The 72,089-nt window shown below is 38.3% G+C and overlaps 3 protein-coding genes across 12 annotated transcripts in view; 1 reads left to right on the forward strand and 2 right to left on the reverse strand.

Moving 5' to 3' along the window:
* SNRNP48 (small nuclear ribonucleoprotein U11/U12 subunit 48) overlaps window positions 1-3,816 on the forward strand; it is a 7,670-nt gene extending 3,854 nt beyond the window's left edge. The window contains exons 5-9 of one of the 2 annotated variants that reach the window (XM_031589216.2): window positions 599-787; window positions 1,696-1,817; window positions 2,102-2,217; window positions 2,473-2,637; window positions 3,065-3,816. In XM_031589216.2, coding sequence (XP_031445076.2) covers window positions 599-787; window positions 1,696-1,817; window positions 2,102-2,217; window positions 2,473-2,637; window positions 3,065-3,104 — 632 coding nt within the window. In that variant the 3' untranslated portion in view covers window positions 3,105-3,816. The remainder of the gene's footprint in view (window positions 1-598; window positions 788-1,695; window positions 1,818-2,101; window positions 2,218-2,472; window positions 2,638-3,064) is intronic. The other variant, XM_031589217.2, reaches the window with a different exon arrangement.
* Window positions 3,817-5,118: 1,302 nt separating this feature from the next.
* Window positions 5,119-13,301, reverse strand: ROPN1L (rhophilin associated tail protein 1 like). 6 transcript variants are annotated; one of them, XM_031589215.2, is made up of 7 exons: window positions 13,150-13,301; window positions 12,328-12,483; window positions 10,061-10,218; window positions 9,237-9,360; window positions 8,909-9,070; window positions 6,906-7,081; window positions 5,119-5,246 (listed from the first exon to the last, which is right to left on the reverse strand). In XM_031589215.2, the coding sequence occupies exons 3-7, from the start codon at window positions 10,189-10,191 to the stop codon at window positions 5,183-5,185; spliced, it is 657 nt and encodes a 218-aa protein (XP_031445075.1). In that variant the 5' UTR covers window positions 10,192-10,218; window positions 12,328-12,483; window positions 13,150-13,301; the 3' UTR covers window positions 5,119-5,182. The 6 variants fall into 6 exon arrangements, with proteins under 6 accessions (XP_031445075.1, XP_089993233.1, XP_031445071.1 ...); XM_090137107.1 differs by lacking the exon at window positions 13,150-13,301 and having other exon boundaries at window positions 12,328-12,574; XM_031589211.2 differs by lacking the exons at window positions 12,328-12,483; window positions 13,150-13,301 and adding an exon at window positions 10,806-10,961.
* Window positions 13,302-13,402: 101 nt separating this feature from the next.
* On the reverse strand, window positions 13,403-56,824 carry MARCHF6 (membrane associated ring-CH-type finger 6). Of its 4 annotated transcripts, none has more exons than XM_031589210.2 (26): window positions 56,705-56,824; window positions 53,028-53,124; window positions 51,941-52,014; window positions 44,838-44,981; window positions 41,583-41,655; window positions 40,244-40,412; window positions 38,759-38,951; window positions 38,397-38,458; window positions 36,008-36,040; window positions 34,835-34,886; window positions 33,011-33,069; window positions 32,307-32,387; window positions 31,110-31,178; window positions 30,922-30,996; window positions 30,175-30,309; window positions 29,070-29,189; window positions 28,645-28,745; window positions 27,828-27,965; window positions 26,305-26,506; window positions 25,033-25,102; window positions 23,688-23,869; window positions 22,509-22,643; window positions 20,225-20,314; window positions 18,826-18,958; window positions 18,022-18,157; window positions 13,403-15,911 (listed from the first exon to the last, which is right to left on the reverse strand). In XM_031589210.2, exons 1-26 carry the CDS (start codon window positions 56,721-56,723, stop codon window positions 15,821-15,823), a joined length of 2,733 nt encoding a protein of 910 aa, XP_031445070.1. In that variant the 5' UTR covers window positions 56,724-56,824; the 3' UTR covers window positions 13,403-15,820. The 4 variants fall into 4 exon arrangements, with proteins under 4 accessions (XP_031445070.1, XP_031445069.1, XP_031445068.2 ...); XM_031589209.2 differs by having other exon boundaries at window positions 53,028-53,127; window positions 56,705-56,810; XM_031589208.2 differs by lacking the exon at window positions 56,705-56,824 and adding an exon at window positions 56,240-56,469.
* Between the last annotated feature and the right edge of the window lie 15,265 nt (window positions 56,825-72,089).

Genomic DNA, 72,089 nt, shown 5'->3' on the forward strand with positions numbered 1-72,089 from the left:
TCTTAGCATGTCAGGTGCATTTTGCCCTGAAACAAGTGATAATTCACTAAGTTGATGCAATTATAGCCACGTAGAAAAAAATCAGTTAAGCCTATAAGAGGTGTATCACATAGATATGTCAGTGAGCCACCAGATGCCAGTGTTTACCATCCAGTTTTCACTGCAATTTTGCATTTCTATGAAGATAACATTAAAACCGTATGGAGTAGTTTTTATTATGGTGCCTTGGCCCCTTCTAAGATGTGCTAACTTGAAATTACTTGTTTAAGTCTTTGGCAGTAGAGACAGAGGGGAAAAAATGTAGCTACAGCTTGTATAATAGGGCTGAAAGGCTGGTCTTGATCATAAGCTGTGAGATCATTGTAAAATCACAAGCATGTAACTATTAGGGCATGTTTCTGCATTTCTGTGACCCTGTAGGAATAATATATTCTAAAAATAAAATTCTTGTATTATCCTTTCAACTTAAGGACTTAACTCCCTACATATGTAAGAGAAGGGTGAACGCATCACAGGTGTTTACTGCATTGCTGAGCTTTTTAGTGTTTTCCTGTGTAATTATGCCATTTTACTAATAACAGTGCTGTTCAAATTCCAGGATCTTATTCATCACTGCCTGTAGAAGTTCCTCAAAATCACAAACGTTTCATCTGTGACCTGACTCAAGCTGACCGTCTTGCTCTTTATGACTATGTTGTTGAGGAAACAAAGAAACAGAGATCTAGGTCACAGATCACAGAAAATGACAGTGACCTCTTTGTAGACTTAGCAGCCAAGATTACTCAAGGTTTGAAAAATAATTTACTGTTGAGTTTATTGCTCAGAGCTTTAACTTTGCATCAGTAGATGAGTTTTTGGTGAAAGCCAGCCTGAACTGTTGTTTGTTATTGTTTTTTATTGTGGGAAAACATTGCAGTTTTTTAGAATTGTATGACATTCTGGCACCAGGAAACAGCAGAGTGGTATTCTTTGTGCTGACAGTTCTGAGAAAGCCATGGTGCTCTTTTGTTGGCATAGGTATTATGTTTATCTTAATGGATGGATCTGCTGTCATTTGCAACTGACTTCAGGTTACTTAATGCTGACAAGTTGCTGCAAAGTCTGGAACAGCATATACTACAAGAAATGATGTGATTGAAGATCATTTAAAATTAAAAGCCTGGGGAGAGGTTGGTGGTTGCTGGGTTGAAATCTTGAGCAATATAGGAATGGATACAAGAGACAAAGCCTTCTATTGCTATTGAGACATGCCGGTGTCTCCAAGCAAAACTTCACTTTGTTATTCTATGCACCCTGTGTGTAGGAGAGATGGTGTTTGTCATCTACATGGGTACATATTCCTCAGAACTAGGCTGTCTCAACTCCTTTGTCTTACACTTATAGTGGCTTTGAAGATGCAGCCTGTGTTTTGAAGAGGTCTGACCAAACTGCAAGCCTGTACATTGATTTGGACTACTGTTGGGAGATTAAGATCACATAATAATGTTTGAATGTTGTCTTTATAGTCTTGTATAGACAGCAAGGAGGCTGGAGAGGAAGCTTGTGTTAAATTCATAATAGCTATTCAACACTGGAGAACCTTGAGGAACAATACAATGTATTTTTTTTTTTTTCAGACACTTCAGTAATAAAGCAGCAGACTTATATACCTGCAGGTGCTAATACCCATTTGTTTTACTTCGAATTCTTTGTTAGATGACAGTCAGAAGGGTCCAAAGTCCCATCTTGAAATTCTGGCTGAAATGCGAGACTACAAAAGGCGACGGCAGTCCTACAGGGCTAAGAACGTTCATATAACAAAGAAGTCTTACACTGAGGTAAGCAGCTCAAGAGAAAGCTGCGAGTTTATTGTATGCTTAGTTCATATCAGCATAAACAATGGGGTATACCTGAGACAAGGAAAAATCTCTTCTGTTTATTGTGCCCTTCCTGGTAAGAGTTGCAGACTTGCTAATAAGAGAATTTCTTTGGTTGAGTTTGCTGCAGGAAATTACAAGTAACAGTAGTATTTCTGGCAGTAGTGAATTTTTCATGTGAAAATGGCAGCAAGATACACTGCTTTGTTGTTTTTTGTTTTTTAACATCGTTCTTTACTCTTGAGGTGATTCGGGATGTGATTGGTGTACATATGGAGGAACTCAGCAACCACTGGCAGGAAGAGAATAGGTTGGATAATGCAGAGATGTGTGAAGGGGGAAAGTCAAAATCTTCAGGAAGGTACATCACAGTTGACATTTAAACATTCATGAGGGATTCGCTATTTCTGTGTGGACATCAGCAGCCTGAGGGCCTGTGAAATTTTTGTTGTTGTTGTTTGGTCTTCTTTTTTAAGAGGAAGTGGCTTAATAGGATGTCGTCTTTCTTACACTGTTAGTAGGTCATTTTGTTACAGAACTGATACTGAAAAACTAGTGACTGTGAAACTGTGCTTAATGAACAAAATCAGTAACGTTTTTATTTTTTGTTCTCCAGAAAGGAAGACAGGCGGTCAGCTTCGGTGGACTCAAGGCAGTCTGGAGGAAGCTCAAAGGACACTGAACGCACCAGACATAGGCGAGAGGGCAGCAGGAGTCCAAGTAAAAGAAAAAGGAGTCGTGACAGAGGGAAGGACAGAGATTCTCGGAGGAAAAGAGAAAGGTGAGATGAAATAGCATCAGCTGCATCCTTGCTTCTGAATCAGGCCAGTTTCAGAAGAACTTATTACAGGGAATAGAAGTCTCATCTAAAATCTAGGATAATCTCACGTGCAGTACAACAGGTCAGTGCCTAAACAAAAGTTGCTGTGCTCTAGAGTTCAGAACTTTCCACAGCTGAAAGGTCAATGCTTCCAACAATGTTACAGGATTAATACAACACTGTCTGAGGCTGCTATCTTGACATATCCCATGGGGATAGTTTGCGCTGGGCTGTAATCAGTTGCATTGTTTATTTCACCAATATGAGACGTACTTTCTTTCCTTAGTAAAGGATATGATTACATTTAATGAGAGCTTTCTTTTTTCAGGTACTTTTATTCCTTCAGATTACATTAACAACATACATGGTGTTTGCTTTCTTGTTTCAGGGAAGAAGACAAGTATCACAGCCATAAAAGAAGAAAGTAGAAACAAGAACATAATGAGTTTCTGTTCAAAGAATTACTTGCACAGGATGTATTGTTACTGCTGTTACGCCAGAAACTGTAATGCTGTGAACATAATGCTGGTGTTGCCTCACAGCTGTGTTCAGAGAGAAAATCAGATAATGTTCAGGGGATGGCAGGATGGAAGCAGTATACGTCATAAAATGTACAAATGTATAAGACTAATGTATCTATTAATAAATTATAGTGATTTCTTAGCCCTTTGAGTTTAATTTAACAAAGGCTAATGGAATCTGAGAGAGGCTGTGCTAATTTACTGTCCCAGCCCACAGATAGTATCTGAAGGTGAATGTGGTTAAGCCCTGGAGCAGCAGGATCAATTACAAATGGAAAGGGATGAAGGGAGCTCCGGTAGCTCCCCTTCTCTCTACCACCTGACACTGTCACCTCTGAGAACAGCGTTCCAAAAAGACAGCACTTACTGTCACATTATGGCATGCATGGAAGATGACAGGGCAGATTTCAGAGTTCTCCAGAAGGCTGCTACCTTCATCTGCAGCTTTCAGTAAATGAAAAAGTGGTAAAAGGATGGTAACAGGCATGTTGCTGTTCCCAAGCTTGTGCTCAAGGAAATTTAGGATCAATGTCAAGCTGGCGACAGTGGTGACAGGCATCTCTAAGACCTCTACTAAGGTAGAGATGTCCCTCCTAGCTCCCCCCTACTTTCTATAATTTTATTGACCGGCATTTTCAAACATGAGGTTGATAGATCTTGGTATTTATGCAAAGAAACTAGTAAGTTTCCATCCTGTATACTAACATGAAAGTATTAATGACAAAAGTTATAAAAACATTAAGACTTCAACCATCCAGGTACAGCTTAAGTGGAATTCTCCTTTATACCCTTAACTGCTGTGGTATTATACCAATTTCTAGTTTTGTTAATTTCTTACACAATCTACTACAGTCAGCTTGTTCCTTCTATGAAAAAAGCCAACAGCAACATCTTACAGATTAACTTTTTTTTTCTACCCTTCCTTATTTTCAATCAAGTTGCTAGCAGAGGACACCCCTTAGCACTGGCATTTTGGCCTCCTCAATGGCTGTGTGGGGTGATATCCTCTGCACAGTGCCTGTGGGCTGCAGGCAGGAAGGAGACTGATCTTTATTAATTAAAAGTCCATCTAGAAATGAGAAAAATATTTAAATTCTGAAGACAGTTGGAGGAAAAAAAGGCTCCAGGGAGACCTCATTGTGGCCTTCCAGTACTTGAAGAGAACGTATAAATATGAGGAGGAATGGCTGTTTACAAGAGTGGATAGTGATAGGACAAGGGGAAATGGTTTTAAACTGAAACAAGGGAGGTTTAGGTTAGATATTAGGAGGAAGTTTTTCACACAGAGGGTGGTGACACACTAGAACAGGTTGCCCAAGGACGTTGTGAATGCCCCATCCCTGGATGCATTCAAGGCCAGGCTGGATGTGGCTCTGGGCAGCCTGGTCTGCTGGTTGGTGACCCTGCACATAGCAGGGGGGTTGAAACTAGATGATCTTTGAGGTCTATTTCAACCCAGGCCATTCTATGATGATGAGTCCAAATTAGAGATTAAACTAGATGGAACTACTGTCATTAGTCTAGTTGATATTTTTTTCACCATCTTGGCTACAGGGTTCTTCATGGTCTTTGAGAAGTGCTTGGTGAAACCATGTTTGCTGGAGTTTGTTTATGCAGACAGGGTAGTCAAAAGACAAGCTATGCTTTTGTGAGAGTTAAAAACAGATAAGAAGAAAATCATTACTTAAGAAATGGACCGGTCTTCTCAAAATTTAATTTTCTATTCATAAAGTCTAGGTAGAAAGATTCATGAAATACATTTGATTCATTATAAACAAATTAGTGAAAGTACCACTCCCAACCCATGAGCATCACTGTTTCAGAGGTGAAAAAACAATATGACAACATGTTCAATTCACTCCGATAAAAGACAATTCTGAATTCAGAATGAAATAAAGAAAAAGGAGTGCTGGAGAAGAGGTTCTTTGTGTATTGTATTTACTTCATTTTTTCCACCCTCATCTGGTGCTGAAGAGCCAACTTGATCAAAACTCTGTTGAGGGCTGGCTCTGAAAATTTCTGAGCAGTACCATGCCACTTTGCTGGTCACTGGAAAGGAATAGGAACCAAATGTCTTAGAACACTTCAAGGTGATGAACTGTAGTATGTGAGGCATGATATAGTTGAGGGTTACATTAACTGGGAGTGCTATTGTTAAAAATAGTTCTAATTAGAAATCATTCTGGTAATTAATGACAAAGAAAATTAAGTTCATTTCTATGCTTGTGCATTTTTGGATTCCCATGTGCATGGAATTGGTTGCAACCTAAAATAGAAGAACCAACAGATGATGGGAAGAGTCAGTATGTGAATCTAAGCATGCCAAGTTTGCAGTGCTCAGAGACGAGGCTGTTACAGATCTTTTAAAAACTGGTAAAAACGGAGTGCATTTCCTGTGACCTGGCTGACTATGGGCAAAACAAGTAGGAATTTATTACTGACAGGTGGATAGAAGCCTGCTGTTTCCATATATCCCTAATGCCAATTCCAGCTAGTTCTAGAAGGGATAGATGTAGTGTATTGATACATCCTTGCCTCCATTTTTTTTTTTTCCAAAGTTAGAGGTGTCACACTGAGTTTTGTGGCACATGCTTCATAGAACCAGTGTATGTGTATTAGAGATGGTCACCATTAAGGTGACTTTTATTGTCTGTCCCACTGATCACAGCTGTTCCATTGAGCTCTGTATTCTCTAGCAATAAAACTTTTGATACCATGCCAATAAGGTGCTGCAAATAATTACCTTGTCATGATATGAGAGATGAATCATTCAAAGAGTTTCAACATTTGTTAACAGATTGCACTTAATTATTAAGGCAAGAGTGAGAACTGGTTTGCCCACTTATTAGAAAGTAAGCCAAAACTTACTTAACAGCACATAAAAGTTTTTGAGCAAAGCTGTCACTGATGGGATAGTCAAACTGTGATTTTTTTGCTTAGCCTTCAATCTATACATCTCCTGCTGTGATGAACTGCATCAGTTTGTGGCTTATTGACAAAATTAAAGCTAAGCTCAGAGGAAGTAAAAAGAGGAACATAATAGACTAGAAAGATACCAGTCTTCCTATCCTTGCTGAGTTGCTGGAAGGTGATATGAAAACCAAAACAGGATGAATTCAGGTGGGAGTATGAGTAGTCTTTGTCTCTTATATCCACTGGAGGCAACCAACACCAAGACCATTCCAAGAATGGCAGTTTACTATATCTCATACGACAGAAACTGGAGAGCTGAACTATTTAAGAACAAGCTATATATTCCCCCACATAATTTCCAGGGAGAGGTAATCTGGGGAGAAACACAATAGAAAGTTCACAGACTTCAAGTGGGAACTCCCAATTTCTCTCTGATTTATGATCCCTGTCACAAGAGCAGCCCATAAGATGCTGATAGTTCCACTACCAGTAGTGCATAGATGATACAAAGCTGTATATAATTGCTTCCTAAGGGGAAAACTACATCACCAGATAGTGACTAAAACATTTCAAAGATGACTAAATAACAGTTTATCATTTCACAGTTCAAAGCCCCAAGGTTTACCCCTGCAAATAGGTAATAACTATGTACGCTTTTGATATAACCTGAGTCAACCTTTACTCCTATCATGGATACGCCTCAAGTGAAGACAGATGACTCATCTAAAATTAGAGGTCTGTGGAGATCCCAGAGGTGATGTATAACTTAAAATTGATGCCTGAACTTCTACTTACGCGTCTTCTTTAATCTTTTGGAGGAAAGCTTTGATTTTCTCATCTGGTATGTCTCCATCGATACTTGCCAAATAGCAGTAAAGGAATGAAAACGTTTCATAGGGAATACGAGCTGCTCCACCTTCTGGGTCCTGTGTTAAAATTTCACAGGCGTGTTTCATTGAACTCAGCAAGGACTGGAAGGGATTCAAGGAAGGAATGAGAATGGTATCAGAGCCATGAACATCTTTTGTATATCATGACAAAACACAACAATTAACATTACATTTTAGAAATTATAATATTTACTATTTTCCCTCTTTGTATGCAAGTTCCATTTTAATAGTTAGTGGAAAAAAACAAAAGGAATCCAAAAAGTGTCCAAGTTCTCTGTTGAACAAAAACATACCTTTAAGTGTTAGCTCAAAGCATGCTTTGAAAAAATCTTTCATTCCAAGTAATGCCTATAATCCAGTGCCCTATCCATCCCAGGCTATTCAGGGGTATATGTGGAAAAATAAGGCATGGAATTTGAATGAATCAAAGGCTGGTTGGATGCTATTAAAAAAATACCTCCCCCTTCCCTCCCCCCCCCCCAAAAAAAAGAAAACAAACAAAAAAAACACACAAAGAAAAAGGCTTTTCTTAACCCAAGTCATATTTTTGTCAGAATTTCTTCAAAATGTTTCTTTACTTCTTCATCAACATGCAAGCAAGGACTTTGCAAATATATATGCCAGGTAAGTCTTGTTTTTATAATCCATAATGGCTGAGATAGTAGCAGCTTCAGTAAAACCCTTCCCGAAAATGTCACTTAATTTGGCTCCTCCTATAGGAGGCCTCTCTGGGAACAGTGGCAGCTGCTCACACAATAAAAATCTCTGCACAGCCTTCTAGTCTCAGCATTTTGTTACCACTACACTGCCATACCCACTTGCAGCCACTCCAACCTACTCATTCTCCCATACAATGCAGTAAATTTATTCCAATTGGATTTCTCGCCTTTCAAAGACAGTTTAACAGCCCAGTTGTGTGATCATTTCTTAACAGGTGAGACTGTAAATACACATCGGTTTTACAGAAAGATACTTCAAATGAATGGTGTTCTGAAACGTCCACATTATCCTAGCTTAGGGCTCTACCTGTCTAGCTTTGTATCTCAGCTGCAACCCTACTTCACTTGGAATGTAAACTAAAACTGGAGGAAAAGAAATCACAAAATCCAGTTCTGGAGGGGGTCTGGAATAAAAAAATATCAGTTCAAGTGGACGAGTACAACTGCATGGCCAGACTGGGTCAACATTCACTGCTTTTCAGTAACACAACAATATTGAGCATTTATTTTCTTCTTAGTACCCCTTCCGCCCTTCTGCAGTCTTTAATTTTATACTTCACAAGAACATCAGCTTAGTGTAAGCATTTTATAATAATTCATTTACAATGCTCTGCTGAGATTTCATTACTGACATTAGAAGAATTAAATGTAGATTTAGTAACATTAACTGCTTCTGTGAAAATGTAATTGGCTACACAATTAGAAACTGATGTTTTAATTTCTCCCTCTAGCTCTTCTCTTTAGTCTTTTACATTGATGTCGTAAGCATTGCTCCTCTATTGCCCCACCTCTCTTGGGCTGAGTTGCCAGCGGACAAGCTTACTGTCCTACTGCCACATCCCAGTAATCTGAGGGTATTACCTGCCCTTTCTGCTTAAGCTGTCCTCCCAGAATGACCTGTAAGCCATTTTGACAGGCATTGTTTGTAGACGCTCACAAAGTGACAGGGAAGTGCCTTGACACCATCTAACTCAACTCAAAGGCAATTTGCATTAATTATTCTACAGTCTACCTCATACATTACCATTAGTGGCCAGCCATGAAGGTTCCTGCTTTAAATGTTAGGCTGGAGGAGGCTCTGCGCACCTGATCTAGCCGTAGGTGCCCCTGTTCATTGCAGGGAGTTGGAGTAAATGAACTTCAAAGGTTCCTTCTAACTCAAAACAGTTCTATGATTCTGTGAACATACCTGACCAAGCACACTGCACCCAAGTGCCAGAATCTTCATCCACTCCACCTCTTCATCAAAGATGTCCAACTGCAGGATAGCTTCCAGCTGCTCCTCTGGCAAGCACAAGTCTTTCCATTTTTCCTTCAGTTCTGCAACACTTATAGTGCCTTTAGCAGAAAGCTGTAAACAAAATTATAGTACCACAATAAGAACACTGAAAAAGAATGGAACTAAGAACAAAGATACTTCCCAAAATATACAAAATTTTTGACAATCATCTACTGATTATCTGCCATATTTTTTGTCTAAGACAAACACATTAGCATTGTGCATTTGCTAAATGTACCTGTTTGTGCAAGACTTTAAGGAGTCCTGGGGTCAAACCAGCATCCAATTTCTGTTCTGCTGAAGGTGTTTCAATCCTCTCCTTCACTGGAAGGGGCTCACCTTTTGACAGCGCTGTAAAGTACCTAAGTGAATGGGAACAGCAAGACACTCCAGTACCTAGGATGATTAAAAACTACACGGAAATAAGTAGTCTTACACTTACAGCTTCCTAAATCAATCTCCATGCTCCCGTAGATGCAGAAGCATTCAGCAAGCACTCCACATGCAGGATTGCTTCTCTCCTCTTGCCCAATCCCACCTTTCTTTTCAGTGAAAGACAGTTTCTAGATTTTACATACTCCTATTTATAATACTCTCATAATTTATAAGTAGTTTAACTTATTTTGCACACAATATACTCAGCCCTTCCTGGCAAAGGCAGAAAGAAATTTATTAACATCAAGAGTGTGCTTGCACAACAAAAGCATGGTCTTTTCCCATTAGGTTGGTGAGTAGCTTACCAATTTATTAGCTGATTTATTTAGCATTCCTCCTACATGCTACCTGCAAAACACAACTGGCTATACTGCAATGCTCATATAACCATTTGTGCCAATTCTACCCACACCAAAATAAAATTCAAGGATGGAGTAGAAAGATAATTAGATACAAATCCTTTAAGTTATAATAAGGTTAAATCAAGTTCTACACTACTTTTGAAAGGCCAACAGATTGTATTACAGACTGAAGAATGCAATGCTCCTCTGTACAATCAACAAAAGCATCAGGTCTTTGTGGTTCCATGCTGACAGTGCTATATGGTTATGAGGATGCCATACTTACGCAGCTGACCATTGCAAAACATCACGAGGCTGAGTTCTAATAGCAGCTTTGGTGAACTGTTTCATAATGTCTGGTAGCTCGGGGGGGATTTTGATCTGCTGAGCACAAAACAGGGTGTCTGGAAGAGGCATGGTCTTTTCAAGTTTGGTTACCTGGACCTGAAGGAAGTAACAATAAAACAGATGTAGAATGACAAGAACTGCCTGCATACATAAGGAGAACAGTGTTTATACCCAAACTGCCTCCTTTCTAATTGGGTTAGCAGAGAACTCACGCAGCTCAGAAGGGAAAGCAGACAAGCACTGGGCAGTCTCTAAAACCTTAATCTTGATACCAAGCAAAAGCCTGGAGATGGAGTCCAACCACAGCTCTAAGTCTTGATTTTCCTCCTCAAAACTATTGCTATAATTTTGTAGAACAAGCAGTACGGAACCATTTGAGTTGGAAGGAACTCGGGAAAGGAAACTCTAGCCCAACTCCCCGCAACAAAGAGGACACCCACAGCTGGATCAGGTGCTCAGAGCCCCGTCCAGCCAGAACTAACATCAAAGCAACACCAGAAAAGAGGACATTGCAATCACATGCATCACTCTTTGCTCACGCGGCTCTACGTTTCGGTTCGTCTTATCCGCAGCATAACCTGTGTACTTTGAGGAGCTCCCCAACACCGGATCCCGCTGCTTGTGACACCCACACGTCGCCTCGCCGCCCCCGGCTCGAAGAGGCCCGCTCAACCCCGCCTCACCTCCGCCCGCGCAGCCGCTGCCCCGGCAACGAGCGCGCTGTGCCGGCCGAGAGCGGGCCGGCGGTTTGCGGTCCGTGTCGCTGAGCCGCGGGGGCAGCGCCCGTGTTGAAGCCGTTTAGCCTCGCCGAGCGAGGCAGCTGCCTGCCACGGCTGAGCGACATAGGAGCGCGCAGGCCTGAGCCCGCGGGGTGCCCCGTGGCTAAGAACAGAATGAAATGGCGGCCTCTGGGGAAAACAAACAAAACAAATCACCGAGTCCTTTTGTAAAAAGAGTTTGGTTTCTTTTCCTTTCCCTCCTTTCCCTTCCCCCCAGCCCAAGTAATTACACAAAAGTGTTAGCCTAGAATTCACCATAGTTCAGGGATATGTAAAAGTGATTCATAGAATGGCCTAGGTTGAAATAGACCTCAAAGATCATCTAGTTTCAAACCCCTGCTATGTGCAGGGTCCCAGCCTGGCCTTGAGTGCCTCCAGGGATGGGGCATCCATAATCTGCTTGGGCAACCTGTTCCTGTGTGTCGTCACCCTCTGTGTGGAAAACCTCCTCCTAATATCTAACCTAAACCTCTCTGTCTCAGTTTAAAACCATTTCCCCTTGTCCTATCACTATCCACCTTGTAAACAGCCATTCCCCCTCCTGTTTATATGCTCCCTTCAAGTACTGGAAGGTCGCAATGAGGTCTCCTCAGAATGAAGAGTAGAATCACTTCTGAAAGACTGAAATGAGCAGAGACAGGTCAGTAACAGTTCAGCTCCAAGGGCTGGTGCAGAGCCCGCAGAGCTGGCAGCAAGCAGGCAGGGTGCTGTGAGGGAGGGTAGGTGAACTCAGGATTACATGGGTTACTAATGAGCTTTTGATGAGGAAAGGGGCATGCAGTATTTTTAAACTCGGCACCTTCATATCTGAACTGGGCTGCTTAACACGTCATATTAATGCAGATATTTGCTATTGAGGTTCCCATAAAAGTTCTATTGAATATAAAGAAATACTGAGTTTCGTAGCATTGTATTTTTGTAATGAATGAGTTGTTTCCTCCTGGTAACATCATCTTCAAGGATGGAACCAATCCTAGAAAGCCAGGTGAAGTGACATAAATGACCTCAGGAAAGTTAATTCCCTCCAACTTCAGTTACATTTCATTTCAGGAAGGAAATAATAGCCCATGCCTGTTTGACACTGGCCACCAGTCAGTAAGCACCAACAGCAAAGCAGCAGTAAGGCACCAAAACTGGCGTGTATAGTTGTGCAATCATCATGTCACTGCTCCACCCCTCTCAGAGTTATTTTGGAGTAATATTTGACCTTTGGAAATACCTTCTAAATGTATTCATTATTAAGTAACTTTGATTTCAGCATCACATTTCTCAATTTATGGTGACTTCTGAACAAAGAAATTAAAAAAATAAACATAGCTTGTCACTGGAATAATCCTAGACAATAACATTTTCGTAACTCTGTTGTTCTTCTGTTCATTAACCCAATTACCAACTGAGGTATCAGAGGAAAAGAGCTCTAACTTACCTTAGCACATTGTAAATGTCATCTCCTTATCTGTTTTTGAAGACAGCTTCTGTTCTTTATTTAAACTTCATTATAAAAATTCAGTTCCCTTTTCACGTCTTTATTATTTCATCATTTCTGCTGGGAACCCCAGCCATTGCTCAGACCATGCAGCACCTATACACAAGGCAAACCTAACAAGAACACTGGCCTGGTCATGAGAAACTTACAGTCAAGGTACAATCAAATGGACAAATAATGAAGTAGAAGAAAACAAAGCCATGTTGATCAGCCTGCTAGGCAGCAAGATCAACAAACCACTGCCATCTGTGCTTTGTAGGAAAGGGCTTTTTACAGAATTCTCTGAAGAATAACAGGACTACTATGAACACTTTTACGAGGCCTTTTGCTCAAGCATAGGGAAGGGAGAGCAAGGGAAGAATGCACCCTACTGAAAAATGATGCAAAGTTCTGCAATCGGTGCTGGAGCCTGTGTCCTACTGAGAAAGCAGCTGACAAAATAGTTACAGGCTCCAGAGGGCCCTCAGAACGTAAACAACTTAAGCTTTACCCAGTGGAGAAGGGGTAGTCAGAAAAGATGCAAAGTTTTAACTATTTTTAATCAATATAAAAATATTCTGTGTAAAAACAGTCAAAGCCATGCTGCAGTTAAGTATGCAAAAGATAGCTACAAAGCCATCTGACAGCTCGTGGATAAAGGCCTGTAGAACTAAAACCAGTATACACTCAACACCACAGAGCCAGTGCAGTTAAGCTGGCAGACAACTCCCATCCCTCCCCCTTCTAGACTTAAGATCAACAGAGATTGTGATGAAGTCATACACAGCTTCTCCCACTTGAAAAGTAACGCAAAACCACTGCACACTGTATTATTAGTCTAGCACAGATGGAAGTCACTGGAACACAGCTTGTCATGTGTCCTAGCAACAGTCAGCTCACCGACGAGCTCACTCTCAAGTTTCTACTGCAGGAAAGTACACACAGCACAGCAAGGCAAACTATAAAAATTTTAAACAATAATTAAAAGAAATCATTTAATTCTTTTTTTTTTTATATATATATATATATACAACCTTCTTTCCTAGAACATGCTTAAAATAAAGAGACAGAGATGAGATATTTTGGACTCTTACAATACAGTTTCAGAAACTTCACCCCATCTGTGATCTGTAAAGTAGGGCAAAAGCAAGCTCCAGTTTCATTTGAAACCTGTTCTCATTAACAAAGAGCAAATACAGATAATGTAAGCTACATTAAAATAGCTACAGTTCACATTACATGACTGAATCAACTTTTTTTGGTTAACATCTTGACTTACAAAATTAACACTAATAAGAAACAGCACAATGGCTTTTTCTTAATAAATTTTAATGTTAAGACCAGTTTTGATAAAAACACAAAAGTTACACAAACTGCACTACTGCAAATTCTGCATGACACACAGCAGTGCTGCCAATATTTGAGATTTTGGGAACTCTTTACAAAAGATTTGTTAAGGTCAAAATTTTGCCAAAATAAGAATGTAAGTTACCAGTGAATTCAATCTTGTGAAAAAAATACTTGTCCCATAAGGTGCACCACTGTAAATATTCAAATGCAACATTTATGCACATCAAAAATATTTGGGGTGAATACTTAATTTAGCCTTTAGTCAGCAAGAATGAATTAGAAACATCCTGGCTATTTCTCCATAACTTCATTTAACTAGAAAAATCCTAATTAATCACTCAAAAAGCTAATATTTATGGTTCAAAACTATCAGGAAAACAGTAACTTTGCAAAGTAGTAGTTTCTGACCTCCTGATAGTGAGGTTCCATGCATACTGATGCATCTGGTTTGTGCTCAAAACATGAGAGTCCAGACACCAAGATATGCACTACCACCATCACAGTCTGGACCAAAGTAGCTCAAAACACATAGATCAGAGATGCAACATCATAAAAGGAGATGACATGCTCTAAAAACCTGCCAAATGCTCAAGTCTTAGTTAGATACATATATGGGTAAGTGCAGAATACTGAAGGACAAAGTACTAAGCCCCAAAGTTAATTGTTTCATCAGTTTTCTGATTACTGCAGTGGATACTTGTATTCTCTCATCTAATTTAGAAAAAGCACTGCAGTTTTAGCACTGATTTGATGGTGCTTAAAGCTTTGTGATACTATGCATTTTCTTTAAAAGAAAGCATTTTAACAAAATGCTGCAAAAGAACTCTATTTCCATATGGAAACAACACAAACTTGATTTAGTGGCTCTTGCTTGACTGTCCTTGCAAAGAAACTTTTTCTTGCCTGTTTAATAGCAGATATAATAGCATATATTTCCCTTCTCCACAGGCAATTTATGGTATGTAATGAATGTCTTCGTCAGGACTACTCACATGAAAAATTCACACTGACCAATTCTGAAAGAACAGACTTTTTTTTTTTTTTTAAATGTAACTGTATAAATAAAATTCATACAGAGATTTGTAACTTAGGTAACTCACAGGAAAGAAAAAAAAACGATTTCAAGCTCTTTAATTAAGGACCAGATCAGAATGTTGCTTACACTATGCTCTTTGTTTCTGTGCAAACACATTAAGAAGGTTCAAGCCTTCACTTGGGGTCTTGAAAAATACTTCTGTTGATTAAGTGGTAAACCTATTTATTTTTCTTGGTACCTTTAAATGCATCACCTAGAATCACCTACCTTTAGTGAATTTTTACTTACTGCTTCAGTACTGGAAATCCTGATTCCCAAAGCCCCAGAAATCCCCAAAGCAAACAGAAAAATCCAGCTGAGCCTCAACAAGTACATCTGAATTCTCAGAAAATGACATATTTTCTTGATTTAACAGTAACTGTACAATATTACAAACTCAGACACATGAAAAAACAATCAGGCAATAGAAAAAATGTACAACAGCTTTGGTGTTATACAAAATAATAAAAAAAGACTTGACAGCAAGATACACAGTTCATTATGTTTTCACCACAGCCACTTCACTTCTGACTGTAAGACAGTTGTTTACTTCTCATATTCTCTGTGTGGCCCTTCCACTCTGAAAAATCATACTATATTACTACAACAAGAACTGTTATGAACACCGTAAAGTAACTCCAGATTTTATAAAAACATCTTGCCTCTTTGCACTATTGCTTTGTGGCACATTGTTTGTCAACAGAACAACAGTCCAAAATAAAGTGACAACTAGATTTAATAAATTAATATACTTTTTCTTTTTTAAAAGATGTACTATGCACATTCTTTTTTAATCCAAGGTTTTAGGGTGTCAGGATACTTCTATTTACACATATACAGACCTCAGACAGTATTGATAACACCAGAAAACGCAGATAAGGGACAGTGCCTTAACTGCAATCTGGATGCTACAAGCAGAAGCCAAAACACTGCTGAGAGTATTATTGAGATATCCAAAAACTGAAGAAAAGTCTATGAACAAGGAACATGTAAAGGCAAAGGGAAGGTCAAGATGCTTAACATGACCATTTATTCTTGTGAAGACTGAGGTGGAGTTGTTGATGTGCCTTGTTTGCCAGATTTTCGTTCATAATTCACAAGTCGTTGCCCAACAAGGTACCTGGAATTATAACAAAAACAGTGAGAAAAAAACCTCAAGTCACTACTGTTTTGAATCATAAAATCCATTCTATCTTCTCTGTTGCAGAGTTAGCTTTCTTATTTCAATAAAAGTTATTCTACACATGATCCTCCCCATCCCGAGTCTTCAACACACTCCATATTTATCTTTTTTTCCTCAACTTCCAGGTATTCCATGATGGAATATAGGTATTATGGGTTTTACATTTACAGACTTAACCTTGCAGTCATAAATTCAGACATAAATAGCCTGAATCAAGATACAAAATACAAAGAGTATGTTTTCATTATTTATATACCCATCTCCATCATGGAGTGATATTTCTGTGAACATTTTTGCAGTGCTTCCCCGAATCAACAAAATATCCGCAACAGCAACAACAAATTTCTGATACAAAACCAAATTAGAGCGCTAATGAGTTTGTAAGTTTAGTAAAGAATCTGCCTCAATGCAAAACATGCATCAAGAGTACTGACAGGCTCAGTTCATATATCGAAAGTAAAGCAATCCTGCTAATAAAAGAAGATACTGTAAAGGAAGAGCTTTTACAATAGCTCAACCTTTCTTAAAGGCTGAGAAAATAGCCTGTTACATCACGTCAGGCCTAAGGGCTGTATGATTCCTTTTTTTAAATAGTCTCCACATCTTACCAACCCATCAGCTTAGTATTTTTTTTCATACGTTTCACATAATTGCTTACCTCCTCTATATCATTGCTTCACACACCTATTTATGCCATCTAAGTTCTTTTCCATGCTTCCTATTTGTCTGCTGGTTCTATGTGTAAACTCATATGAATTCTTCACCTGAAACTTCCTATTTCTTTTCAAACTTTTTTTTGTCACTGCTCCTTTTCTCACTTTACCATAACCAAACAACTGACATGTTTTGTGTCAGTTTCTGATATTTCAGAATATCACAAAACTTGCATATAATTTTGAAATGTGTTACATGAAACAAATATATTTCTAAACTGTAATTCTCTACTGGTTAGCGTAGTTACAATACTTCAATAAGTAAATATTGAACTAATTTACATTTAAAGATATTTTCATAACTTTGCATGCTGCAAGAAAGCAATATACAGTATTAATACAAATTGAATTCTGCTTAAAATATATTTATCTCAGAATGTGTATAAAAATGTATACAAGCTGTATTTACCACAGTAGGGCAAATACTGTAGAACAAGTTATAAAAGCAGGTGGGCAACAAAAAATTTTAGAAGAAGTACTAAAATATAAAAGGGAACTGCTCATGGTTCATGTTTGTTACAACTCTAAATATTTCAATATTTCATTAATTTTACATTTACACCACAAATTTTTGATGTATCAGTGCATTCCTAACATTTAAACTTCAAATAAGCTCATTTTGTAAACAAGGGAAAGACAACCTATTCTATGCTATCTCAGCACATTATCATAAAACTAATTTATTCATCTTCTATACAAAAGAAAAAGTAAGAAGGCTATTTGCTGGGGCTCACAACTAGCTTTTCCAAATAACCTCCACAGCACCAGAACTGCACAGAGCACTACTTAGGAAGGGATATAGAATACTTTTTAAAAGAAGGTCCTATGTATATTCTGTAAGTTTGATGGGGCAAATTAGCCATTCAACTGAACTTTAACAGGTTAATTTAATTAAGAAGTACAAAGAGTCAGAACAGTTATACAGAAAAGGTTGCAGAAATGCTTTTATAAGCAACAGATGGATAGAATTTTTTATTTCCAAATATGTAGTAAGTTGTTACATTCATCTGTTTTTCAAGACTACAGAGGGGGAACAAACAAGCAACCAGCATTATTTGTGGTTACAAAAAAGTTCAAGTTAGAAACAGAGGAACGTCTTCTGTTCCTGTGCTTGTCTATCTGAACCACAGGTAAGACATTTGTCAAGAACAGTTTAAGCCTGCCTCAGAGGGTTCATTTGTCTAAAAAGCTCCCTAAAATCCATTTTAGCCCATTTTAGTCTCTACAGCATCTGAATTCAATCTGAGGTTATAGTCATTACTTATCATTATTTAAAGTGGAAAAATTCAAAAATGAAACAAAGAACCATCACCAAAAACATACTATACACTCACTTGTCATTCTTAATATGTTCATAAAGGCGCTTGAACTGGCGGACTTGGAAGGAGAGGATTCCCATCAAAACCACCACCATGAGCAGGAAAGGATAAATCCGACGCTGAACTAGGTTTTGCATTTCAGCAGTAACTCCTACAAAACAAGATACAACCCTCATATGATCTAACATTGCTGAAGGTAACACATGCAAATCTGCTTCTGTTTGTGCTTTTGCTTTTTGTTATACTGTAACTTAGTAGGATGATAGTGAAATAACATCCTATTATCTCAAGATATCCAACACCACAGCTGTCTGTCCTGATGCTTTCCATTAAATACAGTGAATAAGAGTTTATCAACTCTACTTGCTTATTGACTTGTGTAACTTGCATCAGCAAAAAGTGAGTTGAAAATCTCACTGACAAGACTGTAGAGGTGTCCTCAGCTCAACTTTGTTCAACTTCTTGAACAAAGTATAAAATTAAAAGCTGACTGTCCAAAGAAAATAATTAAACATCACTGCCTCAAACTAGCTAGCTACATATATTTCTGTCACTAGAAATTACTTAATCCCACACTTCTGATGTATTTTGCACCTTAGTTTATCAGAAAGCCAGTCAGAATAACATACTGCACAAAAAAAAAAACCCAAAACCTCAAACTCCAGACTTCATTGACAGAACAATACTTAAGCATTTATATTTGCTGGCAGAAGTGGTTATATAAAAAATAACTGAGAGCTTCATGTTTTATTTCCACAGATAAGTTCACCTTGCTCTAAAGCATCAGATGACAGACAGGTATTCTGATTGTATACATACCTAGCAAAGGTACAACACCAGAAGCTATGATGTATGGTACACACAGGGAAAGCAACAGAACAGAGATCACTGGTGCTGCCAGTTTACAGATTATGAAGTGTAAATCAATGTTACGAATCCCATTTGCATATACCTAAGAGGAACAAGTTAGAAGTAGAACAGGTCAATCAAAAGAGCAATACTTTTGTGCTTACAGTAGTAATTATAAGGTTTCACAAAACTCTCCTTATGAGAGGCAAATGGTGTCCCCAACTTGAAGAAATCGTGATGGTCATGATTATAAAAGGAAAGACTCTCTGCTAATCTGCCCCATAAGGACTCCAGGAAATCATTTCAATACTTCCCTGGAGAACAACTTCAATCAGCTAGTACACATAGCTATATAAGAGCCTCTGTCCCACAGCCTGGATGCACTCATTTCTAAGGATGTTTCAGAAGTGCATGTATATAAAGCAGGCCCAGAAAGAGCATTTGGAATGGAAGCAGCTATGTCATGCAGTGAGTTACTCAAAGAACTAAGACTACATTTCTCCTGGCCGACACCTATGACAATCAGTAAAGTTTAAGAAGGGGGAAAACATGCTAGATCTAACAAACCTTTTGTGTTGAGGTCAAGACACACACCAATAGCCATTATTACACTCAGTGCAAGGCAGAAAAGTTACTTTCCAACAAAAGAAAGAGATACATTGTTGATATGACAAGTATAGAACTATAGAACTTAAATGTTATAGTCAAGGAAAAATTACTTGTGCAAAAAAACGCACTCAGAACAGCTCACTCAGACTTAGTAATTGAAGGGGAAAGGAAACATTCTTTGATATATCTGTTCATGTATGCATGAGGGAATCTCAACAGCTCTTATAAAGGGGGGTGGAAAAGACCTCAAGAGATTGAGTTCAACCTCCCTGCTAAGGTAGGTACCCTACAACAGGTTGCACAGGTAGCTGTCCAGATGAATCTTGAGTATCTCCATAGGAGATTCCACAACCTTACTGGGCAACCTGTTCCAGTGCTCCTTCACTCTTACCATAAAGAAGTTCTTCTGCATATTTTCTGTTCTTGAGTGGTGGGACACTGCATATGTCCACTATATGTATACACATGAATTCATCTGAAGAAAGAATGATGTTTTTTGCTCTAACACACACTTCAGAAAATTTGTGCATACCCATGAGCAGCGTTTTCTTGATTTCAGATTTCTGAGGTTTATTTTTCTTTTATTGCTAAGTGTATCTCAATGGTTAGGCCACACAGTTTAAAGAGATTCTACAAGACTACTTCAGTTTTATTCAATTACTGAAATTACTAGAACAGTAACTCAATCTTCTGACTGTTTCCACAAAACATTCATCAACATGTACTCTACAGATCATTCACACAGACAGTTTTCTCTCACCTGTTCAATGACTGTTTTCAGCCACCACTGAGGACCCATCAGAGTTATGGCAGCAATTATTTTGGCATGCAGAACTCCAAGAGCCCAGTCCTAATTTTGTAAAAGCATACAGTTAGCATTAACAACTTTTTTAATAGCTTCTGTCTGAAAGATTTTAGAATAAGTTGTTATTACTTAGAAATGAAGATAAAACCAAGACATAACCAAACTTTTTTATTTACAAGGGAAGCTGTTTAAAAGAGTTGGCTTCTTCTGCAAATGCCTAAGAGACAGAATACTCTCACACTTAAATGACATCTATAAAATACTAAACTCCCTGCATCTGAGAAAATCAGCTACTACTATTTCTAAGCCAAAGGAAACTACAAAATAGAAACATTACATTTAGAGCAACAGACTATTGCTGTTCTAGTATATTCTAGCACTGAAAACACTGTTTGTAATATTGCATTACCTTTTCCCAAAAATAAGGTGTTTTAATTTCTTTAAAAATGAAAATGAATTACACAAAGTTGCTCACACAAGTCAGAAAAAAGTTGTTTTTCATCTCTTAAATTGTAATTTTTCAGAACACTAGAGCTGATGTGAGAACACAATAGAATGCAATGCCTTTCTCAAGAAAACACCATAGAATTCAGTGGAATGTTTATACCTTATCATATGGTGCAATCATTATAGCACGGAATTTTAAGACACGACATAGCTACCAGCTTCTGGTGCAAAGTATATCCTTTCTGTATACCGGTGGAGGCCAGTAACAAGTGGTGTCCCCCAGGGGTCTGTCTTGGGACCGGTCCTCTTTAACATCTTTATCAATGACAGAATTGAGTGCACCCTCAGCAAGTTTGCTGATGACATCAAGCTGAGTGGTGCGGTTGACACGGTTGAAGGAAGGGGTGCCATTCAGAGGGACCTCGAGAGGCTAGAAAGGTGGGCCCGGGTGAACCTGATGAGGTTCAACACGGCAAAATGCAGAGTTTTGCACTCGGGCCGGAGGAATCCCAGGCATCCCTACAGACTGGAAAGAGCGGTCCTTGAGAGCAGCCCTGTGGAGAAGGACCTGGGGGTCTTGATAGATGAAAAACTTAATATGAGCCAGCAGTGTGTCCTTGCGGCTCGGAAGGCAAATGGTATCCTGGCCTCCATCAAGAGAGGGGTGGCCAGCAGGGACAGGGAGGTGATTGTTCCCCTCTACTCTGCTCTTGTGAGGCCCCATCTGGAGTACTGCGTCCAAGTCTGGAGACCCCAGTACAAAAAAGACAGGGAACTGTTGGAGAGGGTCCAGAGGAGGGCCACCAAGATGATCAGGGGACTGAGCACCTCCCCTATGAGGACAGGCTGAAGGAGCTGGGCTTGTTCAGCCTGGAGAAAAGAAGGCTGCGGGGTGACCTCATTGCAGCCTTTCAGTACCTAAAGGGAGCCTACAAACAGGAGGGGAATCAACTCTTTGAAAGGGTTGATAACTGCAGGACAAGGGGAAATGGTTTTAAGTTGAGGGAGGGAAGATTTAGGTTGGACATCAGGGGGAAATTCTTTACAGAGAGAGTGGTGAGGTACTGGAACAGGTTGCCCAGAAAGGTTGTGGATGCCCCATCCCTAGAGGTGTTCAAGGCCAGATTAGATGGGGCCCTGGGTAGCCTGGTCTAGCATTAGGTGGAAGATTGGTGGCCCTGCATGTGGCAGGGGGGTTGGAGATTCATGATCCTTGAGGTCCCTTCGAACCCTGGCCATTCTGAGATTCTGTGATTATACATACTTGTAAAAGGTTACTGGATAAAAATATTGTATAGAAAATCTAGTATTATGAAAAAAGCCAGTGTTCAAGTTGCTTTGAAGCACCTTCTGTGTTTGCTCAAGCATACAGTCTTTGTTTAAGTCAATTAATCCCCCTTTGTGAAAAATGGAAATTATTTCCAATCTCCATAGCTCCTTGTTAATTTAAAACTAAGTCTCAAATCTCCCTAGTCTGTTCTTTTGAGAAAGCTCCGACAAATGAAAATAGCATCTTTCAGTATATTTAACCCAAACTTTTAAAAGACATGCATGGATTTAGAAATTTGTAGAATCAATAGCACAAATTATTTCCAAAAAGGTATGTGAAATATGCATCTACCATTTCAGTGATATAGTTTACATAAAATAACAGCTCTACAGTATACTTGTATAAAATAAAACACAAACAATAAACTCAGGTAAACCCTTAATACAGGAACTCAAATAACCCTTAATCCTAAGTGAAGAAATGGATCAATGGATCAGTAGGAGAAGAATGGGAACAACTGACCTGCCAAGGACAGAACAGAGGTGTTTGATCCAAAGGGACTCTTAAAGGTGCAACAATGACCAGCTCAAACAGAAGACCAAGCAAAAGTGGAACCACACCAGCTAGCAGTATTGCCACTATCAATGTCTTCATTATCTTAAAAATAAAAACAAACATCCAATTCATATGATTGTTAGGAAACTTTTTTTTTCTGAAACTTCAAAATGTAACTTAAACTACACAGAGCTGGAGAAGAAACCCATATATTTCTAATGCACATACATTACATATACACCCATAAAAATCATTACAACCACATCAACAGTTTTGTAATACGAATTTTTACGATCAAGTCCTATTCCACAGGCTGTCCAGAAAAAGCCATGACTGCACTTACTGGCATCCATATAATTTTTAACCATAAACTCACATTTTGCTCTTATCAATAGGGAACACTATCCTATGGCATTTTATTACATGTATTTTCTAACATGGGGATGCAGATGAAGCAAATGGGTGCCACTGAATTCCTCCATGTGGAAAAATGGCACCCACTGACATTCACTGACACTTGGTGAACGTGAATGAAAACCAAACAGTGGATGTGAGCACAGTGAGGTGGTGGGTGGTGCACTTCAGCACTGGCAACAGCAGGTTTCCTCCAACGGTGCAGATATGTATGGGTGTGGCATGCAGGCTTATGGCTAGCAAAAACGCATGCTAAAGGTGGTGACTGCTGAAAAATAATGTTTTGTAGCTGAGAATTCGCTCTATCAAACAGTGTTCTTGTGCTCTTTGCATCTACTGTAGTTTCCATGGAAATACACAGGAGGCATTACTTTCAGAGTGACCAATGTATACCTGAGGACACATGGCATATGGGGTAATACAGTGCAACATCTATGTTTTTCTTTGTTACTGTGAAGTGAATATGTACACATGTTTACATGTACATGTGTCTCCCTTTATAACATATATATGCAAACTCGTCTCCACTGTTTAACATTGTGCTAAACTGTTTTCCAAAATTAGAGTTAGCCTATGCAATAGGATTGTAAACTCCACACGTTTCTTAAGTCTGAAAAAGGAAAATGCTGTACAAGTTACAGTGCAAAACTGGCAAGTAAAAAAAAATGAAAAAACAAGTTTTGCCTGCTAACTTTTCTTGATACTTCAGTAAAAATATTTCTTAAGACTCACCATGAGAGACCATTCTTTGACCTTCTGAAAAATCACTCTACGACCCTGTGGCATCCAGGCTACCAGCACAGTCACTGCTCGGATAGTTAGCCAACAGACATAAAGACCACAAGCAGCTGTATACAGTTCATGAATTTTGGCAGTCCCCGTCCAAAATGACATTAGCCATCGGCCAGCAAACACTGAAAACACAAACACTTTTAAATAGAGTAATATTTTTTGACACAGTAAGGAAAAATGCTAACAAAAAAAAAAAAAATACTTTCCTTCATTGTTAGTTATCAGTGCTACAAAGTATCAAACAGCATTTTGGTACTATGCCCACAAGGCACAAATGTGCAAGCCCTACATAAATAGCAGGGTAGATGATGTCAAATATGTAAGTTTTTTCTCTAAAACTTAATTGTACCAACAATGTAATCTGAGCTACTGCATAACAAAACACTGCATGCAGCACTGTTAAATCCTAAATAGCAATCTTTAGAACTTCAAAGGAATAATGTATTCGTGCATAAGCTTGAACTAAAATCTTATGAGTGATGTATGGGTTTCACTGTCAAGCTCTTCAATCAAAATACTAAGACTCATTCATTACATTTCATTCTCTAAATAGAGTTTCAATTCATTAGTATTACAGTGGAATTATTTTACATAATACTATTCAAACCACTTCAAAACTTAGAACTCATACCTTGATAATACTGACATTAGGATCACTAATAAAAGTAGGTAAAAATGACACAGTACTATGGCAGCCAGATTCTGAAATTCAAACAAGTTTACATGTACCAATTTGTTCTACATTCTTTAGAACAAGTATGAAAAGCTTTCATTTGGTTAAAAGAATTTATTCATACACATTTGAAGGTGGGATGTACATCAGTTTCAAGTATCCTAGTGACCTGATATGATGAATATTTAAATAAGGAAGACAGCATAAGAAGTTCTGATAACAGCCCGTATATATTTTCCTCCCCTAAAAGGCAAAGCAAATGTAAGAGTATCAATTCTTGATACTCTTGAGTATCTTGAGTTCTTCTCTCAATTCTGCTACAGAGTGTCTCAAAACATAAATAATCCCCATACAACTAAACAAAGGAAACACTGATCACTTCTCAACTGAGCTTTTGTTTAGATACTATTACTTCAATCATACAAATTTTAGGCTATTATAATTTTATAATGTACCTTTCAAAATGAGACATGATTTCTCCATCATGTCTCCAAACACGTCCAACATCACATGTTTTCTTCTTTTAACTTTAAGCTGTGATTTGAAAACATCTGCCATTATTGAGCATTATTCTCTGGGTTTCTAGTTACAGCTTTACAAGAATACACTTACCTGGTAAGGTAAGGCAGATAAGACTGGCGATCAATAATGTTATGCACATGAAAACAATCAAAAGAAATATCTGAAAGAGGAAAGAGAAATTGTTTATAAGAGTTACTTAATAAAAGCCAACAAGCATATAAAGAGATGCCTCATTCTAGAAAGGCAGCTAAGCCAAAACTCTTCTGCTGTCTGCTGCTCAAGTATCAACTCATGTTTCAGGGGTAAGAGGCCCCCCCCACCATACATGTAGCACATGTACAGTATTGTGTATTTCTTTTAAGAGCTTTTGTCAGTTGTCACAACTGTATAAAGTTAAGATTTGAATCCAGCAAAACCAAAGTTCTTTGTTATGTGACATTAAAAAAAAAAACACTTTTTTTGCACTGACTAGCACAATGACTTTCAAATAACCTTGAAAGGTTTCCAGCTCTTTGTGTCGGATAAGCAAGATAGTGACTTTATATTATGTGAAAAAACTTGGTAACAAGTTCTTATAGGTGCCCTCAGATTTATGTTACCAGCAGATAACATCATATTTGGTAGCTCTCTGATCACGTTTACAGCTATTAAGCATCACATGGTATGAAATTCTGCTTCCCTATTCATCAAGATTACACAAGGAACAAGCTTACTGTGGGAAAACTAACACCTTATCACAACAGACAGATTAAGTTAAATTTGTAACACATTTTTCTTGATGAGACTTGTAGACAGCGAAGATCAGTCTCATCTGTAGGTTGTGATCTTCAACACTGCCTAAAGGAAGGGAAGCCTTGTGATTCTGTAGCCTGTGTGAAGGGGGATGATTTAACAATACTCAAAGCGCATGCCAACAGACAGCCACATAGCCTTCTGCACACAGAACATCTTTTAGGGCTAAGGATTCCAAATAACACAAAGAAGAAAACCAAGGTAGTTGACAACTGGACTGCAGCTGTCAGTCAGAAAAACTGCTCTGTTTGAGGAACATACAGCGTGACTTGCCTGGGATCAATGCAATCTAAACAGTAACTACAGGAATGCTGGGGAGAAATTAAATCTATGTAGGAATAAATAACACACAAAGAAGCTGACAAAAATAAATGATTAAACATAATGTGTGAAAATAAAATGAGACTTTACTTTTTAAAATATATAAACGATACAGAATACAAAACATGACTCACCATTTCACTTCCCATAATGTGTGGGCATAATCTCGCAGAACAAAACACATGCTCCCTTCACTGTTATTTTTAAAATGCCTTTCCCTTTTCTCTTTATACATTAGATATACCTTACCCTGAGTGGGAATTTTAAAGGCCTCCGATAAGGCTGGAAACCCACAGGTCCTCCTTGTTGAAGTATGGCTTGATGGGCTGCATGAAGACCTTCTCCCACAACTGGAATGGCATTGTTATTGCGAGCATGATGATTGTTAGGCTGCTGGTTTGCATTGTTTTCATTCTCTTCCTGGTCACCAAGTAGGTAAGAATGGAGGTCTCTGTAACAGTCAAATTTTCATTTTTGTTCTGTTTGATATGAATGAGATTCTAAGTTGTTCAAAGACTGTTTCACAACTTCCTAAGAACATCAATCCCCAAATCACTCAGCCTATTTGAGAAGCATTCCTTTCATATTCCTTGTATACTTTAATATCAAATAAATCTTGAACATTAATTGTCAGATAGTCTAAAGCCAGATGAAGCGTTTTCACAGTACTGCTTGCTAGTTTAAGAAAAGCTGAGGAAAATATTTTAATCTTTGCTCACCTAAAACCGCTACAGAAATATTCTACAGTTGTTCTTAGCAACTGCAACAATGGAAAGAGCAAAGCAATTTCTGTCATCATCTGAACTTCCTCCACCATGTTTAAATGCTATCAAAACATGGACAAATTAATTCCAAAATAACTCTTGAAAATGCAAACTGAGAATGAGGTGGTAAGGTCCTCATGAGAAGTTGAAAATGTATTTCAGATTGCAATGAAAGAAAAGGACTCTCATTCACAGCATCTCAGACAAAGCTTAGCCAGTAATAACTCTAAATCCTAATAACACTCGATTTATATGATCCAAGATGAGCATGACATAGTGGAATAATGCCGATTTACTCTGAAGATAAATTAAGAAATTAACAGAAACAAAACCAACCTTATTTTATTTCCTGATGAATGAGGCAAGCAGCATATGAACTCAAAAATCATTTCAAATGTATGAACTCTGCCTGGCCATCAAAATTAAATAACTCTGCTTTTGTGATCATTTACTTTAGGTTACCAAGATGCAGTTTAAAGTATATTTTGTGACTTATCACCCATCTCTAAAATCTATAATTTTTAATAAAAATTATTAAAACCCCAAAATATAATTTTTAATAAAGGATATCAGCAACTTCAGATTGATATTCTAAATCATCTTCTCTTTACTTCAACTCATCCCTCATAGTATAAAAAAGAAGTGCATTGTGCACATGGATTGCATGAGTGACAAATATGCTCTACTGACACATCTCATTTTTTCACTTAACAGAAAGTTTACAAAAGTCTGATTAAACAAGTTGTTAAAGTTTTACTAAGCAAACTCTGTAATAGCATATGAAAGGCAGTACTTGTCAAAGACTAGTATAATTTCATAGAAAGAGGTACACCCATAGAAAATCACTACAGTAGTTTCTTCAAAAATAATTTATCTATTTATAAAAAGAACAACAAAAAAACCTGTTCAAGCTACTTGCTGGAATAACTCTCCTGAAAGCATACTGCCTTTATTAAGAGGCTAAACTACAAGCCTTATGTCCAGCTGATTTTGGCTTTCTGTACTTACAGCAAGTATCCAGCAGTAACAGTCCACGCTCGTACGAGACCTTTCAACCACTGTCTTGTATGCCCTTGTTCTAGCAAAGCTGGAAGCACCACCTGAAGCAAAAGGAGCTCTAAGGAAAGCTCACTTACTGCAGCATCACTAGAAATGGGAAGAGCAGAAAGTCAAACGTAAGTAGCATTCTGTTAGTAAACTCTTACATTGAATCATACTAACAAAACCAATAAAAATTATACTGGATATCAACAGAAAAAAATGGAACATTTTTCCTGGTATACTATTCTAAGCACTTACTAAATGCATTTAGGCATTTAAGTGCACAAGAAATTTTAGAAGAAATATTAAGAAATATAATATCCCACCATCCAATTTGCTCTTCCATATACTTTAATCATTGCTGATTCAACTATTATTTAGTAATAAAAAAATACCCTTGCTATTAAAAAATGCATCTACAGATCATTTTTATTTAATGAATAAGCAGGAAAAACAAACACAGTAGTTCTATCATAAGGCTGAAGAGAAAACTGTTTTGAAGGCATGCAGAAAGCAAACTGCTATAATTATGGAACTTCTAGAAAATGCCTTTTATTTTTCTTATCAGATCCTCATTTCACAAACTGAATGATGTACCTACATGCTTCATCATTTTACTTTTTGAGAACAGGCAAAAATTTGGTTTAATTGGAACAAAGCAAACAAAAAAAACCAACAAAATAACAAAAATAACATACCAAACAATGCCATTTTAATGCTCAAAGAGCACTTTTTTCTAGTTACTGAGAGACTGAGAAAAATCTTATTGAAATGAAATGCTTACCTGTAGAGCATAACATTATATGGAAGGAAGTTAGGCAGGAGATACTTAATAATGCGTATAGGAAGCCAGAGCATGAGCAGTACAATTGATCCAAAGACAATCTACAGAAAAGAAATTAACTATGTTAGTCTGAATAGCAGAATCAACCAACCCTACTCTCCCATCCAACTTTTCAACATGCATGATGGGTTTTTGTGCATGATGGGTTAGCCCTGGCCAAGTGACAATCATCCATTCACCCAACCACTTATTCATTCCCTTCTCCAGTTGAGTTTTCTTTATCTCAAAGAAGCGGATTCTGTTGGCAACCAGGTACAGCATCTCATCACCTTCATGGTTAAAATATTTAAGGAAAACTGTTTTCATTATATATTATTGCATAAGTTTTCTTTCGAAGTACAGAAATACATGAGAAAAGCCCTTACCACTGACAATATAAACCTCCTGAGATGTCTATAAATGGGCAAATGAATCATTTCCTGCACAGGATTGAAGTCTGGATCATTCAAATTCCTGAGAAACCATAGGACACCAGGTCTCAGTACCTAAAGCAGAAAACAGGAAACAAACATGAAGTTCTGAATTCCACGTTTTACATTTTGTATAACATTCCTGCACTTAAAAAAAAACATTTAAACATAACAGTGGCATAAAATATAACAAAACGGTACAGGGAAAGAATAAGAAAGTATTTTCATTGAGTATAAAAGAAGCAATTAACAATTACAAGCTTAGCTTTCAATTATTAATTCGAAGGCAGCAACCACACATAAAGATTATTAGTCAATTGAAACATTACAGTATGAGGGCTGCTCCAAAAGCAATGCCTCCTATTTTATTATATTGGTTCAAAACATCAGAGGTGGATATTGGTGGTATGACAGTAGAGGTTGAACCCTCCCACAAATATCCCATCCCATTCTGTTGCTGTGACAGATAGCAGCAGAGGGGCAGTCTGACAGAATGGTGTCTGACATGGGAGTGCAGATGAAGCAAAGGTGTGACACTGAATTCCTCCATGTGGAAAAAACAGCACCCACTGATACTCAATGACACTTGGTGAACATGAATGGAGACCAAACAGTGGATGTGAGCACAGTGAGGTGGTGAGTGCTGTGTTTCAGCAGTGGCAACTGTGGGTTTCCTTCACTGGTGCAGATTTTTATGGGGTGGCATGCAGGCTCTTGTTCACGGCTGGCAAAAATGCATGCTAATGGTGGTGACTGCTGAAAAATGGTGTTTTGTAGCTGACAATTTGCTCTATCAAATAGTGCTGTGCTCTTCACATCTATTGTAGTTTCCATGGAAATAAACAGGAGCCATTACTTTCTGAGCAACTTCTGTAAAATCATCATTTCATACATCATCATTTTCCACTAAAGTATGTACAGTGCTGCCCCTTCTAAATAGCACTGAAATCCAATCTACACACAAAACACAGTAGAAACAACACCTAGTTGTCAAAGATATAATAGATCAACACACAAGCGTTAACTACGTATCACATCAATCTTGTTCTTGTCAACTTACCTCTCTCAGTAAAAGAATGAAGGACGCAAAATAAAAGACGTAAACCATCCCAACTAACCAGTGCAGGAACATTGTGGTACCTGGGGCAGACTGAAAGCTTAATTCTCTATCTTTTAAAGTGGCATCAAACATTTCCTAAAAGTAATTAAAAAAAAACAATGACATTTGGCAAACTCTCACAGTTACTCTTTTTGTTTATCCTGGTGCATATACGCTATTTAACATTTAAATGTTTGTCTTACATTAATCCATAATTACAGAATTTAAACAAAAAAAACAACAGTTACTAAAATTTAGATTAAGAACAGCAAGTAGGAATCAATTTCTGATCAACAACAGAGAGAACTACTCCACTTTTTACATACATTGTAGAAGTTATAAAGCAGGGTGGCATTGTGATGGAAGCAAACACTTGTTAAATTAATTTCTTATAGCATTAGCGGAGCTATAAATTTAACTTTCTCCATTTAAAACTAATCACCTTTTCCCAGAAAAAAACATGAAGAAATTTATTCAGTACACCAGTTTGTCTATAAGCTTGTTATCACAGCGGTCTTGTACTAAGTTATATAAAGGAAAATAAAATTTGCACCGAGTGGTATCCAATCCAATTCCTTCACTCCAGCAATACTGTGTTTATAAGAACAGGAAGGTGCTATCCAACTCTTATCACAATTCTCATAAAGACCTTTTTGTTTGACTACAAACACCACTGAAAAAGTTTTTATCCCACATTTTTATACCTACCAAAGAGCATATATCCAGCCACCAGCCACAGATGAGAGGAAACACACCAATTTCTACAACAACTAATAAGGAAACCTTCAGGAGAAAAAGAAAAAAAACATCTCAGCAGATTAACAGAAATGGCTAAGAAAAGTATCATGCAAATTTTGATTGAGAGAGTTGTTTTGCTATAGAAAAGATGGGATTACCTTGACGACGATATAGCAAACTCCTAACAAACGACGTGACCGCTGGAACTTAACAAGCGCTGCCAAACCCTGAATAGTTCTGTCAAGAAAATAATACTGAAAAATACTTTCTGTAATCATCCCAGCATTTCATAGTTTAATATTAAACACTGTTATGTGGCTTACCTACAAAAAGTTTTTATAAAAGACAAAAATAAAAAAAACAAGACTTTATCAGGGCTCTCTATTTCAAAATTGATTGTGGATCTGGGAGACAAACGTGCCAGGCAACCTCCAAAAATGTAAATCTAAAATAAGAACAAACTCTCTTGAAGCATTCAACCAGAATTTCTCTCCAGAGAAACTACTACCTTTGAGAAACACATGCTATGAATAGCACTGTGAGGCCAATTTCAAAATTTTCTTTTAGGAGGCAAAACAGAGACATGCCATCAACTGTATTACCACATTTGCACTGCATGCTGGCGTAATATGGCCCACAGTTGACATGAGCTTTGTGTACATACACTCGAAGAGGAAACTGCTAACAAATATTCATTCTTCAAACTGAAGTTGAGGCAACTCCTCTAAAAAGAAGCTGTTAGGATGTGAACTATTTGCCTGTGATATTCTACCTTTCAAAAATCCACTGTTACTTAATTTTCTGTATAATATAGGCTATCATCTGAAAGCAATGCTTGCTGCAAAGACTCTGTGTTTCAGAAAGAGAAATTCAGTCTGAACACTAAAGATCTGGCAGGAGAAAGAGATTTGAATAAACTTCTTATTGTGTCCTTGGTCTTTTCACAGTCCCATTTCTCAAAATCCTGCAACTACGTAGTCCACAGCAACATCTAAGAATGGTGAGGAGGAAAAAAATAAATAGATAAATAAAAAAAATCAGAGCATCTTTACTCGTCATCTTTGACAGATCTTCAAAAGTTATCTACAGGCACTCAAACATGCCTAAAAATCTCCTAATATCCTACAAATTTGTCTTACTAAATGCCCGCAAGAGATCTGAAGCATGCAGTCCTACTGACAATTTTAAAAGGTCCAAATTTTTGTAAGCAAAAATTTCCTTCTAATTTCACTGAAAGTGCAGAGCAAAACAGTAAATCAGTTGCACCTGCAACACTTCTGTGCATCTCCAAAGTATTTCCAGAAAGACAACCCACATGTAAGATCTGAACCAGGTAACTAATGACAAAAGGATACATGACAAACTATTAGAGTCACTGCCAGCAGAACATATCCAACAATAGTTGTAATCAGACCCTCAAAGTGAGATGCTTGAACCTAGAGGGAAAAAAAAAAAACAACAGGGGAAGATTGATCAATCTCTTAGAAGGCTACACTATCATTCCATGTAATTAAGATAGTCAAAATTTCAACACTTCAAGAAGAATGACAATTTTATTAAGGTTCTTCACACCAGAGTGTGGTTGGGCACTGGAACAGGCCCCCCCCAGGGCAGTGGACATGGCACCAAATATGCTGAAGTTCAAGAAGAGTTTGGACAACCCTCTAGACATAGGGTTTGGGCGGTCCTCTGCGGAGCCAGGAGTTGGACTCAATGATCCTCATGAATCCTGTCCAACTTCCACAATTTACCTCTATACATGAAAGAACCTTACCTTACACAACCCCCTTGCCTTCAATACCAGATATGAAAACTACCCAATAGACAAAGAATGCATGAGGAACAAGGTGCTTTTAAGAAACACACACACACACACACACACACACAAAAAAAACCCAAACATACATGCATTTTCTGTAAAAGGAAGAAAGCACACTTGAAAATGACTTTTCAGGTCACTTTTCTAATCACAAACAGAAGTGGAAAAATACTACAAAAATATTGTGATTACATAAATATTGTCAGTTTTTACATTTTGAAAGTATAAAACAGTACTTACATATTCCTCAAAGCCCAGGCCAACAATGGAGAAGTGACCAATGTGGTATGGACAAAATGCTGTGTAATTTAAGCAGAAAGAAAAAAAAAGCCATGAAGACTGCTAATCAGAATCTTATTTGCAGGATGTGTTATACAACATGGTAATCATTCTATTTCTCATCAATTCTGAGAAAACAACTCAAAACCCCTTTTTCTCTCTGTACAAAGATTTGTGTTGTAATTTCACTATCCTAAAAATGCTGAAAGCTGGATTAGAACTCCCATTGAAGGACTACAAATATAAAACTGCACATACATCGCAGACTTTTCCTTTTTAGCTCATGTAGCTGTGGGGAAATTAATTAAATTTCCAGTCTTATGTACAAGACTGATATTGATCTCATACACATACTGCTGTAGGAGCCTGTTACTTTACTAATGATTCAGTTTGCTCTCGCTTTTATGATGATGAAAAATGAAAGACCTGAATATGAGGGGAAAAGACAACACTCCAATGAAGGCATGGGAAGAAACTGAGAAGGCTTTTACCTCTACCCTGAATTACTGTATTAAGAACTGTCATAATTCTTGATAACTTTCCCCCATTCTGAGGTCACAGAAGGAATGTACTGAAAAAACACAGTACTTCCCCTACTTCTGGATACCTGTGTATTTTCAATTGTATCAACCATTCACTTCAGCTCATTCTATGGTCTCACTAAGCTACAAAAGACTAAAGAATTCAAGCTCTCTTTCCTACAATACTAGAGGGAGGCAGTAAGAAAGTAAAAGAGAAGCAGTATCTGCTGTCTTTCATTTTTCCTTTCTTGCCTTTGCTATATCGTAACAATCCCCTCTGGGGACTACTGTGGACTAAATATACCCTCAAAAAGCCTGATAATCTTCTCTCTCCTCCTCGTTTTCATACAACCAAAGTGTAAAAACAAAAACAAAACAAAACCTGAAATATTTATCAAGATGTGCTATCTTAACCAATGATTAGAAAGTCTTAATCCAAATCCCTGTCAAAGAGCTTAGTGCCTCTCATTCTTCACAGTACCTGCTGAGTTCTTCATGCCCAGTGAGAACAAGTAGTAGTCAGATGAAAAATCCACAATAAATACAGACTTATTGTCTGTACAGCTACACTGCTGTATCTTGAGTGTTTTATGAGATGACTGTGCACAGTCTACCTTTTCTTTTTAATAACTTTGAGAACTTCTAATAGATCCCTTTCAATGTATAGGTTATAAACTTCTTCTGCGAGTCCTACAATAAGCTACAGAACATATGAATTAAGTCAATATAACTAACTTGTTGGAAAGAACATCACAGAAGAACTTTTGGACCAGTAATTAAGGTTTCAAATTCTTTCCCTCTGTTTTATCTACTATTGAAGTACTTCCTGAAGGGACACTTGAACTCACCAGGGCTGTGATAACTAATAGCTAGAGATCTGGCAATTATAAGTTAAGCAGTATTACCCAGCAGGAAAGATACTAAAAATAGGCTTGAGATACAAATTAAATTCCCATATCTCCTGCTCACTTACTCTAGAAAGCCATTCTTTTTTTGTTACTTTCCCACCTGGAAAACTCACTGACATCATTAAGCTTTTGCTAGATTTCCTATTTTTAAAATTATTCACTTAAAGGAATTAAACTGACAAAGTTAGAAGCACTGAAGTTTTGTTATTCATATTCCTAGTTCATTTGTGGTTCCATTTTTAAAAGTCTCAACACATATTTTGAGCCAACAGCCTTAAAATTAAGCTGCATTATCACCTTACAAAGAATTATTATTATTATTATTATTTTTAACTCTGAGAGCAAATGATACTTACCAAACACAAGTATGAACAATGTATTTAAAGATACCACCCAAAAGACATGTTCCTGCAAGGAGAACAGGGGGGAAGAAGGGAAGAAGACAAGAGAACAGTACATAAATGTCACTAAATATGAGACACAACATTGAAATATAAGACCTTATACTTCAAACATGAGACATTTATTCACTACACTACCTAATAAATGCATTCATATTTAAGAACTCTTTCTTTCATACAGGAGATAATGCAGAAATGATACTGCTCAAAACCAGCATGACTGAGCTTTCCCTTTAAAATATAAAGGGTTTCCATTTTTAAAATAGGAGATCTGGCAGTTGATAAATATGGCTAAGATGGGTTAAAGTTTTGTTGCCACTGACTCTTCACTGTCCCTCTCCTCACCCACAAGCCAAAGCCAGGCATCCCCAATGATCAGAGAGGATGGACAGCGGGAAGAATCTTTCAAACAAATGGTAACAAAGCCCACTACATGACATGCATTACACAGACCAATTTTTCAGAGGAAATAATTACCATGAGTCTCTCCACAGAAAAGTCTAAAAAAGCCAACTTTTAAGGAGGCCTTTGCTAAATTTCCTTAAACTAGAGAAACTTTGGAAATAAATTAAAAGATAAGCCCTGCAATAGGCAGACTGACTATTGTAAGATCTCAAAAAAGACTTCATATTGATATCAATAAAAATAACATATACCAAAAGAACTCAGAGCCAAGAAACACCACTGATCATCTCACACTTTAAACTCCAGCGTACACTAAAAATTCTCTGGTGCAATTTTGTTGGTATCAGAGCAAAACCAGAGAAGGTAAAATGAGGGCATTACTTTAATCATAACAAAAAACAAAACTTAAAGACTAGAACAGGGATGCAATAGCAGTGTACACTTTAAAAAAAAAAACTGACTTTTATTTACCACAGAGTACACGACCCAGAGTTATCCCATCTTGTAAGAAATTCCACTTTTATGCCACACAGAGCACCCTACTCTGTGGAACTCCTAATAAAACGGTTTCCTTGGTCATTACTTTGTACGAAAATCTATATAATTTATATCTACAAATATACACCAAATGAAATTAGACACTTCAAACAGAATTAATACAAGGCCAGTTTTCTCAAAGACAAGCCTGCTATGCAAATTTCTGAAATGTAGGATTGTACTTACTAAAAAAACCAGAGATCCATCAAGCCCAAGCATCTGCAGATATAAGAAAATTGGTTTTATTCACTCAGAAAAATACAAGTAATATATTTAATAGAAGCCTTTTTCACTCCAATTTTTAAATATTCAATAGTCAAAAGTTTTTCTATCACTCAGCTAACAGAATTCAGACAAATTCTTGATAATAATGCTGTTAACTAAGTTCTCATTCAACACTGTGATATACTTGTAGAATTATCTTAATAAAAACGTATTGATAATGTAATGGATTAATTTTATACGCTACTTCTTACCAACACTTTGAAGAATTTAACCAATAAAGATTTTATGTTTAAGAGAGATTTTAGTTTTACTGTTTAAAACTGTTTAAATAATACAGCATTAAAAAAAAAAAGCAAATTTTGTGTTCCTGATTGCAAGGTATTACCTTATGTTTCACTTAAAGAACTGCAAGAATATCATCCTACCCTCAGTGCATAAAAGCAATTAGTAACTAGATAATGTTGCCATATTCCGTGCTACTAAATTTAGAACGAAACTGGTTTACAGGAAACGAATCCTCCATCACTCCTTACGGTTGCTACAGGAAGCATCCACAGATCTACAAAAAATACAGTACCTCCCTTGTCCCCACACTTCAAGGATTATCTGTTGTTTTAGTCCTGACTCTCATAATAATGCTGCTGAAAAATGGCAGTTTTGATATTAATTTGTTCAGGGTGTTGTGCTAAGTTTCAAGATGTTAAAGCTGAACATATTTTACAAAGTAAACCAAGAGCAAATGTATTTTTGAAAATTTAGAAGGCTTGAACGTTATTTGCACAAGATAAAACAGCAGGAAAACCTACCCTGCTAAACATGAACGAGTATTGCCTATACCAGCTCATAGGCTCAGAAAAGATTGTAAGAGTTTGCTAAAATTGATTTGTACATTCATGGAGAGGCATCCAGAGTGTTTTTCACTAGTTCAACAATATGTCCCAGAACATAAAATAAAAAAAGAGAAGACTCTCCTTTCAACACATACAATATAAGAGTTCAGAAACCTGAATGTACCTATATTCTTTTTCATCAAATAGCTTTGAAAAAAAAAATAACCTAAAATTTTTCCATTAGCTACATAAAAAGATCGTGATGTGTCCCTGTCTTGGTTTTGTCTGGAATAGCATAGTTGATTTTCTTTGTAGAGGCTCATATTTTGCTGTGCTTTGTTTTTTTTTTTTTAATGAAAATTGTGATAACAAACCAATGTTCTCAATTGTTGCTGAGCTGTGCTTAGATAGAGCTAAAGACTTTTCTGCTTCTCATGCATGCACAAGAAACTGGGAGAGAAACCATAACAGCTGACCCCAAGTGACCAAAGGATATCTCATACCACATGGCACCATGCTCAGCAGTAAAAGCTGGAGCAAAAATGGATGAAGGGGGGAGGACACTGGGAGTGATGGCATTTATCTTCCCATTAAACCATTACAAGTAGTGAGCCGTGCTTTCCTCAAAGTGGCTGAACACCTGCTTGTCAATGGGAAATAGCAAATTAATTCCTTGTTATGCCTTGCTTGTGTGTTTGGAGCTTTTATTTTTATCTAATGAACTGTCCTCATCTTAAACTATGAGTTCCTGCACTTTTACATTTTCAATTCTCTCATCTCAACAGGAGAAAGTGAGGAAGTAGCTGTGTGTTGCTGAACTGCCTGTTGAGTTTAAATTACAATCCCTTATAATGAAATGAGGATTTCTAGACCTTGTTCAAGGCAACAACTGTCTCATAACCTAGAAATAGAATAGCTAGATTTAGAGCTGCCTGCCTTGGACACTAGTAAACAAAATGATCATAGCATACATCACATGTCTAACTATGGAACCTGTGTGACCCGTAAACAAAACAAAAACAATATTACATTAACATGCTCCATCATTTTTTATTAAATGTATTTATCTTTTACAAATATGCAAATGAAGTATGTAATAAGAACTTCAGTTTTCCTCTTTTCTTTAATTTGATTGGTACTTTCAGGATTACAAAAGTGAAGTACTGAACTATATATCACATAACACCTGTATGCTGTTAACATGGTATAGCATTCTCAACAGAAGCTGCAATTCATTTCTAAAACTGACCAATCAGCTGAAGATTCTGAAAGGTCTCTGCTAAAAGATCTTAAGCTGTTACTGCACAGCAAATCAAAGAAATAACTTTCTGATGCTTAGGGAGTAGTAATAATAATAATATCCTGTCTTTAACCCACTGACTTCATTTCAGGTCTTACTGCAGTTTTCACACTGGCCAACAGTGCTTAAATGTATCCCAAATAGATTTTGTTGCAGCAATACTGCATATCATTAAATACAAACCAGAGAGAAATGGCTCAAGAAAATTATTCCTACTTACTCGCTCCCAAGTAAGCTCTTCTGCTGCTCGATCCCATTCCAAAGCATTCCAGTTCATGTCATCTGAGGAGACAAAGGCCATTCTTACAGCTGTCAGACTCACCCAAAAACAGATGTAACCACTCCACACACGGTCTTCAATGAAAAAAAGAGCTAAGGTGCATAACATTCAACTCATAAATGCTGACAGCTTTCCAGTGAGCTTTAACACTCAAGAGAAATGCATGAAATTTGCAAAAGCAGGAAGATAAATCGAAGCAGAAACTTACACAAATAGCTTCCTTGAATTATTAGAGTTCTATTTTCAACAGTTTCATTTATATTAAAAAATTTAGAACATTACTGTTTTGAGTCACCTGTTACCTTGTGCTCCATTGTTTGCATCTGCTGCATCTTCTACTACAGCATCTTCTTCATCTTCGTTATCCTCCTCCTCTTCATCTACCTGCTCTTCTTGAATTTCTGGGTTCTCACCTACAACTGCATCGTCAGCAGCTGGGTTAGCAGGCTGATCAAGCACAGCATTTTCAACAGCTCCATTTGCAACAGCCTGAGCCTGCAGAAACAGGATGCAGTACTCAGTTAAACTGCTTCTACCATCTTTGTACTTTATCCTGTATTCATAGAAAAACAAAACAATTACTTTTTTTTTTTAATTTAGATAAGCATTAAATGGCAACAATAAATCTCTTAGAAGACAAAGAGAAACATTCAGAGTTCTAAACAAACTAGCTGATGTTGGAAGAGGCCTCTAGAGATCACCTAATCATCTCATCTACTCAAAGCAGAGTCAGCTACAGCAGGTTGCTCAGCGCTGTTTCCAGGTGGTGTTCAGGTAACTTCACAATCTCTCTCTTTTTTAAAAAAAGGTCCAAATGAAATTGCCTGTACTTCTACTTGCAGCTATTGCTTTTTGTCCTGTCACTAAATACTACTGAGAAACCACTGTATCTGTCTTTTATACCTACCGACCATGCATTTATACACACTAACAAGGCACATCTTGCCCAAGTAGAACAGTAAGCTGCTCTTAGCCTCTCCAGTTCTTTAATCATTTCTATTGGCTCTTTGTTTAATCTTCTGTTGGCCCTTCAGTATGTCCACTCCCCTACTGTACTGGAGAGTCCAATACACTCCAAATGTGGTTTCACCAGTGCTTAATAGAGAAGAACTTTCTGGAGCTTATGAAAACTGTCAGTAAATTAAAAAGATAATCGAAGGATGATTTAAATAAATCAAACTAAGGATTTGTATCTCACTTTTTAAAAAGCTGACATATTAAAAAACATGTAAAACTTTAATTAAATATTCCCCCCCATGCATGTACTGCTTGTATCACCTCTTCTCCTACACAAGAGTCTCCTCAAAGAACAAAAAGCAAACGAGTAAATTGGGGTCAAGTGAGAGGTCAGAGAATCTGTAACTTCAGAGGTTTCAGAAAGCTTCCAACTACTTACAGAACAGTGAATTGATACCTCATGAACTACCAAAATAAAAAAGACAAAAATGGCATTTTCATTTACTGTAGTTGACAATTCAGCTCTATATGCACAAAACTTTCTTTAAAAAGTATAAAATACAGACAAGTAATTGTCATAAGAACCTACACAATTTTAAAGCTACCTAACAAAAATGATACTGAAACAAATCCATTACCATTCCACTTTATAGACCGTCAAGAACTGAACAGTGACATTAACATATTATATAGAAGCATATGTTCAACCTCTGTACATGTACAAATATACACCAGAATCAGATGAAATTACTGTTGGGTTCGATAACATATTAATTCACATAAACACATTTTCTGTATTTATTACGAACTATTGAGCAGTTAAGTTTTACCTCGTTTTGTTGACCAACACCATTGAGTGGTTGCTGCTGATTCTGTTCTAACCACTGCGGTGCTCCTCCATGGACAATCTGCTCACGTAACCAAACAAGGCTGATAAATGCACACAGAGTGCATGTCACCACAAAACAACCCTGCAAACAGTCTGCCAATAAGTTCTCCCTGTTAAAGAGAAAACAAACATTAATTAAAAATGTATACTGCTTATTAAGATTAAACTTGTTAAATACCTCAAACAAATCTTCCCAGTTCAAATCAACAAAAATCCACATTTGTGTGAAAAGCTGAATTTATTTGTGTGTCTAGTGAAGAAACTCTATGATTTATTTTTTAAAACTCTCCTGAAAGGCAGTTTCTCTAAGTTCGTGTGTACAAGCAGTTCTAAGCACCAAGATAAATTCTAATTTGGTAAAGTTTATATGTCCCTCTGTTTTGACTTTTGAAATTACTACTGTTCGAGTAGAAATATTCCTGTAGAAACAAGATAAAAAGAAGCTTCAAGAATAGTTCAGGAAAAAGAACATTCAGGAAAAGCTTAGCTAATAGGTAAATGAAATTGCTATATCAAAGTTGTTTCTTGTAGAAAAAATCTGTCTTTGCTACAGCAAAAGATGTGTTTATGCACCAAAATGTTTTATCTGCAGAGCTACCCTAAAAACAAACGGAACTGCTGTGTCTGTCTTTGATTCAACTTCTCAGGCAGTCTTATATCCCAGGTATTCTTTCTTCCACTCTACTTTAGAAAACCTGAAGTATCAACTCACATAAAACTGTAAAGCAGGAGCAAAACAACATTCAGCTAGGCAGCTGAAACTAGGGTTTCATATAAGGCAAGAAATACTTGAATTAAGCAATGCTCTCTCCTATCCCAGGTGGTCCCTCTCACTTACTTTCACCCTTTTACTTCTCCTTGACCATACTGAATTTGCTCAGGAAACTGACTAACCACACTAAGACTTTTAAAATAAGGAAGAAATATGCAATCAGAGTACTTTGCCATGCCCTGAGAAGCATCAATCTGGCTCTCTATGGAGCTATACAAATACTTGTGCTTGCACGGTACAGTAAAGACCACAGGCAGCAAAAATCTAAAGTGACACTAGAAAAGGTGACACCAGATGCTACTGAAATCAACTCTGTCAAAGAAATACACGTCAAAGCATTGTGAAGCTGTACTTGGACACACACAAGTCCTTTATTTTTCTCCCTAAATATAGGTTCTGTAGACTGCAATGGATGCAAAAAAAAAGGTGAAGAAAGGGACATTAAGGAACCATTTTCATGATTATCTACCTAGAAAATTTCTTTGTATCAGCCTGGTTAAGTACTTACGTTGATAGAATATCTAATGGCAGTGTCAGTAGTGAGCTCACAGAGCCAGTAAACAAGCACTTGTAGATACGACCTGCAGGAAAAAAAAACACAAGCATGGTATAAAGTTGTTTTTTGTTATCGTCTCATTTGGAGTTATTATCTTTTCACTTGACTTTTTAAATAATTTAACACAATTTAATCCATAAGCAAACTGATCTCAAACTACTTTTTCCTTACAGACTTCATTCTTCAATATCAGCACTAAGATCTGTAGTCAGGAAGTCTGGAACAGATCTTGTGTGCAACACTTTAGACAAAGGACACCAGCCATTAAATCCTTGTCACACCTCTTGGATAATTCTTGATTGGTGCTAAGGAACTGATTTTAAATTTCCTTTTCATGCACAGCTGCCACTTAAGATCATTTTGTTTTATCCCTTTCTAGTCTTAGGTAAAATTCATGAATTTCAGAGTTATCTTGTCTTCCTTACATAACTTATATAACCTATAACTCCAGTCCTGTTCCCTTCGCTTTCTTGACCCTTTATGGTTAGGTCTGTTTGTTTTCCCTCTTCTTTGGAATGAAATCACATATAGAATGCTCTTTGGCAATCAGCAAATATTTTTTGATCCTTCTCCTTTTTTTTTTTTTTTGCTGGTGCTCACATACCCAATTCCATTCACACCTTACTCATACAGATGCAAGTAATCCTATTGCAAATATCTACAATTTTAACCACCGTGTGACTACACGAAATGTATACAGAACTGCTCTCTTCATCTATACAATTTTTAAACTGGCAATTGAATCACTCCAGAAACATAAACTCAAGTGCAACGTTGGAATGTGATTTCTTAAGCTAGAGACAAAGGAAGCTCTTTAGATAACCCATCTCACACTATGGCACTTCCCACTGCCTTACCATACACACCCACTTTACTCAGAGTGTTCATGTCTCTCTTATCCATGTACTGCAGAAATACTTTGGGAATTTTGCCCTGGGAACTAAGAGGCTAAATCCAATTATCACAGAGAATAAAGCCACTTTGGATTAAATTGGCTCAATTAATTCCACTTCTCTGAACAGATCACAATGTGTCATATAATTAACTTTTTCCATCTAAATATGCTGCATGCCAGGAGAACAGAAACAGCCTACCAGCCCACTGGGATTAGGCTGAGGGTAAGTTTATAGAGAGAAATTCCTTGTACCCACCCATCTCAGATAGAAAGGCCACAAAAAAGTGAAATTACCAAAAAAGAATGAAGAATTTATTCCCCACCATGTTTGCCCATGAATGAGATAACTGCATGATTAGCATGACAATCTGGAAGATGAACATTTAATTCTTTGTTCAAGCAAGTACCTCATTTGGGATATGCTACATAAATAACTTGGCAGACAGTTTTCTTCTAGGTACAAAATAAGGAGAAAAACACTTATTTGTGAAGCCAGCTACACACAATTATGTGAGCCACATGCGAGAATAAGGGGGAAATCAAAGTAGACTTGATATCAGATGACAAGACTTACAAAAGATTCTATTGCTGAAACAAGTATTGATAAGGGAAATAAATGGATTTTTCAAGGTTTGTTAGACTGAATGGCTCTATCACATTGGTTATCCTATGCAAACACCATTCACAGCACACTAACTCCTAAAGGAATCCATTAGGAGGGTCACACCATTTATAATGTGACATAAACGAAGAATTAAGACAAAGTAAAAGAGCTTGGTATTGAAATCGTAGTTATAATCCAGTCGTATTGACTTACTAAATGAATATTAAAACTAACAATGGCACAATGACATTTGTAAAAATAAATAAAGAAATCAATGAAGTACTATATACTTAACTTGTAGGTGGTGACTCTTGGTAACAATTATCACTGAAGAGTCATCATCAGCTTTTCAGACAGTTAAGAAAATTAAGTGCTTCCATGAATGTACTGAATATTTATTTGCTGTCCTTAGAAAATTTTAATAAGAGAAGTGCATGATATCTACACTTTGTAAATCAAAGGTAGAAACCAAGATTTGTCAAAAACCCCAGGAATAAAACTCAGTTTTCAGAAGAAATTATGTTCCTCAAAATGAAATTTTTAAAGGGGAAAGAAATAAGAAAAATATGATAAAAGAAAAAAGACGAAGTGAGAAAGGGAGAAAAAGATTACCAGAATGAAATAATGATACAAGATATTTTGAAAACTTCTGGCTGGTTGCAATGTATCCCAATAACCAGAGGACTCGTATAGAACATTTTTTCTTTCACACTGCTGTAAAATTCAAAATTGCTAACATTTCCCATTTGCAGAAGTTTGCAGTTCAAAACCCTGTAAAACAGATAGCTAACAAAGGTCAGAGCAAAAGCTATGCTAAAATCAGACACCTGAAGAATTTTAACTTTTTCTAGTTTTAGTATAGATGATTTGTCATCATGTTTACAATGTCCAGAAATGCTCTTTTTCATGCACAGAAAGGACAAACTACAGGAATAGGATCACTCTTTGATAGGTGATGCTGGTACTGTGCTACTCTCCAACTAAGCCAGCATCAGCTACACTTGAAAGCACAGAACATATTGAGAAACTGACTAGGGAGGTTCGTTCACTGGCATTCCATTGTTCTTTTCAAAGAGTATTCTACCATTTCTAAGGATGCTCTTCCAATCACTTTCCTCACCGAACACTGTATTTCTCATCCCTTCTTTTTAATCTTCTCTTCATTTTTAGCTTGTTGAAACCTCAATAGTTCTCTGTTTGTATTTGAAAGTGAATTTCAAACTAGATGCTGCAACAATTTCAATGTGTGCTCCTATTTTCTAGCTAATTCTTTAACTACCTACAGATGCCTTTAAAGATTGCTTTAAAAACAGCTTTACTGTCCAGTTTATGCATGACTTAAAAGGAATTTCAATTTTCATACTAACAAAAAATTTGCACTTCTTTTTAGACAGTTAAAAAATAAAATTACAACTCTTCTAGTCAAATATTAACAAATAGTATCAAATTAAAACTTCCATACACATTTTCAAGACGACAATTAAAAATTGGCATTTTACTGCGGTAAAAAGTTTAAAAGCTTTTATGCATTTTCTCCTGTCTCGACACCTTGATGCATTGCAGTACTGGCTCAAGAGCCAATTTCTGACTGAAATAAGTCAAATCATGTTTTTAAGTAACCCAACAATACCCACACAAAGCTTTTCCGAACCAAGCAACAAATTTTCCTGTGTATCCAAGTATTACAGCACAGTAAATGTGTACTCACATGCAGTAAGAGGTACTACTCCCAACCACGCGAAGGCCACAAGTGTGTAATGAAACCAGTACCGTATTGCTGTGCCAATACTCGTAACCAGTCCAGCAAAGATGTCTTGGATTGGAAGCCGTGAAGGCATATCTGGGGAATAAACTGTGTAGAAAAGGCATTTATTAATCAGCTCAGCCTTTAAACAAGCATTTACGTAGAAGACCTGAGAGCTACAAAACGTTTGTATTTGAGAAAAATCTTACAATGAAAATAAGCATATTCTACAGATTTCCAACAGATCACTCCAAATAAATAACAAAAAATGTCATGACACATCTGTTACATTATACATTGAGTTTAATAGGAAAATCAATATGCTCCATGCTAGTTTCTGACTAAGAGATGTTGTTTTCTTAATAGCTTTACTACATTCACTGCAAAGTCAAAATAAGCTGAAGCCTGCAAGAAAAAGTAGGTTTTAAATTCAGCAGCTCTCCCACTTAACATCACCTGGAAGAGATCCCTATTACTTACAAATCTAGTTCAAGGAAAAAGCACATGGAACAAGATAAATCGCCAGTTTTGCATTCTCTCAATTTGTACTAAATAGTTCAGCCCAAACTTGCTATCCAACAGGACAAAATTCAGCAAAGAAAAAACACAGTAAAGCAGCATAAACTGAAGGCAACTAATGAATTATCTACAAATGCTGAAATTTATGCAGATAAACTTTCATTTTCAAAGGATATCAATTTCTACTACAGTCCCACCTATTAAGGAACATGTGGCAATTCTCATAATAGTAAATTTTCTTGACCTTTTTAATTGAACACACATATACAACATAAGTCTCACTACGTTCAGAAGTCAAGAAAAATAACGTCAAAGTTTTTTTAATGTGCATTCACTTTTATTACCTGAGTCCGTAGATAAAAGAGCTGCACGACAGTTCATTAACCTTTGAGCACGTCCCCATTTCTTTCACAGTGCTACTGATATCTCTAACTTATCCTTCCCTAAATGCTACTCAGATACGGAACCGTACCTTTCAGATTACAGGCACTGATTACCTCAAGTCTTCATGGCACTTTAAGCAATTGGAAACATTTATTTCTAACATTGTCATTACATACAAGTAGTTTCTGCACATCTATATGGATGCCTAGAAGTCATAATGTCCAGCATCAATATCAGATGTGAATGAAGAAGATAAACTACAGTTTAGCACAAAGATATTGCTGCCTGGACAGTTGGCAGTTACACTGGTAACTTGTGACAGGTGAACTTGAAGATATCAACACATTTAACCTGGACTATTTTTTGAAAACCTGACGTACTTTTAGCCATATAAGTGACCTACATTTTTCTTTGTAAGAAATATTGGAGAAAAATTTTCCACCCTCTTATAAAAACCTTTTGTCTGCAAGTCTGAAAAACACTGCTTCATGCCATCCACCTGCATTCACTTTTTCTCTAAGCAACAACCCTGCTCTCTTTAGGTGCATTCATGCTTTTACCCAGAGAGAAAGCCTCTATGTGAGAACAGACCACTTCTTTTCTCTCCAGGGACACTTCCCTAAGTATCTGTATTGTAAGGAGAACACAGGAGCAGCACAGAAGAACAGCATCAATACGCAAAGGAATGCAGAGAGTTTGGTGCACTTTAACAATAAGTGGATTGTGTGTGACTGTTTTGCTGTTACTTTGTGTAACTGTGAGATAAACCTTAACTAGTTTTAGGTTTCAAAGGCACTCGGCAAACAAACAAAATTCATTAATAAAGGACTAAAATAAAAGTGTAACAGAAGGGGAGTATAAATGTGAGAGCAGCAACTGGAGAGCACCACACAAATACGTTTTGACATTGTCTACCAATTGCCAATTTTCTTATTACAGAATCAGATTTACTATGCAATTGGATAGAACCACAGAAAATACTCATTCAAGACTTACTAACAATCTCAGCTCACGCTGAATGAACGTCCCTGATAACTTAATGAGGAGATAAGTAGATTTATGTTAAGTGTGCTAAAAGAATACCTACTTATAGCGTATTTCTTACTGTATCACTCAGACAAGACATAACTCAGCAGACAGCTCGAGGATTATTTTTTTTAATCTTGAAAAAACGTATTTTTGATCAACACTTTGGAACTACAGAGGAGGCTACGAGGAAATCAGTCATGATTTAGTTGTTAAAGGGAAGCTGTGAGAGTTTAAAGCAATTAAAAAAATAATACTCTTTCATGAAATTGTGTAAACAGGGGGGTCTGTAAGAAGAACCCTTGTAAGAAGAATGCCCATCCTAGCACAGTAAAACTGCACTGGTAATTTTACATACTAATTTTTCTAAAGGCTCCACAATGACAACAGAGCATTCAAACAAACACACAATATTGCTACTGCTCAGGGTGAGTTGAGTTACATCCTCCAAATCTTAATCCCTGGTGATGCCAGCAGTTGGGTAGGTGGGTGCTGAGAGAACTGATGTTTTTCTTGACTTGCCACATTTTCGTAATACATTAAGCTTCTATCTAGTTCATTTTGACTTCTCTGCCCGTTTGAGCCACTGAATAGAAAGGTACAATGAACAGTCCACTAACCTAAGTGTGCTCAGTTACTTGTTATTCCTTATTTATGTACTCATTTGTTGAAGAAGGCCCACATCCTTACCCAATTTTCGGGGAAACAGTTTGTCAATACATTTCAGCTGACAAAAAGATCCACAACAGAAAAGTAGGAAAGAATTCCCAGTGCTCTATCCTACCCTCAGGCTTATTACAGGAAGCATTCTTAGCATTCCCATTTCCTCAGAGGTTGTTTAGTAAACAAACACTACATAGTTGTGCTTTGACCAACACAATGGACACAATCTGCTGACCCTAAATAATAACCACTAAACTTCCCAACAAGTAGAACAAATGAACACTTTCAACTTAATCTTTCCTTGCCATTTTTTTCCAAATACCGAAGCTAATCCAAATGAAAACTATCCTGCAAGTGCTATTTTCCTTGCAAGGAAGTGTAAGAGTTAATAGCCATGACACAGGCAGTACAGAAAGAAGCTCCAATCAGAGCAGTATCCCAGCAACAGAAGTATATACAGGTATTAAAATACCCCACAACCCCAAACCTGTTATGTTGATACAGTGTATAATAATGATTAAAAATATTAAGAAAACCATGTAAGTTCAGGCTTCACTTTTGTTACTTGCAGGATTAAAAAACAAAAATGAAGGGAGCATCAGCATCACCTCCACTCCAAGAGGTTATAAATGCCAGGTGCACAACAGAAAACATACAGTACCAATACAGAGAGAACACCTTGCTCTTCCTAACCATGAAATTCTCTTGCTTCTCTTCCCTATCCCACAACTGCAGCAAATCCCTGTACAAACCTACCCACAATTTGAAACTGATACCAAGGCAACTGTCCAGGAATTTCCTTATGTCCTAAAGGGTTACTCCCAATGAACAAGTTGTGCAGGTTTAAGTATGTTACAAGCTTGTTCATTTCCCCCACTTATGGCTAGTTTTGCCATGAGGTAGTAAGTGGATGAATACACGTGAACAGGTCCAGGGAAGTCACATATAATATTGTAAAGAACTAATATGAAATACAACAAAGTTATCTGTGCTTTTCATGCTGCTGGCCAGTAGCATTCTGAAAATACTAACCTTCCTCCTAGAAGGAATTAAATATCCTGAGTGTTTTTTTAGCCAGTTTGTGTTATTTCTATAGATTTTATGGCTTCTGCAAGTCCCTTCCTACATCTTACTACATTGAGGGAACCAGAACTGCATAAAGAAAAGCAACACCCTTCAGATATATACTCACCCTTTCCCTCCCAAAAAACATAAACAAAACAACCCTATTCTACAAGGTTGAAGATACTGGCCGCTGTGTTAAAGTTTGTCCAAGCGACCAGATAAGAGTTACCCCATTTTATCCTTCAATTAAATCTTACTGTAAATAATGAGCCCAAGAAAATGGGTTACTCACTTCAGTGTAATTACAGGATGACATCTTACAGATCATTTTGCTAAAGATCCAGAAGTTTGGACCTGAACAAACTAAGTAAAACTACAAACAACATGCAATTACTAAGCAACATTCTTCCGTACACTACTTAAGAACATGAATACATCATCAGGTAATTTGCCTTCATCGTTGAACACTTTAGAGAATGATCCTACTTTTCAAAAGAAAAATCAGTTCCTTCACATCCCTCCAAAGATACAGACTGAACCTCCTACTCTCTGTTTCCTTCCTTATACCCAGTAACTAACCCAGCACGTAGTTCAGGTTCTAAAATACAAGATGTTACTGAATTTAGAGACAGTGAAGGACTTCAGAATATATGCACTAGAATCATAGAATCCCTAGAGTTGGAAGGGACCTCTGAAGGCCATCTATTCTAACTGCCCTGCAATGAATAGGGACACCACAGCTACACCAGGTTGCCCAGGGCCTGATCCAGCCTCACCTTGAAAGTCTCCAGGGGCATCAACCACAGCACTGGACAACCTGTGTGCCAGTGCCTCAGCACCCACATTCTAAAAGATTTTTTCTCCTTACATCTAACACCTAAATCTGTCCTCTTTGAGCTTGAAAGCATTTCCAATTGTTCTATCACCACAGACACTGCTAAAGAGTCTGTTTCCTTCTATCCTTTAGATACTGAAAGGCCACTAAAGAATAGCATTAGGAATATTTCACGAATACTCTGCATACTCCATTACACTGGCAAAGGAACATTTTTTCCAGAATGACAGCAACAGCCTCAATAAGCAAATCATGGCAACATAAAAGAGGAATTGCTGGTATTACAGCAGAGTGAAGTTTTCTCAACTCAGTGCCTACCAGCTGAAGCACGGATACTGGCTACATAAATGTGTTTATTCCACCACATGCCATGGTAAATAAACTGCTAAGAGCTTTACACCTGGCACAGTTATAGGCCAGAACTAACTTTATTATGGATGACTGGCATATACATCAATCCCACCAATTCCGTCTCCGCATTTCCATTTTCTCTCTAGCATGCATGACCTTCCCAGCCCCCACAAGCAGATCCAGTTTCCACACTGCATCTACAAATTATTTTTCAAATACAGAGGGATAAGAGAAACTAAGGAAAGCATAATTGCATGAATTTCAGGTGTGAAGGAAGTGGTGAAACAAGACATGCTGGGTAAAGAGGACTGAAGAAATATGTGCTAGCTAACTGACATGTGCTACCACTGTATGCAGCCTGGTAGGAAAAATAAAGCATATATACATATAGGATATATATAGCATATATATATATAGGATAATTTGTGCTATGTGGGAAGCCAAGAAGAAAATGTTATCAACTGATAGTGCTAAGTGTGCAGAGCAGCCGCTCATGACAGAGAAGGATAAGTAAATCTTTGCTAATAAGGTTCCCCAATTGCCAGTTTCAAGGCTCCTGTAACAAATGCTAATTTGCTAAACCACAGTGATTCAATCACATTTTCTCATGTGTCCATAATCTGCAACCACATTACAAGCTGTGCTGGTAACAGATAAGTCAGTCAAGGATAAAACTTCTGCAGGAACACCTGTATTGATTGCAGCAGTAAAGACATTTTCTAGTATCAACATTAACATATATATTAAAACCCAAGCATTTGAAACCTCTCATCACTTTTCTTCTAAATCTTAATGAAAACAACAGGCTTTTGTCTTTTTTCCCTCATACAAAATTAGAATGTCTTCTTCCTTATCTCTTTTACATTTCTTACATAGGGTCTCTGCATTACTGAAAACGAATAATCTGAAAGCATGAGAGATAGCTGAGATCAATGCAAAATATGCTGTTCACTTCACAGAGGTCAGACATAGCACTGTACACTTGGATACTGATAATCTCAACAATTTCCTAATGTGCCAAATTAATAGTTGACAGAAATGGAAAATTCTGAGATTCAATACATACAGGGGTAGGTGCATCATACAATCTTTGAAAAGGAAAATGCACGCACTAACATATGGCTCTTCAGCCTCAGTAGTCTGAACCAATACACAGCCAGTTAAGAAGGATGGGGAAGAAGACAGTATGAAAGCTCAGTCCTTCCATCAGGGACAAGTCACCCTGAAAGGGAACTTTGATTTTGATTATACCAAATATGTAAAATACTAAACCCAAATCAAGATAGCTTCTACAGCGTAGATACTAGTTGGTAAAATACACCACCACATGTCTGTGGTTCTAGTGGCTGGCAACCCTGCCCTTGGCAGGAGGGTTGGAGCTAGATGATCCCCCTAAGATCCCTTTCAACCCAAGCCGTTCTATGATTCTATGACCTGCACTATGAAGAGCCAAGTTTAACACCAGTAAAAAGTAAATCAGCATAAATAAGTGTAATGAGAAAAATACACAGCAAACATTACCTGTTCAACAGTCAGTAATGTGGTAATACTAAATAACAAACCTAGCCTGCCACCAAGCCAAAGGGCTTCACTTATTCCTACCACTATTAGCCAAAATGTAATTAATAACTATATAAAGATACAGCCATTTTTATGACAACTTATTGAACTGAATCTACCATAACAGGCAGTGTAATAACTGGTAGTTACTGTATCTTGACTGAAATGCAAGTGGAAAAATTATTGTTTGCATTACTGTCACAACTCTTTGAACTGAAACTGCCAGAAGTCATATGGCATTGTCACAGGTAGACAGTTCAAAGGTCACTGAAAACTGTGTTGCAAATTCAAATTTCACCTTAACATTCAGATATCCAAACAGCCAGTCAACAATAAATATAATAAATAAATAACAACAATAAAATAAATAAATAAATAGCCATGTGCACTAAACATGTTGACAGTAATAGTGTAAGACTAAGGAAGTCAGAACAGGTAAGAAAGATGCTTCTGTTACAGCTCATGTAAGGTTATGAAAGCTTCATATTATCTATCATTTAAACAATTCACATCTGTGATAATAAAGAACTAATTCAAGCAAGAATTCAGAAATTAAAAAACAAGTGTGGGCCTAGTATGCTGAATGAAAAAGTAATCACTTCACAAATACTACAATAAAAAGAAATGAAGTTCTGAAAAAACAGGAGCAGCGAAACATACTTACTTGGTGTGAAAGCAAATCTGTGCTTACATAATTCACAGTATTCTTTTCTGCTGTGTTTAAGCCACTGAACTAAGCTGAAACAAAAAGTGATCACATTTAGACATGCTATTACATCTTTCCCCATTCTTCTCTGTAACAAAAAGCAAATCAGTTATCTGTTTCAAACAAAGCAGAACTTTCATACCATCATGGAGGACAAACTAACATGTTTATTAAGTCTACTTAGGCCACAAAGTTTCAAAAAGTAGAAAAGAAAAGCTGAGTTCCCCAGGGAGGTGGTTGAGTCACCATCCCTGGGTGTGTTTAAAAACAGTTTGGATGTGGTGCTCAGGGACATGATTTAGCAGACGGTTGTTAGAGTTAGGATGGTATGGCTAGGTTGTGGTTGGACTTGATGATCTTGAACCTGAGTGATTCTATGATTCTATGATACATCTTCAATTACATCGCTTACACAGACAAAGTACATTATCAAGTATGTATGTTACTGAAAATGGTAACGACTGAAAGCACATACCCTCATGTGGATACTGACTGGGAGTACCAGTCCATAAAAATATTTCAAGATTTAAAACCACTCTATCTGTGAAAGAATGACTATTAAAATACAATCAAAAGGAGAGCACATCATAGACTAGAATTATAGTTTCCATTTTTAGGACTTCCCCAATCGAACATCACCTCAAAAATATCTTAATATGGTTTGTCTGTTTTATTCTTAGCATGAGGTTAGGTACTCTTCTTCATTCACTATTAAAAGAAGGCAGAAAAAAAGAACGTATACTGATTTTTCTGCTTCTTGTTCTCATAAGGCAGGTGTGTGAAGAGAACCGTACACTCAAATAAACGTATCCATGAGTACTTCCTTTTCACATGTAACTGCTAAATTCCTTGTGAGAATTCACACTACTATGTAATGAACCATCATACAAAAAAAAAAAACAACCCAAAACCTGAACATATTTCCTCTGAAAATTTGCTTCATTTTAAACTTGTTAGCATGAAGACATATGAAGTACTGCTTTTAGAAATACATTAATTTTATTAAAGAAAAATGAAGAAACAAACAGAAACTCTCAGAACTTACCATTCCTGATGAATAAATTTAATACTGCCAGTACACACGCATGGATGATACAGGGGTTTCTCAGGAGTTCCTTCAGACCGACAGACTCTGCATATATCTGCTGAACAAGACAACAGTTATTACACTTCTGCTGGAAGAAGTCACATTTACAAAACTAATTACACTCGACAGAAGCTTTGTGTAGCAAAATGAAGCAAAAATAAATTGGAAAAAGCTTTAAGACTGATCTCATGTGATAGAAGATATGAAGACCTGAGGACTACCAGAACAAAAACAGGAACAACATTATCTCCCTGATCATCACGTTAAAAAAAGAACCTTTTTATTAGATACTTAAGGTTTTTAGGATATACACATACCAGAGCTGTATGTAGAGCATAATAACAACATCACCTCTAAAGCAGCATACAGTTTGCAAAGGACAGTCTCTCTGAAAGCAAATGTAAATTTTGAAATGAAGTAATTCTGAGATTTCAATAAGTTAAAGAGAAGCTGAGTAGAAAAGATTTACCAATTCCTAACGTGTGTAAGACAGCCACTACTCTGGAACATAAGGTGCATGCTCCTTTGTGAGGAAAGGAATAAACAAAACACCAAAATCATAACGAACACAAAGAGATATTTTGTGACTTTGCCACTGAAGCTGAGTAAAGCCATCCATTTAACAGCCTGCAGTCCAGTCACAAGATAAAAGACATTTTCTATTTCTTATTTCAAAGAAGTCTTGAAGCTTCTTTATGTTTTTTACATTTTCTTACAACTAACCATTGCAAGATGTTTTGCAGGCAAAAAAGTGAATGCATCCTTCTCCCTCTAAAGATAGGATGTTTTTTTCTAACACCATTTCATTATCCAGAGCATTTAAACACAAGTCAACTATTTTGTTTGCTTACTGACAGATTTTTGTTATCTTCCCTTACTCTTTTAATACCCTTGCACTCATGCTCACATTATGGAAACAAATATAACACGTCCACTTTTACAGAAGATTTAGGTTTAGGATTTTCTCTTTTAGGAAACATTTCTCCATCAATAACCATCCAGCAATACTAAAGAAGTAACTGACGCATATCATAGGAAAATACTTTTTCCTTTGTGATGTAACAATACTGAAAATATGCAATTTCAAGTTAAAACCACACATCTTTATTCTTGGTTCAAATCTCCAAATGTTACTGTTTTTCTATGAAGAGTTTCAAAGGGAACCAAATGTTACAATCCGAAGGATTTGCTGCAAAGAAGTCATAATTTGACCAAATCCATGGTTTACACAGTATCAGAATCATTTCTACACATAGCATGAAAGAATTAAAGTAATTCTGAAGAAAAAAAAAAAAGAAGATATTTTCTAAGAGATTTAACTCATTCTCATGGGATGAACATCTAAAATTAACTCCAGAAACTTATATTAAACACCACATCAGCGATGCTAAGAGCAAACACAAAAAGTATTTCCCTTGCAGTCATGTCAAGTAATGTCACATGGCTACGAACACCAAGAGCTCCTAGTCTCTCTGCCTATAAGAAAGGCCAGAACCACCACTTCAGGAAACAAAGGATTCATTTTATCACAGAGTGTGTTTCCAGACAACCGTAGAGAACAGATCTCTTCAACTTCCAGGCAGGATCTACCTTCCTCCAGCATCTTACCCACAGCAGGCTGACAACTTGATATGTCAGAGCGGCCTTGTGAAGGGTCAGACAAGAGACAGGATGGGGCAGATAACAGAACACAGGAACCACATGGCTTCAACTGATGTGAAACTGCTGCTTTAAGAATACTGTGGCACCAAATGAAGCAAGTTAAAAGCACACTGTTTTCTGAAGGATCCCCACCCTCTGAGCCCACTCATTAATGGTGTAGTAACTTTCAAATCAACAGCCCCTGCTACGGGTCAGCGTGCACCTTATTTATAATACAGAGAGAATTCCAGTGTGTAGTAGATGCTATTTTTCTACTTGCATACACACTTTGCATCCTATTACAAAGATAGTTTGGAAATAACAGCCCTGAGTAATACAGCTCTGTTTCCCCACAGAAAACTTCTCTGCCTGTCACGTATCTAACAAAACATTTACCACTGTAATAGTTAAAATTGAAGTTCAGATTATTTGGCAAGAAACTGATTTAACTGAAAAGACACGTGAGTTTCTTTCTGCTTCACTTATTAACTCCATCAATCAGCCATTCTGTTCAGACTGTTCAGTCTGGGGAAAAGGAGGCTGAGGGGAGACCTTATTGCTCTCTTCCAATATCTAAAAGGTGCTTACAGCAAGAGTGGGGCTGGTCTCGTCTCACTGTTGACAGGATGAGGGGAAATGGCCTCAAGTTGCATCAGGGAAGGTTTAGGTTGGATATCAGGAAAAACTTCTTTATAGAAAGGGCTGTTAAGCACTGGAATAGGCTCCCCAGGGAGGTGATTGAGTCACCATTCCTAGATTTGTTTAAAAACTGTTTGGATGTGGTGCTCAGGGACATGATTTAGCTGAGGGTTGTTAGAGTTAGGGTAGTATGGTTAGGTTGTGGTTGGACTTGATGATCTTGAGGATCTTTTCCAACCTGAGCGATTCTGTTATTCTATGATTCTACAGAAGTGCAACTGTCACAAATATCACTACTGGGTTATTAACACTTACAAAGACCCACTTGAAATTTACAGCACAAGTTTGGTCTGTGCAACAGTTAGTTCCAGTGCTATTATTTTTAAGCTTTTGAGGATAACATTAACATATAAGGTGCTATATATGGTACACAGATATACACATAATGCAAAATGAATAAATAAATACAAACAGAAAAACAGAAACACCACAAGTGTAAAGTCCAAGTGGAAAGTACAGCACAAATGCTCCCTAGAGGATATTTAACAAGCCCCTTTCTCTCCTCCCATTCTCCCCAGGTCCTCTGAAAGCACACAGGATCAAAGGCTATCACTCCTAGCAGCCGGTTACAAATTATCAGCTGTGGATTTTGGATTAAATCCACCGAGATGGATTCACAACGACTGGCACAGTGAGAGCCGGACTAGTCAGTTCTGAGAACCTGTCCCACAGTTCACTGTAATCCAAGCATCCCGGACAACTGGATGCCAAGTAACCAAAACCTCATCAGTCGCTTGAATCATGCCATCTGATGGAGCTGCTGGGCTGCAGAGGCAGGGGATTGCTGCAGCAAGCAGCTTTACAAGTTGTTAGATGTTAAGCACACGCACGTTGTGATTTCTTTTGTTTCCGTGAGCGCCGAGCTCCCCACGACACAGCGCAACGGGCATATCCACGAAGACACGGCCTTACTTCAACCCATCGCTTCATGCTTTCCCAGCTGTTTTATCCTCTCAAGTTGGAAAACCGAGTGCCATGCAAACACACACGCAAAGGCACGGCTCAGTGACGAAAGCCAAGCCCCCCAAGCCCCAAACGTTCTCCTCCCGCCGAGCCGCGCCGTTACCACAGCACCGCCACCACAGCACCGCCGCCCCTCCCCCGCCGGGCAGCACCCGGCTCCCAACGGCCGCGGTTATGTAAGGGGACGCGCGCCCCGGCCCGCCCCGCTGCCGCCGGGTAACGCGCTAACGGGACCCTCCACACCGCCACTGCGCCCTCAGAGGCAGCGCGGGCACAGCCCCGCCGTGCCGGGAGAGCTGGGGGAAGCGAAGGGCACTAAGCGAGCGCCGTACCTTCCTCGGCGGTCTCCATCTTGGCTGGCTGACGCAGCGCCGGCCGAGAGGGTGGCGTGACGGCGGCGGGGCGGGGCGGCGCGGCGCTGCGCGGGGCGACCGCGCCGCCAACACGTCAAAGGTAGAGCGCCGCCCGTTCCGACAGCGCCCCCTGCTGGCTCGGCGGTCTGCCGGTGCTTCCGGTGTGGGGCTGTGACCCCGCACGGTGCTGCTGCGGTGGAAAGAGTGTCTCTAGGCTACCCTTTTCAAGCACCGGAGTTACTGATGGGATGGATGGTACATCGGGCGGTGCAAGCGATGATCTTGAGGAAAATGTGAAAGCTTAGCGTGGCTTCCCTGTAATGGTGTAATTACAGCAGCGTGCTGCATTGGAACACACGTGGGTTACACGTCACGCTCAGCTCTTCCTGAGCAAGGCAGGGTGACAGGGCTCCCACTTACAGCTTAAAAATATCGGTTTAGTTTACAAGTAAGCTTATCTTCATCTTGATAGATTAGCTTGGCATATTAAAAAAAGTGCGAGTGTCAGACTGCAGAAGGGGCAGCGTGTTGGATCTGCCTGAATGGGAACCACCAATCCAAACAAACACCAGCAGAGGTGGTCTCATTTCCAGGTATGCTGTAACTCCCATTCTTTGACTTCCAAGCCTGCAACCACTGTTGTTGCTCAGCTGCAATAAATACGGAAGAAGCGTCATATAGACGTCCCTAGATTATCCTTCACATTCAAAAGACCGAGGCAAAATGAATGCACAAAATTCCCCTTAATTAACTTAGGCATTTGTCCAAGCTTCAATCTTTCACAACAGATTTCTAAAAACCAGATGAAAACCTTTGAAATGAGTAGCCATATGCTGCCAGTGAATGATTTTATTGTTGTCTATCTATCCAGCCATTTAAATCACCTATCAAGCATTAAATTTATACCACCTACTCAACAATTAGAAAGAATTATTCCCCCCAGATTTGTTCTTACCCAGTGTTTCAGTATGGGTTTGGTACGGAAGGGGATGTTAGGAGATTGTTATTTGCTTCTGGCTGTGATCAAGATCAAGAATTGGTGCTAACAGGCTCTGAACAAACATGCTAAAAAATCCCTCTGTTACAAATAAGTTATGATGTGAATAGCAGAGGAAATGGGGAAATTTTATAGGTGAAAACCTAAGATAGGAATAGACTCAATACCAAATCACTGAAGATCATGGTAGAAGGAAAGATATATTTAGAATGAGTGGGAGGATGGAAAGAAGACAAAATTATTTTGAAGATGGTCCTATTTTTGTAAAGCACCTATATTTTTTAATGCTTAAATGCTTAGAAAATACATTGTCTTAATGTATTTCTCTTAAAATACAAAATGAATATAGAAAAATTGAAACCATCCAGTATTTGCACTATGATATTTCCATTTTTTCTCTAGTTTTAGAATAACTTCACAGAAAAGGTTTCCTTACATCCTAGAGTTATTTTGGACATCTGAAATATTGAAAATCCAAACAGCAGAAGTTAATGCTTTTCAGTTTTTCTTTAGCTAAACATTTTCAATTTTAAAAAGAATGTGTGAAATGGCATCCACTGTTTCTGATATAAATCTCAGCTCTAGTCACTGAAGGCTGTCACTCAGAGTTGGCAGCAGCTTACCTTCTAGTGCTGACCTAGTTTTTTTTTCCTCAGCTGTCCACGTGATCCTCACAACAAACATTGCTCAGTGGGTTATAAACAGCGAGTTACAGAAATATGGAAAACATGATGGATTATCTTTAGGAAAGCAACTAAACCACGATTTATCTTAATAAATCAGGCAGTATTTTGGGTGACTGTGTAACTGATCCAACTTATCCACCATTGCAAGGGAGATCTAGAAAGAGTCTCCACGGCAAAAGAGAAGCTGTTAGAAGTGAAGCAAGGACTCTGATAACAGCATAAAGTACATCCTACAGGAAATTAGCGTGACACGATCAGATTAGAGAGTACAAAGTTCTGGTGAAAGTCATTGCCACCACAGCTCTTGCCAGTGCACAATGAGAGTCTTTTGAAGGACACATGTCTTGATCACTGGCCATGTGGCCACAATATCTCATCAATCTGCATCTTATCAGTAGATACCTGCTGTGCCAGAGGATTCCTGACACAGAAAAGGAGGAAAGTAGTCTTAGGAATGCTGTACAGGCAATAACATTTACTGCTTCCTCAGGAGGATGCCCAAGCTGTTGAACTAATGCTCCATGCTGACTCTGAAGACTCTATATTTACCAGCCTGCTTCCTTTCAGCTGGCATTTGCTTCATACTGAACCCAGGCTGTGACGAGTATCTTACATTGCAGAAGTGCAGAAGAGATCTTTTCACGTGTATTGGTTACAGTGGATTTTCTGTTTAAAACACAGACTGTCAACTGGATTGGGATCTTGTTGTCATACTTTGCATGGAGCACATGGCTGCTATGAACGTACCTGAGATTCAGAATTCTGCGGGTGCTGTTGTTTTGTGAAGGCTTCTAAAAATAGGCTGTGTTTGCCTTCCAGAATATCCCATTCCTGCCAACTATAATATCATTTAAGGCTGGTGGTTGTATGCGTCCCGTCAACCTTAAGTGAACCTTCTAGCTAGTTAGATATGTTGTTAAAATAGGATGTTGTTTTATTTTTTTAAATTTTTGCATTCTTCTCCTTGCTCTCCTTAGAGGAGGACATAGTGGAAAAAGTGCTACATGTGTCGAATAACTGCTTACAAGTCCTTCAAAAGGCTTGTTGATTGTTATGTCTTTAAAAATCTGTGAAGCTATCATCACAGATAACAGCAGTTGGGGATTATCCTAAGTATTTAGCAGGAGCAATCTTATGTTCCCAGAAACCTTTTCTTGACCATTTCTTGTGGGTGTTCTGGAGATTATACCAATGAAATTAAACTGAATTTAAAGCCACATTTTAACTGTTAGCACTGCAAAAATGAGAACATGTCTATTGTGAAGAATGATCTTCATTTTGCCCATATAGATGCTATAGATATTTTTAGAAAGATACTTACATTATTGCCTCTGCCTCTCCTGCATTAACTAGGGGAGAAATTTGGAAGGGCTTAGGTTTCTAATGATTTGTCATTGCTTTTTCTCAGATCTTTTCCACAACAGGAAAAAAAGATGAGAGTTGTCTTGGCCGGGGAAAAGTGAGTTGCAGTCCAGAGGTCAGAGTTATTACAGGTTAATCAGTCAATAGCCTCTGTTTTACGAGGTCTCTGATTTCGTAGAAGCTTTCCCTTGCACACTGACAAGTCAGACATAAAAGCCAGCTTTGGTTTGTTTCCTTAAGGCAACAGTGCACTTATTGTATGTGCTGCCTTTACTGTAGGATTGGCAAATATAGTGAAGAAACCAATTAATGGTTTTGATGTTTAAAGAGAAGGATGTCAAAGTGCTTGGCTCAGTGAAGTAGATTTTTAGATGGATGACTAATATGAAAAATCGAACACATTTACTACTCAAAACCTGTGTTTTCTTGGCTCTTCTGCATGGATCAATGAAACATTTTGATTTACCTGTTTTTGAATGCAGTCATGATATCAGATGATCTTCTGCCAGGATCTCAGCCTGTTGGTTCAAAGTGCTAAAGTCCTCTCACAAAGATGCTGATGCTCACAGAAATGATGGTGCATAGTGTTTCTCACAGATTTGTCCTGAGATTATGTGAAAAGTATCTGCACTGCTCACCCCAGGACCCCTGTTCACTTCTTGAGAGCAAGCCTGTTTGGAAACCATCCTTTTCAAAAAAGGAAAATTCTCTAGTTTAGAAGTATATAAATTATCCTTGCTTTAAAAGTAAGAGTCTTTTGAGAGCCTGTACCTTCTCATTCATTTTTAGGTGAATCCTGGGCATACAAATTGCTGTCAGAAAGCTGTACCAGATTTTCTGGTCAGGATTCTTATTTTCAGGTTAGCAAATGGGGTTTTCTGTGTCTTTCATTTCTTCTCTGAATCCTCAAGATTGTTTTCCTGCCTCCATTCTCCAACCTTTTCCAGGAAGGAAGTCAGGGATATTCAAATGATTTACAGCCTCTTGAGGGCATGTACTGTCTCTGCTTTTCTTGTATGCTCCTGGTTCCCTCGATCTAGTTCCCAATCCTGCTTATATGGGAGGGCAGGAGAGAATTTATATGGTAAAGGACAGAGAGTACTCAAGGATGCCTGAATTTCACAGTTGCTACAAGGAAAGCAAAGGCTCATGGACAACTCTCTCCACCACCCTAAGTCTCACTCCAGATGAGTGTAAGCTGGAGCTGGGCAAGAAGATTTTTCTTCTCTTCTACCAAAGTCCTACAGTACAGGAGTGTGAAAAGAACAGCCAAGAGCTGTACAGATGCAAAACATGCTGGAAAGGATTATGTTGAACATCATGGCCAAAATAAGTGCGGACAGTGGGGAATTGTGTGAGTGTAAAGAACTGGGAGAAGAGGGGCTGTGTAAGAGATGATGTTTTGGACATACACTCTTTTCCTGATTTTGTCATGGAGAAACGTCGTGAAAGCTTCAAGGCAACTGAGACCTCCAGCCCGGGAGCAGGACCAATGAGGGGAAAATGATGCATGTGTGCCACAAGAGGGCCCCTCTGTTCCAATCCCAGGAGGTGGCCTAGAGACTTGAGAAGATGATGACTGAGGACACCGAACATCTCTGGGACTTGCAGTGGGCCAGCCAAGCAGGAAGCAAGAGAATATGGTGATGTGCACCACAAAGACCTGAGGGCTCAGGGCTTCCCCTAGGGGCACCTGGGCTGAGGGTCTCTGCCTGCCCCATGGACTGCTCCTTGCCCTCCCAGTCAGGGCAACGTGGGGACAACCTGCTGGGAGTTTCTAATGTTGCCTAAGGCTTCTGACCCTGACCGGTCTGGCCTAGGCAGGGGTCACTCTCCCCCCAGTGATGGTCAGCTTTTCTGCCAATTCTTGTCTCAAATCTAGAGCATAATGTATGCTACCTGGTAAAGCATCAGCAGCATCAAGGAACCTAAAGTCAGGAGAAGAGGAACTTTCATTGCCCACAGAGAAGGAGGCAGAGGCAAGGACAGGCGTGTGCGAGCACTGCAGCACAGACGCTCCAAGTGCTGTCATGCCAGCAGCCTGTTGTGTGGGTCTGGCCGTGAGGGATGGGATCTTGTCTGACAGCATGTCCGCATAGTCCTGTTTAGCAGCACGCTTGTGTGAACTGATGTGCCCTCACCAGCAGCCTTTACCTTGCAATTACAGGAGACAGTCCAAGTAGGTCAAGAAACAGGAGACTGAAAGCTGTCTTGTTTGTGTAAGCAATGAGGATCGGTAAATGTAGCTGAATTGGAAGTCTGTACAGCAAAAGAGAGATTGGTTTGCTGCTTCAGATTATTTTTGTAGTCTAAAACTGGATTTTGAAAATGTATGCTTATGCTATTTAATTTGAAGTACTTATGTTAATATATCTCCCACGATTAGATCAGAAATGTTCTTGGATCTGTAGTACACTTTGTAATTGGCTTCTAAATTCTGAATGTAGGATCAGTTCCATATCATTTATCATGACCAAATAAGGCTTGAATTTAGATTGTCACTGAATATGAGAGGAAGGACTTCAAAGAAATCTTTCTGGTTTTGAAAACTCGTATTTATAGCATACATAAAAACAAACCATTTACTAAAATGTAATTACAGATCAGTGATTTTCCATCTATTTTTCCATCACATTTCCCCTGTGCATTATATTCCAATTGTTATATTAATCTCTGTCAATTTATTGAAGATATTTACTAATCTTCTGCACTTTAGTATCACCTATAATCACAGATTCAATAATATTCTTGCCTACTCATTTTGAACTAATGTGACCATATTTTAATGAAAACTGAAAGCTGAAAGATACAAATTTTCACCCATCTTCAAGTTCATCCTAAACCCAGTTTTTGCCCAAGGAGGCTGTGGATGCCCCATCCCTTGAGGCATTCAAGGCCAGGCTGGATGTGGCTCTGGACAGCCTGGTCTGGTGATTGACACATAGCAGGGGGGTTGAAACTAGATCATTGTGGTCCTTTTCAACCCAGGCCATTCTATGATTCTATGATTCTGTGATTCTACAAAATTACTGTATGTATTTAATGTTGTACTTCATGGAAAAATCAAACTCCCTTCTGAAGTCCAAGAAGTGAAGTGAGTTGGGCCTCAGGAAAGTAGAGTAAATTGTAGGACTGGTGCCAAAATTGGCTTGGTGTTCAAAGCTTGGCTTGAGCTTGGCTTCTTCTTCAACCTCTCAGTTGAAGTTCTTTTATAAATCTGAAGACACTAAACTTGGAATAAAACACAATTTCAAATAATTTTTTTTTTAATTATGTTTTTAAAATAGAGAGGCATTTAGTACAAGAGAAAAGAGAGTTATGATTGTAACAGGGAGGTATAATTATTGGCTTTCATCAGCTGTAGTGACACCACAGGAAGAAGAGTTGCTCTAAAAGGTACCCTGTCTAAAGAATATGAAAAATCTCTAGCAGTGTTTGAAGGTTGCAGGTTCTCTGGGAGGTTTCCAGGAATAAGCAGTTTGATTGCCAGTACTTCAGATGTCTGAAAGATGAACATAAATGTATCAAAAATAACTCTGAATTGTACCCAGGTAAAATGTGCAGAGTCCAGTTTTCCAGACTTTGCAAAACCTTTTTACCCCATTGAAGTAGGAAACTTAAAACAGGTCTTTTAACAGACATATATTACAAAATCATCTTATGTGCAAATGAAGAGACTTAATTATAAATGCCAAGGAGGGTGGCTGTTTGATTTCTGACTTTCTATTCATATAATTCACAAGTTCACTAAGGAATGTGCAGTTTCATCACTTTTCTTCTGAATCATGCCATGCTTAGTGTTTGCTCTCAGATCTCATAATATGTAGTTGTCCCTGCAAATTGGCTTAAGTTTCAGAGCTCTAGGCTTGAAAATACAAACTTTTTTTGTCTTTTCTTAAAGGAAAGAGTTGTAGTGATTTTTGCATAACATATGTAAACCATTATGTACAATTAAACTGTTTTTTTTTTAAAGTTAAAAATATATATAGACAAAAAAATATATATGATCAAAATTCAGTTTTGATGCTACTTCAAAAAAAAAATCTGTAGAACAGACCAGCAGCAGACATCGATTTCTGCTTAAAATCAAAAAGGGCGTTTTGGAATAGCTCGCAGTAACAGCTAGTACCTGCATTTGACTAATACAAGAGGAACCAGACATCTGGTTCCCATTCACAAGAAATTATATATATATGTAATATACATAGATATATAGATATAACACCTGACAAATATGGTGGCCTTCTACAACGGTCTTACGGCACTGATGGACAGGGGAAGAACAACTAATATATTCTACCCAGATTCGTGCAAAGCAATTGATACTGTCACATGATATCCTTGTCTGAATTGTAGAGACATGGGTTTGACAAGTGGACCACCTGGAAGATAAGGAATAGAATGAATTGTTGCATTCAAAGAGTTGTGGTCAACAGCTCTATGTCCAAGCGGAGACCAATGACGAATGGTGCTCTTCAGGAGTTGGTATTGGGACTGGTGTTGGCATTTGGATGGTGACATGGACAATGGGATTGAGCGCACCTTCAGCAAATTTACCAGTGAAACCAAGCTGGGATTGTTCAGTCTGGAGAAGAGAATGTGCTGGGCTGACATCATTGCAGCCTTCCAGTACATAAATGGGGCCTACAAGAAAGCTGGAAAGAGATTTTTTGCAAGAGTATGTAGTGACAGGACAAGAAGTAATGACTTTAAAAGAGAGTAAATTTAGATTACTATCTAAGGAAGAAAGTCTTCATTATGAGGCTGATGAGGCACTAGAATGGTAGCCCAGAGAAGCTGTGGACACCCTATCCTTTGAAATGTTCAAAACTAAACTTGATGGGGCTTTGGGCAACATCGCCTAGTGAAAAATGTCCCTGCCCATGGCAGAGGGGTTAGAACCAGATGATCTTTAAGGTCCTTTTCAACCTAAACCATTCTTTGACTGTGATTCTAAGACCTCCTAGAGAACACAGAGGGTAAGAAGTAGCCATGTGGGTATGATAATCCCTATGTGAATGAACTTAGTGGGAGAACAGCAGGTTTGGACTGTGTATGCCTTTGATACAAACTCTTAGGTTCTTTCAGGATGCTCTCATCCAAGATTTCCTTCCACACAGATTTTCCCTATTGTCTTTATATCCTAGATTTTTTTCATGTAGATTTTCAGGAAAATGTTATCTATTGCTCTCTCATGGAAGAGAGTACATGATGGCTGAGACACACTATGAATTGCTTCGGGAGAGAAAATGGCTAGTTTCCCTTTATTTCTTACTCCTCTTTATTTAGCTAACTAACCTGAAGATCATCCACACCTTGGAGAACTCATTAATTATTGTATCTGAGCTGGTGAGAAGGTTTGTACAAGCAGGAGGGGAAACCCAGTGTGGTCTAGTTTCGCAGAAGTAAGCTGTGATTTTGCTCAAACCATGTATCTCAGTGGGGAACCTGGGGAAAGCAAACCTACAAGCAAGCTGAGATGTGTGGCAAAGCCATTATGTTGTGACGCATACTGTTGGTCTCTTTGAAGAGGTGACTGGAGATTGGATTCTAGTTTTGTGGGGCCAAGTTTTCTTACTGAACCAGGAGAACAGGCTGTAGTGAATAGACAAGCTTGGCCTGAATGTCTGAGCCACAGCAAAAGACAAGGCTCTGGAAGGAGCCTGTCTTGTAGCTGCTCTGACAAGTATATGCAGGCCATAGTTTCCTACGGGGAAAAAATGAAAAATTAAAGGACCTAAGAGAAAAACCTTGTAAAACAGTGAAAAAGATGGAGCTAAGCTTTTTACTCCACAGCCTGCGACATCTCAGCTTTCTGAAATCTCTTCACAAGTCTGTAAGACACCTGAGGTCCTTTTGCTTCTGACTATAAAGGTCTGGAGGCAGTCATATCACTCCTTTAAAACCAAATCTGATAAGTTCACGGACTTTTCTGCTTAACTCATGCTTTTCCTTTTGCTGAACCTGCAGTTTCAGACTCCTTAGTTCACAAACAAGCTGTGGAAGAGTGAGCTTAGGACTTCACCCTTCTTTGTTGCAGCTACTTTGACACAAATAACCCTTAAAAAAGTTTGAACTGGCCAGGTAGGCAGGGGGAGATAATTTCTTCCACACAATGATGTTTGATGGCACAAGCAGCAGATGTTCTCTCTGAAATAGGTAAGGTGGACAGTGACTTTACCTTGTTGGACTCTATGGTCCCAGAGTTCCCTTCCACACACAGCACAGTGGGTTCAGGTGCATGGTGTTCATTGGTGTCCTGGGAGGTGGAGGAGCAGTGGGCCAGCACCTCCACTGCCTGGGACCTTTTTCCTCACACCTTCTATTCAGTGTTTACTTCAGTGTATGCTATGGGGCTTTTAGAAATCAATTTTGTTGAACTGGCAGAGACTGTAGAAGAAGTGCACCCCCAGCACAGTTTACAGGACTACACTGAAATATCATTTCTTTACGCTTGTCCAAAGTTCCTTATTTTGTTTTAGAAAATGGGTAAAAACATGCGCTTTCTGGAAATGTATTTATTAAAGTACTTTGATCGCTCTGAGCTAATGTATATATGGTAATCACCTTGTAATGTAATTAGAAAGTCTCATATTTGCTTTCTTTTAACTTGTTGCTTTGATGTTGCACTTGGGTGTCTATATTGTTCTCTGGGATACAGTCCAAAACTATCTGGATTCTGGCCAAGATTAATAATGTGTAGACATTTGCAAAACAGGACTCTTAAAGACAGGCAGATATGGAAGAAGATTTTTTTTCCCCTTTCACTCTATTTTAATTTTGGGAGTTTAAACACTGATTTAGTGTAGACAATTTTTTTTTTTTTTGCAAAAATTTATCAATAATCGGTGATGGTAGCAAACATTTTTCCCTTATCCAAATAAAGGGAAAAAAAAATTGATTCAGAAGATGTATCGTTTATTCATCCTTGAAGATAATAGTTCTAAAGCTGGATAGCTAAAAGAAAAAGAACTTTTCAGCCATTTCTAGGTGCCAAACTTTTGAAGTTTTAGAGAAGACAAAATGTTTGGTAAGAAAACCAAATTGACATATTCTTATGTCATGCATAGAGAGGGAAATATACTCTTAATCCAGGTAATTATTCACATAATCCTAATTCTGTTGTACTTCTCATATCTCTGTTTACAGCATTCAGCGCAATAATGCTGCTTCTGGTCTTAGATGGCTATTTTGGAGTAATTGCTCCAAACTTTACTAGTTTTTCTATATTTTTCTACCACTATTCATTATTGTTAGCATTAGGAATCATATGCCTTATACTGAGATTCCATTAGAAGTGTTTTTTAATCAAGTGATGAGCTACTGAATTACCTAGAAACACCTGGGCAGTGTTGGGTAATTTTAATATGCCTCTGTAAATGTCAGACGCAACATTAAAATAATTTTCCCTTTATTGCTTTGGTGTAATTAAACTTGCACCATACAATTTTTCTATGAAGTTCACAAACCTCACACTTTAGTCTTCCACAAGCTCTTTCAAAATAAGGAAACTAAGGTAAGTTTGTGGATGACACTAAATTAGGAGAAGTTATTGACTCCCTCGAAGTTACAGAGAGCTTGCACAGAAACTCAATGATCCTTGCGGGTCCTTTCCAACTATGATTAACCTCTATGAAATTTGAGAGTAAATATTCACCATTTAATTTAGGTAAAAATTAATCCAAATTAATCCAATCCAAGCGTGAGAGACCCAGAAGATTTGGGGCCCACTGGTTCTTCACACCAACAAGGAAACGAGGAACGTGGCTATCTGAGATTATTAGTACTATTATTATTGTTTTTCAGATCATTCTTCTGTTCTGGTGGCCTATGCTATAGTTTTGATTTTGGGGGGAAAAGGAGCTGTGTGCTCTGAGATCTGACACTGGGCTACCCAAAAGGAAAGCAAGACGATCAGAGCAAAGCTCAGAGGCATAATCCAAGACAAGATCAATCATCACAAGCCCCCCAGGTCTTTGTCCTTGTGCTACATTTTTTTCACTCACAGGTGATGACTCCGTAGATAACTTTAGATACAGAATGGATGCAAAAATCTCAGACAAAACCCACAAACCCAAGTCTGAATTACAAACCCACTGATTAGCTTTGTGAAACTGTGTGAGAAGGCCTGGAAGTTCTCCCCTCCAGTAGCCACCCACATTCCAGGGGAGTGCCTTCTGGTCTCAGGTCTGGGTTGGGGCGCAGAGTCCTCACTGATGTTGCAGTTGTTGACCTTGCTAAGCCTTTCCTCTCATTCTTCCTTCAGGCCTCTCCACCAGCTCCTGCGTTTAGCAGCCCCTCACAAAGCCTGCCATCCCCCTTCCGTCACTTGCAGCTGCTGGGGGCTGAGGCTGCAAGCAGAAAGAACATCATTCATCACATGTACTTCGAGCAGGGCTTTCACATGTAAATATAACATTTGTAAGGATTTCAAGTTTCTGACAAGTCTGTTGCTACCAGCAGTGCTCTGAATACTGTACCAGGTGAAGGTAAATGGAACATGTTTAAGCCTGTTCATTAGTCTCTCAATCAGGCTGTTCCACACCACATCCAGCAGAGTTACTTGCCTTTCTGGGATTCTGTGTATCATTAGTTGTCTGGGAGAAAATACCTTGCTATTTTGCCTCCAGACAGCAGGCTTGCATGTCCTAGCATCTTGTTTCTTATGTTACTATGCAGCTAAAAATGCAGCTGACAGCTGTGAGGGTTTACTCTGGGGTTTTATTCCACACTCATTGCTGTAAAACCAAGAGGAATATTGGTACAAAGCCTTAAAAAATAAAATAAAATAAAATTCAGACAAAAACAAACAGACAAGCAGCTGTGTGTTTCAGGTGAAGGACAAATTTAACTACTGTGTGTCTGGATGCATGTGTACAATGAACTCCACAGTTGCAAGCCTATTACAGAGATGACTCTGTCTTGTGGGGAAAGAGCCGGTCTCTTCAAATAAGGGAGATCTAAATGATTTGGGGTTTGCGGGTCAAAAGTAATGACAGTGTGCAGGTAAGAGCTTGCATAACAGCAGAGTTTGTCCTTTGCTCTCCTTTCACCCTAGCAAACTCCAAAGAGATGCTGGGCACAAAACAAGGATTCGCAAATGTCAGTATGCATCTTCGATCAGATTTCTGGCTCTGCTGGCCTGTTTCTGTCAGAGGGTGCTGCAGCTTGCATGGACTCAAATCCTGGGGATTAGACAGACTCAAGCCAGATGCCATTAGGATTAAAGTAAAATCAGATCTTTTCAGTGAAGTCCCACTCCCTCCCTTGCAACACTAGCAATCTTTTTAATAGTTTCTTAAACAATCTTGATGTACAAAGCTAATGACAGGCATGACAGGACAGGTAAAAAATACTGTCTCTCTGAGCATGACAAACCCTAATTTTGAGTTGCATGTAGCACACAAAGGTGAGACTCGTCTTGCCTGCCTGCTGATGCTCAGAGCACAGCAATCTATACCAGCACTAGGTGGGTAAGCTGCCATTAAACTCAGAGATAATCAGATCATCACAGTTGGTGGCGTCTAGGGGACTACCCATTTCACTGTAAAGAAGGTGTCCATAAAGTTTGAGTCACACATCTCAGTGGAAAGTGTGGGGTGCAGATACCTTGCTAACATACAGACATCATCATTGTAAATGTCTGAAGTTTGGGTGAACTGAATCCAGCCTGTTCTACATAGTTCTCAGATGTGGTGGTCACTATACAGAGTACAGCTCAGGATCTAGTCTTGCTGAAAAGGTCTTGAGGGTTCTGGTAAATGACAAGTCGGACACGAGCCAGCAGTGTGCCCTCACAACCCAGAAAGCCAGCCATATCCTGTGCTGCATCAGAAGAAGTGAGGCCAGCAGGGTGAGGGAAGTGATCCTGCCCCTCTGCTCTGTGCTGGTGGGACCTCACCTGGAGTACTGCGTGCAGATGTGGACTCCTCAGTACAGGCGAGAGCTCTTTCGTCTCTTTAATTTGTCCTCCCCAGCACGCATACGTACACAAACCTCATGCACACACTCAGAAAATTAAACCTGTAGTAGACATTGTTCTGGGGGCTGAGCTAATGCATACAAATCCACTATGAAACAGGAATGGAAAATTTCAGCAAGTCACCATCAGTAACAACCAACACAGACTCAGATGTTTCTAACTTGTTGAAAGCAAGTCTAATCAGAAATAACTTGAAACACTTTTAGACTTGTTTGGAATACGTGTGGGTGTGGCTGTAATGCATTTCATCTGTGTGCTGGGGAGACTTCCCTAATTTTCTTATGCTGCAAATTTGCCAGAACAGATTCATCTTAATTCACAAATTCCATTAAAGACATCATAAGTGCATAAATGTACTACAAGAAAATGCATCTCTGAACTTAGTAATGTATCAGCAAATTCACCACTAGGTGTTACATGCCAGATGTGTCAGCTACAAATTTGGAAATCCAAAGGTTCTGCAGTCTTAAATGGCTGCATCGCACATGTCATTGCTCTGTACAGGACTAGAAGGGAAAGCTTATCAGAAAAATAAAGTCTGCTGATAAGAAGAGTCACTGGTTCTCGTTCAACTTCCCTATACTATTTTGTTAGGAATTACATACTTCTAGAGAAATGGAGAAACAGGTGGTGTTTAGTATCACTTTGTGTCTTGCTTTCAAAACTCCTTAGATAATAAATAAATAAAAGATGGAGTAAAAGGCAATTGATTTGGAGTCTGATGAATGTACCAAACCCTGCCTCTCTGCATGATCTGTCTCCACCCCTTCCGGTCTGGGTGACTTGGTGTACCAAGCGTCTCCTCCTCTACTCCCAGTCCCAAACTATGCAGCAGAGTTGAAGAGCACCTGGAAACTGGATGAGCAGCAGCAGCAGCAGAAAAACTATCAGCAGAACTTGTTTTCTTCATTTTGTGTTTAGTGAAATCTAGCTGGTATCTCACTGAACAGAAGAAACCAGCTGGGCTAACTCAGGATCCTGTACTCCAGGTAAGTGATGGCAAACTGGTCCACAAAGACTATGCTGGCAGCAGAGAAAGGCTAACTATTTTTAACTGTGTTGAATGGAGAAATCTGAAGCTGCTGAGCAATAAGAACCAAAGATGCTAAGCAGCTTTAAAAATGCATAAAATATTAAGCAAAAAAATATTTATGGAAGGACTTCTGGCTTCAGTAAAAAAATACACAAAGATAAGTATTAAGGAACAGACAAAGTGAAGATAGAGGGTTTCAGCTTCGGGAAAGTAGATTTTGAGTGCCTGCTTCTGCAGCACAGCAGTATTTCTAAGGACACCCCAAACATATTTTTTCCTCTAAACATCGTCATGCATTGGCACAAAGGGAGGTAATACATTCACTTGAAGCTTTTGACTCTAGACTGACTTTGGTGGAGATATCCTCCATCAGCCACAGCCTGGGGCTTTCTATAGGAATTACTGGTCTCCAATTTATGTCTAGTAATAGCAAGATCATGTCAGAGGACCATGATAATTAATTTTGCCTTCATGATTATTAATTTCTGTTCTTTCCCTTGTTTGGTGACCTGGAGCATTTAGCACTGAAATAATTTAATGCTGGAGTTAAAACTGTTATCACTGGATCCAAGAAATCTTAGCATCATCAGTTCATCTTGGCAAAAAGCAAAGCACCTTGAGATCATGTGCTCATACTCACTTTCTAAAAGGTGGGGACTATCTTTGGGACTACTTCTTCAGGACTCCCTGATTGTTTTTGAAAGATTCTTAGCCCCACTTCTGCAGTATGATTTTTTTTCCATTGAAAGCTTAGACTAACTAGGTTTTTCTGATGTTATTTGCTGCTCCCTACAAGTGAAGTAGTTTGGATCTATCCTACTATTCAAGGGACACCACCTTCACCTTGTGATAATACTAAATATTTCTCCTGATTTATTTTCTACCTTGCACAAAATCTGAATGATACTGAGAAACCCAGGGAAGCAAGGAAGAGCAAACCCACTGATAAGAGGGAGAAGCAGTGAGAAGGCTTTCTCTTAGGCAGCAGAAAGATGACCTGTGACTCATGGATGTCACTCTCTCTGTTAGCAACAGTTCACTCTGCTCCTTGGTTTGTGCTGGTTCCTGTGTCTTCTCTGTGCTGAAGGTTGGTGATGAGAAGCAGGCTGTAGAGCTGCTGTAAAGGCAAGGCTCGTTTGGAATTGGGCCACTGGGAAAGCAGGAAGGGAAAAAGTGTAATGGATGAAATTGGTGGGAAGAGAGAATGAGGTGAGACAGGACAGGTAGGAAATATCCTGGGTCGTTGCTTCAGTGCACAGCCTTGCGTGGAACAAAGCAGGCAGGAACAAATAAATCTTCTGACT

Source organism: Phasianus colchicus, chromosome 3, assembly GCF_987193195.1.
Source record: "Phasianus colchicus chromosome 3, bPhaCol1.hap1.1, whole genome shotgun sequence".
NCBI lineage: Eukaryota > Metazoa > Chordata > Aves > Galliformes > Phasianidae > Phasianus > Phasianus colchicus.

Bases quoted from the DNA above. Each gene is read 5' to 3' on its own strand.
- ROPN1L (XM_031589212.2), bottom strand. The intron at 9,361-10,060 runs GTAAGTATGGCA...CCATTCACTTAG, and splicing joins GTTTTGCAATGGTCAGCTGC to GTACTTTACAGCGCTGTCAA. The intron at 7,082-8,908 runs GTATGTTCACAG...AATCCCTTCCAG, and splicing joins GGTGCAGTGTGCTTGGTCAG to TCCTTGCTGAGTTCAATGAA.
- MARCHF6 (XM_031589206.2), bottom strand. From the start codon at position 56,339: ATGAAGCGATGGGTTGAAGTAAGGCCGTGTCTTCGTGGATATGCCCGT. The intron at 53,128-56,239 runs GTGCGTGTGCTT...TGTCTTGTTCAG, and splicing joins GAAACAAAAGAAATCACAAC to CAGATATATGCAGAGTCTGT. The intron at 26,507-27,827 runs GTAAGTACAGAA...TGACTGTTACAG, and splicing joins GTTACTGCTGGATACTTGCT to AGACCTCCATTCTTACCTAC.